Source organism: Hetaerina americana, unplaced genomic scaffold, assembly GCF_022747635.1.
Source record: "Hetaerina americana unplaced genomic scaffold, ioHetAmer1.1.p SCAF_9, whole genome shotgun sequence".
NCBI lineage: Eukaryota > Metazoa > Arthropoda > Insecta > Odonata > Calopterygidae > Hetaerina > Hetaerina americana.
Genome location: NW_027287538.1, coordinates 36,471,491 through 36,543,579, shown reverse-complemented (window position 1 = coordinate 36,543,579; position 72,089 = coordinate 36,471,491).

The window sequence follows — 72,089 nt, the reverse complement described above, 5'->3', positions numbered from 1 at the left end:
AAACTCAATCAAAGCCTTATCCCTGAAACCCCCAGCGACGACTACCACCCCCGCCTTCCTTCCTTCCCTCCCCCTCTATTCCTCTCCTTCCTATCTCCCTCTCTCTCTGCCACACACTCGATCCTTTCTGGCGAGGAAACCAAATTTGGTCCCCTAACTCTCCGCCCCCGGTCCCTTTCTCCAACACCCTCCTCACTCCCATAACCTCAACCACCCCTTCCCGACCTCCTCCTCCCCAGTCAAACTAGCCTTTCCCTCGACAAACTGGCCCGGGGAATCCACCCCAGGACGGATCGTGACTTGTCAGTTCCTTCCAACCCCCGACTTCCGGTCATGGAAGCTCACGTCCCGTCCTCATTGAATGGTGGGAAGTTAAAAGGCTAGTGGGGGATGGCGGCCCGCCGGTTCTACCATGCAGGCGGGCGTTGGGCGGCTGTGGAGGTACGCAGTCCTGAGCCGAGCGGGGGTGATGTTGGGAGCAGTGGAGCGAGAGGGGAGAAGGGGACAGGAGTGATGGAGAGAGAGTGGGTTAATTGACGGAATAACGGGGAAAGTAAAGGGAGGTGGGGGAAATGGAACGAAGTCTGAGGGAGAAGAGGAAGGCGAGAAATGTGAGGGAGAAGAGAGCCGGATTGTCCGCGCGTTGTGTGCGTGTGTCAGATATGTAGTAATACACATATGTGAACGCGTGCATATATGCGTGCCAAGGGTGTCAACTTCTTGACGTGCACATGGTTGTACGCATTGCGTGTGACATTCGCATCCGAACCTCCTCTTCTCCACCTTTTACCCCCCCTCCCCAAGCCCCCAGGTCTTCCTTTTGACGTTAAAGTACTCGTCTCAGGTTAATCTCAAAACCTCATACACGAACGGCCCGCAAATTACGCATCTGTTTCCGGATTTTCCGTGTTGAAGAGCCTTACGTCTCGTGCGGGGAGGTAAATCAAAAGCGTAGGTAGCCGCCGCGCTCATTGTCGTAAATGAGGGAACTAAAGCGGAAAATGGAATCGGGCAATTCGGCAATAGGTGTGAAAATGGCTTCATGATCGGAATTTGCTGATACGAGAGAGACGACCTGCAGAGAATGGAGCGGACGGCATGGAAATTTGAGAAATATCACATTCCGTGAATTGGCGGTTGAATTGGCTTCCAGTCAGGAACAGAAGGTAAGGGCATCGCAAAGGCTAGTTCCAGTATGGAAAATCAAAAAAATCTGACTTTTAAGAGGAGTTTTCAACCGATTTCTCATAATTTTTTAATACCAGCGCTGTGTTTGGTGATGATTCATTTTTCTTATAAATTACCTAAACATGAAAGATTAACGAACGTAATACGTCTAACATCGACGTTTATAATCAAGCAAACGAAAATCACTCACTCCACTGAATAATATTTTCAGTTGAAATGTGTTACATTTCTAAAAATATTGTTTTCAACGGCATTGCTGTTTTTATAACAGAAAATCATACATTTTTTCCTATTCATGGTGAATTATTTAATACTTGGAATCAGGAATAACTAGAAACAATTATTCAATCAAATATAATGCTCATTGCCTTGTGTTTACTTATGAAGGCAGCTTCAGAGATCCATAACTCCCTAGGCATAAACAAAATATAAATCATTTACATATACAGGAAAGGAGATGCGGCGATTAGTAAAATAGCTTTAAAATAGGTGCACCTGTTCATCGTCCAATAAATACGTGAACTGAGGCCATAGATACTTGATTTTGCAAATTTTAGTCTACACTGATTTTGTCTCCTTCAAAGTACTCTCCATTCGTTACTATGCACTTATTCCATCTTCTTTTACACTGTTTAAAACACCCTTGGAAGTCCTCGGCGGTCAGGCTTTTAGGTTTTTTCGTCATTTCTTGCTTTATCGTATCCACATCTTCCCTCATCGCATTTTTGGATTTTGGGAATAGGATAAATTCACAGGAGGTCGAGATCTGGCAAATAAGGAGTATGATAAAGGATGGTGATTGAATTTGTTGCCAGAAACTGGTAAAAAATCAATGCTGAATTTGCAGGCGCATTGCCATGGTGAAGGATTCATCCATCAGGTAAAATAGTGTGTATTGTTGATTTTTCTAAATTAAGTTCATCAGCTATCATTCGGACAGTTTTCGACGATCTTTAAGGACAAGCGGCCGCATCGATCAATGTTGTTGCCAACTCAGGTGGCTGAAGGTCGTCCTAGCCTTGTTTCATCCGTGGTGTCTTGTCGACCATATTTTAAAACGCTAATCCACTTGAAAACGGATGTTTTCTTCAGAGCATTATTACTGTAAACAGCTCTCAATATTTCAGTAATTTTTTGATAATATTTACAGCTCTTCACCGAAAAACTTGATTATCCGTTGCTCCGTGATTTTGTCAATTTCCATTTTCGACAAACAGTAAAAACAAGGACAACAGAAACTAACATAACTGGCACCATACGCACAGCTCGACGATCCACCAAGTACAGACGGCTCATTGGATCTCAAGCAACTAGCATCGCTAGTGGGCGGGGCTATAGTCCGCGCCATGGCAGCCAGATTGCACCAGTTCGCGCATTTATTGTTCAGACCACGTATGTGTGGTAGCCCTAACACTGGTGGCCATATGCCATTTAAGGGGCTTGCGGGGTATTGTAAAGATGTAGATGATAGTAAAAACAGCTATAGTTATTGGGGGCAAAGCGAATGTGTTTCAAAAATTTTGAAAAAAAATTATTCGGAACATATCTAATTTGCGGATTATAAATGGGGGTCATGAGCACAGCTAAATGCAAGGGGAAGGAGAAAGAATTAAAAAATGCCTTAAAATATATCAAATCAAATAGAAAGTTTATCGCAATCTATGGCATGCGGGGCGTAGAAAAATATATGCTGCATACACATAGGTCCAAGGATTACGGAGCTGGATGGGGACTATATTAAGGTTTGATGGAATTAATTGCCAACCAGTTTATGTAATCGCTAAACCACTTCTACAACTTGATTGGATTCCAAAGAGCACACATTAATGTAATTCTCTAAAGACGTAAATCCTTTTGATAATAATATGCATAATGTAATGACTACACAGGGAATTTAATTCACTGAAAACGTTTCCCAAAATGCAATCAACTATCAATATACCATAGAATGTCCGTCGATGAAAAATCTCAGTTACAACAATGCGATGCAAACAAACTGTTTTCAGATTAATACGTTTAGTTTTCCAAAGGCGAATATTCGTCTCAATTCTGATTTGCGAACAAAACTTCAAGGGTTAATATTCAGTAATTAATTAAAAGTTCATATGGAATCAGGTAGAACGCCATTATTTATGGCTAAATTAATTAATACTGTAGTTTATGAAGAAAAATGTAGTTGATGATAATAAAGGCCGACTCTATTGGGCGAGTCTAAATTAAAAATGGCAAATCATGTATAATACTTATGTGCATACTCTAAGTCCAGTTCGAGTAGAAAATCGGATCAGATCAGTAGATTAGTAATGACACCAATTCGTTCAAGTACTAGCAACTTAAATAAAGTTTACGTAATTCATTTTCTGAATGGAATAGTCAACTTTACCTCTGAACATAACTAGGATAAGAATTGACAGGAGTTGTGGGTCGCGAATATTCTTTGTCCCTTCAACACTGAGTGTCTGCGTTCCGGAGAGGTCGAAAGCGATTATGGCTCCCGTTTTGGGAAAATAATTTAACGTGAACTATTTCAATCGGTCCCAAACAGCGCTGGAGATCTCCATTCAAGTCATTATTACGTATAATTAATCCTGAAAAGTTTCATGAATACGCCCCAGTCAACCACGATTATTTCGAGTATTCAAATTTACCTTTCAGAAACCAAAATAAATGTAACGATCCCTCCCCCACCCATATGGAGCAAATTCAACTAAGCGATTCAACTAATACCTCCATGGGTACTACTTGTGCTAGGTCTGGACTGGTGTGTAAACATCTGAATGCGTTTCATGATAGAACGAGGCAGGAAGCGAGCCATAATACTGCACTAGCAGAAACCCGACAGTATCGGAAACTTGTTTAAATTAGGAGGGGGGGGGAAGGATCCCTGAATCAGTGAAGGGAATTTGGTAACTGCCCGCCTTCTATTTTATGTTTGCGGAAGGGTTTTTGGAAGGGGATGATGGGGGTTGTGGAATAGTGATGAATGGTGTAGGGTGATGAGGGAGGGGGCTCCGAAGGGTGGAGGGGGGGTGGACGGCGGGAAGAGGGGAAGGTAGAAGAGGGTTCAGGAAGGATGCGGCTCACTCACCGAGTCCCCTCCACTTCTCCTCCTGCAGCGAGATGGCCATACATCAGCGGGAGCGGGCATACAAATTGCTGCGATCTTCTTGTTAATTAACTCCCGGGCTCCACATATTCCGTGAAGAGGAGGGTTGTGGGTGTGGCGGGGTGCAGGGTGGGAGGGCAGGTGGGAGGTGGGGAGAGGAGGATGGCACTTCCTGGCGACTTGACATTTCCAGTCCTCTCGCAGGGGGCGGCGGCAAGAGGCGACCGGGAGGCTGAAGTCGAGGTAGAGGGGAGGGGGGGTGTATATAATGTGTCTCCTGAAACCTCTAACCACCCACCCAGCCACAACTCCCGCCAAAACTACGAGCCAGCCATCTCGTCCGGCTCCCACTCCTCCCGCCTCCTCTCAAACTATTGTTCCCGCGAGAGGTCCCCAATAGCCTTCCCTCGGTTTCGTAGAAAGCGGGTAAAGAGAGTTATTATCTCAAACGAGCGCGGATGGGAGCGGATTTTTGGGACTCGCCGTCGCGTGTGGTCCACGCTCTGTTTGCTTTTTTCCTTCGCTCCACGTTATATGTAAGAAATGAGTTCAAGAACTCAACTTAAGACATGATGTAAGCTCAGAGATTCACAAACAGCTGACAATGGCTAATTTATCATCCAATTTTGACCAATCGATTTACTTTTCCCCAACTTAAAAGTGCAAGAACACCTTCTCTGGGCTTACATTTTGATTTTGAACGCACGGAGGAAATTTGAAACAGTGGTACACAATACTTGAAATGCATTTTGGATGTTTATCGAATGCTGAAGTAGGATTAAATAAAATAGAGGAAGGAGGTGGAGCAGTTCATTTAATTGGACAAAACTTTTGAGGAATAGGAGCATGGTAGTGGTTAAATTAAGATTATAATTGAATTGGCGGAAAAAAAGAGAACGGATGACGAGTACACTGAGTGAAGGTGAAAAAAAATGTTGGGTAAAGACTTTAACATGGAGTGTATAGCTTTATGGATGTGGAAAAGGTTAAGAGGATTAAAGTAGATTGAAGGCTATTAAGATGTGGGCGCGGTGGAGAATAAAGAAAATAAGTTGGACGGAGAGGAAGACCATCACAGCAAAGAGAGGAAGTTACGAGGAAATCCGATAAAAGGTCGGTAAAATGGATGGAGGACATATTTAGAGTAAGTAGTATATATTAAGGGCCGTGTTAGTTGGTAGAACGCGAGGTATAAAATAAAATTTTGGACAGTATGAAAGCAGGCAGCAATGAGGAGGAGATGAAGAAAGATTGAGTAGAAAGATGAAGAGAGTAGGACCCATGGTCCCACTTGATTGGGCGATTTGACGACTTTGACTAAAAAGATGTACATTGACCATATTTCTCGTAATGTGAAGTTCTAAAGGCGCAATGGGTACGGGCCCCTCCGCATGCATATGCTCAACTCCAAATCAAGCTCCGGTTCTAAAGCTTAAGTTTCTCTATGTCTACAGATGTAATTACGAGTTATTAATTCGTTTAATTTTTATGATTTTTCAATATTACCTAGTAAATGTATCTTATTTTACTTTGGCTTTTATAATGAACTGACTCATTCTAATAATTAATGATTCCTGGATTAAATTATTATTATTAAAATTTACATGTGCAGATAGACATTGTAAGGTGGCACACAAATAATCACAAAAGTTAATAAATAAAATCAGTCAGTTATTAAAAGTACACTTCAAGGAAGCTACCAAACAGATCTTGAACACAAAAAAATCCATTAACATCAATCAATCAAATAAAGATAAAATAAAAATTAAGCTGTTACATATAATTTTACAACACAAATCAATAAAACTATTACATAAATTGCTTACATCTTTTCTTAAAAGTATGCACTCTGTTAGAAAAAATAACTTGACGTTCTGAGCAAATCATAAGTTCATTTGACTCCACTCTGAAAAGACGAAAACATGTTTTCCAAACGATCTTATGTGAAATTAACCGAACATCGATGACTTAAATACTGCATTGATTATTAAATATTATGACTATCCTCATTGGAAAGACCTGTGTCTCACTTTTAAGTGAAGACACAAAAATAAAGAGCGGAATTTATGCCATATGCCATGCATTTTGCTTTGATACTTTTTAATAACTTTGAGTCCATGATAGAACTAAAATCCTGATGCTCCACTTTTATTAATACGTAAATATGCACACTTGTACGTTTTTATGTTCAAATATGCTGAATTTCGTCGGAATATAAATCTACGCTTTAAAATTAATTAGATGAGTTTCTGCCGAGGGAGCGACCTGTAAGGATGTTTTCGTTTTCTCACGATCGTCTGAATATATTTGAATATTTCCGTTGGGCTTGTTTCTAAACAACCATAAAAATTAAGTGTTCCAAATCTAATAGTGTGATCCTATTAGTAAAACTAACGCACCTTTCCTTGGGATGAAAGTGAACTTTCCGCTGCACACATGGTGGATTTTCAATACGAGGAGTCGGTCAGTTACGGACTACATTATTATGTGCCAATACGCGTTTATGAGGGGGTCTCAAACAAATTTATTCCTTGAAATTCTTACACAAAAAATGATATTCAATAAATTCTTCAAAGTTTTATAATTCTCAGGTGCACCACCAGTGGTGGTCCCAAAGAAACAATGGTAAGGGAAAAATCCGATGCGTGTTGACTGGCTTGTCCACATTTCCAGGTTGCATATTTTCGCTCAGAATAATTCTGGCCAAATGGTTACTCTCGCATTTTCGCGCACAGCAGTTAATCAAAAGTGAATACAGCATGCTCTATCTTTCTAGTCTTACGGCTGTAATACATAAGAGCACTTGTAGAAGTGGATCACTGCGAACGATCAACATTGGTCTAACCACTAAGCATAATTAACGTGGCTAAACGCTCGCGAGCATACGCAAAGGTTCACAGCTATTCACCAAATACTTTTTTGGCATGTTAATGTGATTTTCTGGTGTTCACAGCCATTGAAACAAAAACTCCTGATTACTAATGCATACGCAATTTCAAGGAATTTTTCAAAAATGGGATAAAAAGATTTCAAGCATGCTTCCTTGCTTATGTTCTCGGCCAAAATTTTTCGCAATAATTTGAAATATGTTGTATTTTTATCAGATCAGGATCAAGCTCCGCTCTTTTCTTTATGCCAGGGAGGAAGATTCAATGCATTAACGCGAACAATACAAAAGATTGACGATCCGCTTGGTTCGAACATGAAAATCATTATTCGATAATACTCATAGTGCACATATAACACTCATATACATAATGAAGAATATTGCCCGAATCTTTAGGAGAAAATGTTCTGTCAGTAGCAAATTAGGATGCAAAAATATGAAATACAAGAAATGTACAAACCTCCAACCAAATTAATGGTAATTTTTCCGAAATAGAGTATTTTGTTAATTACGTCAAACTTATCCAGAATAGATCTTTTTCAAGTAATTTCAGTAACCGTTGATGTCAGAGTTAGATGTCGATGGTACTTCGTTTCATCACTTGTTTGATTTGTTTCTGTCGTAATTGATGACTTCCCCTCGTGGAACCTGCAATTGCATTTATTTTCTTTTTCTCTCTGGATTTTCCATCACTTTTGCTTGAATAGTCATTTTTTGGGACAGTAATTTCTACGTCTCGTCGTCAACAAAGAATCTACATGCTTACTAAAAGAAGGAAAAGCGGACAGAAAGGCGGAGTCGAGTGCTAAAGGCGTGTCACAATGGTTAAGGTAATACAATGTCTTTTAACTATCAGTAGAATTTAATTCTGAAACCCCTCTTAACCTCCTAACTAAGCCATGGTACTAAAAATGCAAGGTTTAATAGATCTTAGACGTTGGTGTATCAAAGGATAGATGATTCAACAAAATAACAAAAACACCTACCTGGGTGGGGACTCTTCGGCTGTCAATCTTAGATAGTGATCGGTCATCGATTTCATTAGGGATTCCTACAAAGCAGATCAAAGAAAATTGAAGTAAGGTTCGTTTGAGTCGCGCATTTGAGAGCATGACTTGCCTTTCTTTGGTTCAGTCATGCGTTGATATCATTTTCAATCATCGAAATCATACCAAACAAAGCTCACGCAACCACCATCCTGTTTTGGTCATTAATTTCGAAATTTCTGCGGAATATTTTTAGAGATCAAGACATTAGGGAACATTAACATTAGAGGTATGCATAGGAAAAAAGTTTCCTGAACACTGGACTGAAACGCTGGAATACTATCAACGGAGGCCAAGGAAAGTCACGGTTCTCGCTTGGTAACCGCTACCTACAAGTCTCTCACGTATCATCCTATTGCTAGATATGACTTCTATTTGACGGATAAGCTATGATAAGGTTCATTCACACAGAATTAAAATGAATTCCAGATTATAGATTCGCAGTAGTAGTTTTTAGGGGAGGCGACCGAAAGCTAAGGTCATTTGCGCCATAGGGGATGGACAGGAAAGGATGAAGGGTGGAGAGAAACCCGGCGTCGGCATTAGCCTACTCTTTAGGAAAGGCGCCAAGGGGTCCGCAGCTTAACGTCCGATCCGACGGACGGCGTACTCATTCAAAGTGCCCCCCACAAAGCACCTCAAGTAGGGATCGAGATACCTCTGAAAAATATTCAACACCGCCGGGATTTGAACCCGCGCCCTCAGGGTGGGAAGCCAGTACGTTAGCTCCCGCACCATCTCGATCCCCTTGACCGTGTTGATCCAAAATACTTCCGAGATACGTAAACTGTTATGTATATATATATATATATATATATATATATATATATATATATATATATATATATATATATATATAGCAGTAGTTTATACATAACTACATCAAACAGTACTGCATGAAAATTTTGAAAATTTATATATTATACTACCTACTACATCATGCGTCTTTATGTGAATAATTATTTATATTAATTCTTAGCTCATGAAAATCTAAGTAATTTTCTTCTGTGTTCAACAATGAATGAAACAAATAGCTGACGCACTAACTTAGAGCTTAATCTTACGCATGTTTCACTGATTTTACGATTTACAATTCTCCTTTCATTACCATACTCAGTTCTTTTAATCTTTTTCTTTTCTTATTGGTCTTGGTCTTTCTTGGTCTTTTTTATTTTTAAATCCACAAACTCTTTGATAAGTACGAAGTATAATATAAAATACTTTTTTACCTCTCTTCCAAACACTGGCAATCGGAACTCATTTGAATTTCTCCCATATCTAAGCATAAGTGCTTCTCATTTGCCCATAAAAACTTTTCGTTGAACGTTATCCTAGACACTTTAATAATGCTGAGGGAAGGTTATCTACCCCCGAGGTTTAATTTGATTTCAATTCACTTGATTTCCTCTCAATTTTACATCAGGAATATCTGGACCTAAGATATCCCCAGCTACATCATATTCTCTTACTATGTCTAAACCTACTGGGCAAATATCTTTACCATGGAGATATTCTAGACATTATTTCCATGTGTCTTGATTCTTTCCTGGTTCATTAAATAATCACCCTTCCATATTTTTAACAATGTAAAAGGAATTTTTTATTCTTACTTCCTGATGTAGCTTTCATCTTTCAGTACAGCGTAACCATTTCACTTTTGCTTTGTGAACTCTCATTTTCATCGAACTGCATCTTCCACCTTGCGACTTTCCCACCTTAGTATACTTTGTAACTCCCTGTACCTCATTTTAATGATTTAATTTTTCCATTTACTTCTCTCGGCTATATTTCTAATCATCTCCACCGTAATCCAGGGTTGCCTTGTCCTTTTTCTCACAGTTTATTTTGTTAGGGATTTTCTATATCCCTTTCTTGATGATACCACTTATAATGTAACTTTCCCTGACCGCAGTCATGAAAGTTTTTACTTCATCGTGGCGACTCTTTATTTGTGCTTGTTAATGTCGATTCCACTTTGCAATGATTTCGGATGATGATGACCACAACAACAACCACGCCCCCGACCGCCTATGCTACTTCAGAGCACCACATATAATCAGCTGTGATTCGTAGTGGGAGGACGTATTTTTATAAACATATCTATCATGAAGTAATGGGATAAATAATTTAGTTTGTTTCAGTTGCGTATCCTCAATAGTATTTTTAACACTATATTATCATTCAAATACCCTCCCCTCTGAGGTTAGATGCCGCCTCATTGAGGAGACTATGTGTACCGTAGTTTACCTCGCACCCACACTTTCACCTATCTGGCTTGGGAGCAAATATAATTGCTCCCACCGGCATAGCTCCAGGGGTAATTAGAAGTCCTTCCCCTACGCCAAAGTTGTAGTCGATGGGAAACGTAATTAAAAATGCAACCCCATACTGAGGAATCAACTCCGAGATGTTTCACGCAGTTCGAGTCCTAGAAGCTCCAATTAAATTTCTACTGAGTCAAATGAAGCCGAGGTCAATTACGCATTTGATTTTATTGATCTACCAAATGCTAAAACTTGTGGTAAAGAGGGAAAGGCGTTAAAATGAATGCATACGCACTGAACTCACACACAGTTTATTACGCACCGGTCATATTAATACCATCTCTACGTGTACTATACTTTGAGCTTTGTTAGAAAAAGTTCTTGAAGAATGTTTATCAGCTATAAACGCGCCAAAGTAATTCTCGCTCCGTGACCGAAAACTAGGTCATAGCGATGGCTCATTTATGACTACTCTCACCCAGCAAATATAAAATTGTAAGAAAATTTGGAATGGGACACTCGGCAAACCGGGTGATTTGAAGACAGCAAAACGTTGTGTAAACGCATCCATCGGGCTCTTTTCCTTGAGACTTTGGCGTAACAATGACCTGTTGACACACCAGACAAAATGAAAGAGTATATGAGAATTGATTCAATTGACTCAAACTTTCCTTGCGCAAAGAGCATTGGAAAATCACCAATTTCAGGAAACGCACTGAAATACATCTCTCTTAAACGAAATCCTTTTCTTCCTTTTTCAATACAGTTGTACTAACGCCTTCGTACACAGTTCCTTATGGCAACTTGTGCCTAATCATGTAAATTATGTTGCCTTTTCATTTTATCTCACATTTATGCATTTAATCATCATTTAGGGTTTGAATATATGCTTTAGGAATTCTCTATCCTTCTAATGTGAATTCATATAGATGGTATTTTTTCATTTAAAGTATTCCTTCTGGCTTTGGCTCGTGTATCCATATGCATACAGGACTTTTGTCAGTTTATATTTTTGAATGACAAGAAATGAAACTTTTAGACTTCAGTAAGCTTGATGCCTGTATGACTCGTATATCTACAGTTATACCTGCAGTCTTTAGTTTCATGGTAGTTTTATAATGGCTGAGTATTCCGGCTAAGTAAAACGTAAAATGAAATGGTCAATCACAAAGGGCGGAGGCTAAATAAGACGTCAACTGCTTTTCAGCAGCGTTTATTCATTGGGAAAAAGAGTGCCATCCAAATTTTGATAGTTGATAGGTAGTAAGAATCGCAGTGCAAAATAATTAAAATCTGCCCACTAAGTTATATAGTAAGAGCCGATCTTCTTCCTCCTTTACGATAACAGAAAAAAACCGATCCTTCTACAAGGAAACTATAATTACCGTTTACAATTAACTTCAAAGTAATCAAAATGTTTTCAATAAGTTTTAATTCTAAATATTTTTAACTTTTGCCAAAATAGCAATGAATAACGCATTCATAATTATTCCTGGTTTATATAAGTTTTGGAAAAGCATTGCTCGCACATTTTGCCAAAAAAAAAGGAATCAAATTATAGAAATTGAATTCACCAAATCAAAATTTGCTTATTGTCACTGATAATTGTTGTCTCATGGCTTAGGAGCGCACGTTTTCTCGTAAAGTGGGTTGGGCCTAACGGAGCGCCAATATACGGATATAAACTTTTCATTGGTTTTTTGATGTTGAATACTTGTTTGTTAAAAACAGTATTATTTTTTTAATGAAAGTATAAATATTTTTACTAAGAAAAGCTTTACTTGAAGGGTGTATAGATAGTACTAGAGCGCAGTGAATATCCATCCGTATTCTTAAAGCACACGACCTCGATGCTCTTATCCGGTTTGGTGTATTTTTGGCTGTATGTCACAGACCTCTTTCATGTTACGTACTTCGGTGGGCTTTACTCCTGTACAGTTTTTGCCAAAGTATCAGGCTCGGTATATGAATGTAAAACATCTTTATGCCAGGGATTCTTAGTAATGCGTAAGTGTTGTAATAAATGCAAATGCGTAATTGTTATAATAAATGCAAATGACCTCTCACAAAACAACCTCAAGGGCAAACATTTAATATTTCTCATCCTAGGCAGGCACACCTGAGCCTTTTAAACAGCGAACTTTTTATTTCGGTGCCGCTCTTCAACTAATTCATTTCGCGGAGCAAAAAAATTAACGATTACCTCTAATGAATGAGAACTACCCTAGGCATTGACGGTGAGGAGAAGGCGCTAGCACGGTCGTCGCTTCCGATGAAAGTGTCGCGGAATCGACAACGACAGGAACATTTAGCCTGAGTGAAAAAAAATCCGCAAATATTTTTCTAGGGGTGGCTTAACGAAGCGACGCAGTTAATAGATATTAATGAATCCCATTGACTGAGTTTCACCCTGCGCAGTGGGTGAGAGTTGTGTAATGGACTATCCTGGCTTGGGATGCTTTTGTGAGCGTTTAAACAGGGAGATCGCCACAGATAAGTCGTCAGCTGCCGAGTAGTTAGCCACACGGAACGGTAGCCGAATTACTCGGGTGTAATAACCTCCAAGTTCTCGTTGAGGGAAGGTTTTTACAACCACCTTAACCTCTGTCATAAAGACGAATTGGCGGCAGTTAGCGGTCGTGTGGGTGGAGTGGATAGCGGTGAAGTGGGGGAGGAGGTGGGGGGAAATGGTGATTATACTTTACCGCACCCCCGGAAACTTAAAGAAGCGGAGTTTGTGGAGGCCAATTTTCTCAGAATTGCTTCATCCGCGCTTGATTCAACTCAAACAATCGTTTATTTACCTGCGTGAAATGAACCACTAAGCGAGTGTATTTATCCATTCGGATAAAGTTCAACGTTTAGCGGCGTCTCCGTTTGGATGAGGACAATCATGTTATTAGGTCCTCGAGAACACTGCCACGGGAAACATTTCACAAGGCTTTTAATCGACAAAAATAGCTTTAATGGCGTAATTGAATGTTGTAGCCTGTTGAAGTTTGATAGATTTCTTACAGTAGATGGATTGACGGGAACCTACTGTTATTGGGCAATTCAGTCTTTTATTCATTGAAAGTAAAACTCTCTGGAAAAAAGATCTCCTGAAGCCATGCGATTGAAAATTCATTCATGATGAATGGTATTGACGAATGGTATGAACGCTATAGATCAGTAGAGATGAGCAAAGAAATGATATTATCGAAAATAAAGCATATTAACAATCTAACTTTATTCTTCGAACTTAAGCTAACTTCACCAGCGCATGAAGCATTCTGATAATATTTTTGGCAGCTTTATATATTAGTTAGCGAAACATGACAATATTAACTGCTCAGCTAGAAGTATTAAGGATTTCTTTCGTAGGTACCAGTTGATGGGTACTAACTCCAAAAAACTTACCATATAACCTGTTCAATGGAACAATTTCAGAGCGTAAAAATCATTCGCCTTGACTGGGACTCGAACCCAGATCCCTCAATATCCGGTCGAGTGCTTTAGCCACTTAAGCTACCGAGGCGTCCTCTTAAACTCTGAAATTTTGGGGCTTTTAAATCTCATCTTTGCATCTCATTGCATCTCCCGCAGTTCCTCTGGAATTTGTCAAAGGGAAAACACCATGCGTGTTTAAAGTTGGCTTTAACCTCGTGGACAGTGGCGCCTCGCGCACGACTACGAATGCATGTGACATTGTATGTACGGTATTTCGTCATAACATCTAGTTCCTTTAAAAGCCCCAAAATTTCAGAGTTTAAGAGGACGCCTCGGTAGCTTAAGTGGCTAAAGCACTCGACCGGATATTGAGGGATCTGGGTTCGAGTCCCAGTCAAGGCGAATGATTTTTACGCTCTGAAATTGTTCCATTGAAATGCACATTAGCGGATGACTCCGTTAAAAGTTACTGTTGCGGCATCTCCCGCAGTTCCTCTGGAATATAACCTGTTTCCGGCCATTTTAATACCTACACTGTATGAATAGGAAATTATTTCCCCTTTATAACCAAAATAATGGTAATTATATTTTCCCAGGGACCGCAGCCTTCAGCGAAATCTTTCCCACGCCAAAACCCTGGTATACGGGTATGGTCAGTGCTATCAAGGCACTGGTACCTGGGAATATTGCTCAGGATTTCATCAGGGTAGGAGCTTATTTATCATGTCCTGAGTACTAATCGCTACTCCTCTTGTGCCTTATATCTGTTGGTGAATACCAGGCTTTTACTAAAAAACTCTTTACCCTCCTGATACCCTCCTATCATGGTTAACCATATTCAATGTGTAGATGAGATGGTAAGAAGTTTGCCGAGAATAGTGTGACTGGGTTTCACTCCAATGTTTTGAAATTGTGAACCAAGAAAGTGATGAGCAGGATATAAATTATTAAAAAGATGGTTCTGTGCTAACTACGGCAGGCCAAGTTAAATATTTAGGGATAGGCTTGATACCCCAACGCCTTTCATGGGGAACATATATGAGGACAATATGTGGATCCGATTCAAAGAAACTCGGCTTCGGATGGTGGGAAAATGTAATGAGAAAGTTAAAAGGTTATTTAGGTTCAATAAGGCCACATTTGAAATACGACGTGAGTATTTGGGCTCCTTGGGAGAAAGTATTGCTAAAAGAAGTAGATAAGGTACAGAAAAAATGCATCAGATTAGTCAAAAACTGTTACGATAAGAAAACGAGTGAGACAGGAATTTTAGAGGAATTAGCCAGGGATCCGCTTGATATACGAACAGAACAAATGAGACTTAAACCTTGAGCAGGTATCAGAACACACGAGCTTAACAATGACACAAAGGGAATTATTATGGCCCCACACCATTTAAGTAGGTTAGATCATAAAGATAAGTCATGGGAGATAGATTCCAGCACAGGTAGATACAAATACTCGTTCTTTCCTTGAACAATAAGGAATCACAATAGTAAGAAATAAGCCATTTTAGAAATAGTAACGACATTCGATTAAAAAGTGAAGGCAAGATTAAACGCTGCGCAGGCATTAGGTATATTCATTCGTTGGTACATGTTCATGCTAGTTGATAGTATGTGTATAAGGGCGTGTGTGAGTTCAATTGGATTTTTAATGAACATTCACGTCTCTATTGTTGTAAATTTACATGAACTTGTTAGTTTTGCATGCGATTTTATTCTGTTTTACTGGTGGCGACCTAACACCTCCCACCACACGCCCTTACGGCGTTTTGCGGAGTATTGGGTAGATGTAAATGTAGAGTCCAACGGCGGTTTTCAGCCATAATAATACACACAATACACTTTATACCTCTTCCGATACTGGAGTTAATTCTGGTCGATGGGTAACATGTGGCTGTTAAAATTTTGCATTTTTTTCTGTATAGGAAAGAATTATGATCCCCCATGGATATCAGTTGAAACACTGATGAATAATGTAGTTACTTCATACATACATGAGTGTTTGTTAAACTTTTTCCATCTCTAGAATGATTTTTACACATCCCTTGTCACTTGTAGTAAGTCACCCGGTCTCATATGTGCACAATGAATACCTAACATTAATCGAAGTAAACAAGGCTGGTTGAAATGAAACGTCCGCTGTCAAAAAGTAGCAATCACCATGGGAGGGCCTTGGGAGGAACGGTGTAATTACGGGGCCGGTATTGTACGAGTACTGGCCGTTGCCTATTAATATCTCACACCATGGCGTGTTAGACGGAAATGTCTTTGGGGAAATCCGTTGAACAAGTACGGAAGGAATGAAATAGCGTGACGGTAGTATTCGATTCCCAACTTTTCTGTGAGAGATCAAGTCCCTCCACGATCTTTAGACAATTTTACATTCCGCCCGAAATTCCGAATTCCGTCACGGCATAGTTGCTAAACCATCAGGTCCACATCAATACCCAAATGTATTAACACACAGGATTTGAAAAATGCATGATTTACTGGAATAAAGTTATCACGGTCTTTGTTGGAAAATAGAGCGACGTGAATGGTGCTCATTTATTAACCTAATGAGAACAGCAGCCATTAGGTAATTTCCTACCTTTTAGGTACTCATCGTCACACCTTTTTCATATGTCTATTTAATCTCATTCAGAGTGACTCTTCCACATTATCTAAGTGAATCTTAGACTGAGTCGCCAATAATACGTAATATTTTGCTGATTCATGCCCGATTACATATATCTATATGTATTTAGTGAACATTCAAAGCCTGAATAAAATTGACAGTTAAATTAAATATAGGCGTCATATAATACCGTCATATTCTACGTAGGAGTAAGGTTACCGGAAAGAAAAGTTCTCTACCTCGTGACTTTCGCGCTCTTCATGAGACATTGTGAGCCGAGCCGGAGGCAGGAATCGATATTTCATCTGACAGTGTCATTTATTTACGTGAACTATTACGCGGTTAAATCAGAAGCTTAGGGAATTGAAAAAGCACCTCAAAAAGACCGGAAATTTTCTGAGGGGGTGTTGGACACACCGTTTAAAAGCTAGTGGGAGTGAAAACCAAGGATACATGAAAGGGTATATGCAAAAAATATATGAGAAAACATATTGCACATCATGCAGATGTGAAAGGCATTACGTGTGAAAATTGTGACAAGTAAGGTAGAATATAGATGGAAGATAAATGCCGGAGGAATGACGGATTGATATCAACCACAAATTAAGAAAAAATTGATAAAGAGGTTAAAGCGATTAGCAAGCCATGGATCTTAGTAAGCAGCAGTTACCAATTATTGGTGGGAATCATAATTTTGATGAGCTTTAATTTATGCGTTTACTTGTGGAAACAGTTTATAATCACACTAAGGGGATTGTATAAATAAAATTTTATTTCTAAGAGAAGCCGAATTATTAGTGAAAATATAGGCCACAGGATCGACGTTTCAGATAAAATATCAATCCATTTCCACGTCTTCGACTTCACGCTCATCGCCCGCAAAATACTATGGAATGAGAAATATTTTTGAATGGGATCTTTGCCAGGATACACAATACGCCTCCAAGATGAATGATATTTACTCCCAGACTAAAAAATCCCCATACAGGAGAATACATTTGAATTATTTAAGAAATCACAAACTGACCAAAATTTTATACCCAGGAATGTGTTCCTTGATGCAAAACCAATTTCAGTAGTCTAGATAAGTTTATATAAATTTAACTTAAGCATAAATTAAACAAATACCAGGTATGAAAGTTTAACAATATTTTTAACGGTGATTTTCATAGTGATTTATTTCATAAACCGACCTTTAGCTGAAATATATGCATTTTTGTCGGTATTTTATTAAATTTCCCCAGATTTAATATTTTTTAATCCCTTTGGCAATACAATCTCGTTTTCCGGAATTCTTGTTCCATGTATGCGACTCTCAACGACACAAAATATAGCTTTCAACTACAGTGAGAGATATTTTCAAGGGGTTTAAGTCTATCATATGACTCCTAGACTAAGAGTATTCATACTGTAGATGCACAATATAGATAAACATAATCTTGGAAAATTTCGAGCCGAAGATCATAGTACCTCATTCAAAGGAACAGTTGGAAAATATCCTCTACGTATCAAAGAGCAAAGAAAACGAATACGAAAGAATTCAGCAACCACTCAAGGGTAACATTGAATGAAGACGAATTTTTTTCCGAGAAGTCTCTCAATGCTGCCAACAATATCCCTAAAAAAGCTACCCTTCATTTCCATCCTTTAAGGCTTAGAATATCTACCCCATGAGCGTACATACAAAATCTTTCTCCAAGGGCTGAGTCTGTGTGTAAAAATAGGTAAAAGTACGCGGAGAAATACACGGACGAAAGTTTATTCTACCACGTCCTCAGAATGTGTGGTTTAAGGGATCGGTTGCGGGCCCTGGCGAGTCGGATCCAGGAGACAATTATTTCAATGGTCCAGTGGTTCAGGTTCGCTTTGCCTGTGCTCATTGACTCAGCTCATTGCGAACATTCGCCGGGGTCTCGGGGGTCACTGGATCTCCCTCCCGCTATCTCAGTCGACGCTCCCGCCTTGGGACGGATTGAAGATGGGTTTTACCCCACGGCACTTGCTGGCGCGAGAAGCCATCTTTTCGCCACCTCCTTCCCTATATCCCTCTTTTTCTTCCCTTTTCTAAAAAATCCGAGCCCCCCTCTTTCCTTCTCCCCGCCACCCTTCCCCATCCGTTTCTTCTCTCCCGACGCGGCAATATTTCACCCTCGAAATGCCTTCAGGGGCTGTCAATTTCAGATATCCTCCCTCCGTGTGCTTGGATGTGCTTAGGCCAATGATCTCGTCCCGGATACCGGCCGTCGAAAGAAAATATGTATGGCCTTCCATCTCTCTCTCTCTCTCGCCCTTTCTCTCCTCCCCGGGGGAATAGGAGAGAGAGGAAGAAGCTCAGATGTATGCGGAGAAGGAAATTGGACGGATGAGTGTATAAATATATTTATGTGCCCGCAGATAAATATAAATGTATGCATGTTGTCTTGCCAGGGTAATGGAAATCTCGAGGGAGTTCGTTGGGATTCTTGGGCGCCACGTTTCCATGACAATGCTGAGACGCTCTGATTTCCCGAAGCCTCGAATATCCAACTTCAATCCTACTTCCCGCGGGCATCGGTGAATGAAAAGAAAACCCGAAGATACATACGCAAAAGTGCCCACGATAAATCTTAAAGAGGGTCGTCACAATCCAAGATCGCCTATTTTACGATTTCACCAATTCTTTCTGTTCCATTTGCGTCGACCGGAGTTTGATTCATGAGCCGTCTATATTCCGATGATGTGAAAATTGGGTCTCAGCACCTTCAACACCTTCACTGAATGAATTCTAACCTACTTTGAGGAATCTTGTTCGAAGACAAATGTGAAGAGAGACAGAACGTCACACTTCTCCTCTTCAGCGGTAAAATATTTCAGCCTGAATTCTTAGTAATGCTCATTGTGGATTAATGCTTAGTGCTAAAATCTGGATAAATGTGCAATATACATATCATTAGGAAGACTTTTCAAAAATTTTTTTCCATTTTTAACTTCGAAATGTAATGCATATATATGTATGTATACAGGTATATCGTAACGTTCAACGGTTCTCTAAGAAATCAATCACCCACAATATCAGTCCCTCAGTCAGTCTTTATGCTTACCCCCAAATATATCCACTCCTAATCATTACGTCAGTTACTCCTCGTGCTCTCATTTAGGTGGCTCGGACATGTTCTCTGACGAAGTACATGTTCTCTGTCCTCGATGACAGATATATATATATATATATATATATATATATATATATATATATATATATATATATATATATATATATATATATATATAGATATATATATATATATACACACACACGTATATACGATATACCCTCGTATGTGGGTCGCGGTAGTCCAGGGGGTAGAGCGTTGGCACTGGGAGAGGAACTGGCCCCCCTATCCTGATGTGTAAATTTCACACGCCGTCGGGCTTAGTACTGGGTGAAATCTACCATCACCTACCAAACCGACCTTCGGGTCGATTACTTTGTTTATTAATGTTAATATATCTTTTTGTGTTTGTGTACGTATAATCCTATTTCCAAAAAGTAAATGACTACACTTATTATCAAAGAAAAGAGGTCATGAGTAGTCAACGACCGACTTTAATGAGTATAAATGAGCCTTGAAACAAACATCATAAATATTTAGACACCAAATTAAAACTTAAATGGATGGATGTTTAATCTTAAGTTAATTTTTCAGTCATCTAAGCCAACGCTGAAAAATTACTCACGAGCATGACATAAATAGGTTGAAGGTTGGTCACAAGTCAATCATATTAACGGAATCCACTATGAAATGAAGTTAAATGGTAATGAACTACGGTAGTTGGTCGTGAAACGCTGATGTCAGGTACGAGATTTCTATATCTTGGGTAGGAATTTTCACTCAAATGGAGATCATTGTCCAGATATTCAGGGAAAACTGCACAATCCTGAGAAGCATTAACTGGAGAGAATTTTCAGGGAAATCCTATGAACTGATTGTATACAAAATTCAGTGTATATTCATATGAATCATTCCAAATTATAATTATAAAAGTTTTTTATTCAGGGAATTGAATCAACCGTTGATGACGAATTTGAGTTTATACCTCAAATTAAACTGTTGGAAAGGAAGAGGAAAAAAAAACAAAACTGCTTCCGGTAAATCAAAGCAGGCAATGAGAGTGGATTGAATAAGTTTTGAAAGCAGTTGAATCTTCAAATTTTTTATAAAAACGAAAATAAGAATAAATAATATTTTGATCAGCATTCAGTGTTGTGCAAGGAAATTTGAGAATATAATAATTTGGAGATATAAATGCTTTATTATTTTATATATGTTAAATATTTCAGTTAGTTTTGAAATTAATTTTAAAGACCGCCAAACACCAATTGCAACTTGATGCAATTCCTTACGCAAATAATAAAATGGTGTTGGTATCAAGGCTTTGCGTCGGGAGAAATTACCTTCTTTCTATCTGCATCGATAGGATAGACTGTAGCTCGTGTGATCTGAATGCATATTTGCATGTAACATAGTCTCGAAAGAAATGGCCTTCGGCGCATCCTCTTTGTCCTAATCTCATTTGAGCAGAATCGCGGCGATCGCTTCGGAAACCGGAGCCACATTCCTCGTGAACAGAGGGATCGCCGGCGGGGCTAGCATCGCTGCAAGCGTGCGCCAAATTCAGTGGCACTCCGACTCCCGTCTCTATTTGCATACACATCTCCGGAATTCCTGCGCCAAACGTCCCGTCGCTATATGCCTCCGCAATCCTACCTCTATTAGGCACGCCAATCCCCTTATGAGCGTGATACTGTCTGCTCTCCCATATTTAGGCCCACCCACAAACCCTCCCCAACACACCCTCCCGACCCTCCTCCCCCGAAGTCCTTCCTTTCCCTTCATCTCTCTTGTGACCGCTTGCACCCCCGTCAATTTCAAACCCCACGCTTCCCCCTTTCACCCTTTTATCTTATTATTCCTCCCATGACTCACCCGAATACGGTATCTCACTGATTTTGCGTTTTGAGGTATAGTTCTTTATTTTCTCGCTCAACGATGTAGCGGACCTCTCCGGCGGGTGGTTTTCCCTTACTCCTTGTATAAGAAATGTGAGATAAACGAAGTGAAGTGGTATCTAGAACGATGTTTCACGAATTCTATTAAAAAAATGCATTTCTACCAGCACGAATTAACCATAGTATTTTACCATACGGTGCATAATTATACAATAGTGCGAAGTTTTCCATAAATTATTCGGTTTATTCCAATTTGAGATGCTGGAAAAACTGAGGAATGGAAAGAGATTCTGAACTTTGGAGTCAAAGGAATATTATATCTGCGGGGGCAGCTGAGAGTTCGCAGTTCGTCAACGGATTTTGCAGGGACCTTGTCTCACTTTATAAATGTAAAAATTTATCTGCTAGATTGAAGAAATGATGTACTGGCATTCAATTTTGGGAAAAGAGAATGCGAGGCGAAAAGAAATGAAGAAAAGAATTTTAAAATTTTTGAGTTTTTACGGACGGTTTTTCCAATTACAATGATCTAATTGGAAAACTACATTAAAGAATGAGTAATGATATCGCTAAGTTCTGATTGGCAAAATTTTCTTAGTTGGACGCATACTAATTTTAATACATATGCCTTCAATGAACATCAGTGGGTCTACCCCCCGCATCTTGCGATGAATTTCGGGTTATTGTGTAGTTGTAGATATATATTTATGTTTATAATGAGTAAACATAATTATTAAATTGAATTTAATGTTTTTTATATCATAACAATGTATTTTAGTCATATACAAACATTCACTTTTTTGTTTTTCGTTATATGAGCGGTCTTTTTCAAATTATATAATCTCCTTTAATTTTGGCATCATATTCAGTCAAAATATTGCGGAATGGAAGAAAAAGAAATGAGAGAGAGTTTCAGAAACAAATAAAAAGGGAATAATTTTCGTCACCATAAGCCTATTTGCATTTTCCCAACTTAATTTGCATATTAATTCACAGCATGCATACTAGAAACTAGAGAGCATGTATGACCAATCTATTATGTGACAAAATGAATGATGTTTTAAGTACATAAAAGCATAGGGGAGATTGGTGAAAGTGATACCAGATTGAAAAGTTTGGTTTGATATAAGAAGGGCATGAAAATATTTTTAATGATTGGGTGTCGACCCACCATGTTGGGTATGGCAACATAACTTCCTATTTTCAAACGCCTACGACGAGCTCACGTATATGATACAATATTCACTAAAAGTTACGCTAACAAAAAGGTAATATAGGAAGAACACCAATGGGAAGGAATGAAGATAAGTGAGAAAATTGTTTGAATACTTCCATTTCAAATTCCATGTAATATTAACTATCTATGCAATCAAAGTATTAATGGGAGAAGGATTTATGCCTGTAGAGTGTGAAATTATATAAATGGTCTAAAGTTGAACAATTCAGACAACACTTGTTATTAATCTAAATGTAAATAATTGTAAATACAATTAGAAAGACTGCTGATAGAATATTCATGCTAATAAAGTATTATAAGTTTGAATACGACGGACGAAACGGATAAGAAAATTAGGTAAATTCACATAGGGTAATTTAAAAAAGAATTTGCATTAAGTTTGGTCAGAGAAATTGGCATGAAGCAAATGAAAAGAATCCTATCTTTTGGAAAGGACTTGCCTTTCGATACATTACGCAATACACTGCGGCTACATTTGGAAAGGGTTCAATTATCGATTCCACCATTGTAGCTCATTTTTCATCAGACTTCGTTGTACTAGGCAGCGTAATTAAATTTTTTAGAAGAATTTCACTTTGAAGAACACGTACTTAGTAGAAAAGCGTGCGGGGAATGTGATCAAATATTTCATAACTTTCCTTTCCCTTTGTCACTTTTTAATTTTTTGTCCCCAATGTCAGAACCTTATTACGTTCCCTCTCACCCATTTATTTTTGCAGGCACCGTGAATAAGTATGTCTTTTACGCCCGTAGCCGCACACCCCGGTGGTTGCTTTGAGGGCAGACTGCGGATTTGGTATTCCGTCGGAACATATCCTTAACAATCTGGAAACCCCTTCTCCCATCTTCATTCAAAATAATATGAGGCACCATCTCCCGCCCTCGCGTTCCTTTCCCGGCTCCTTTCTCCACCCCAACCTTCCGCCATCTCTCTTTATGCCCCGCCTACATCTTCCGTCTTGTGGCTTTGCAGCCAGCGTTTGATGCCGGCGATGTGTGAACGAAGGAACGACCCCTTTCACAGAGACAAGTGTGTAACGAAATTCGTTCCCTCCATACCACCTCCACCCGCTCAACCCCCCCCCCCCTTTTCAACCTCGCCCCCTATTCCGCGCCCCCACTATTCACGAAGCCACTGCCAAACAGCCGCATCAGAGCTCCTTCCCCCGGACTCACCCCCTTGGTTCTCTTTGCCCAGTCCCGAGTGATGTGCGAAGGGAGGAGATATGCGCGGGAACACATATCGGAGCCCAGGGAAATTCATCGCTTCTCTGTTCCTAGCCACCGGAGGGAGGGAGAGCGGTCGTGGAACACGCGGGAATTGGAGTCTGTATGGGCGCGTGTGTGAGATTGTGACGTCCGCATGGCGTAGAGATCGATCCGAATATATCCCCAAAAAGGGCCAAATCAAGGAACGAACAACCCCCGCCCACTCCCACGGGCGAATTGATTTATTTCACTTATTAATCAGGAGTGAATATACTCAATCCAGATAGGAGTCTTACCCGTTTGTGCGAAATAAAATTCAAACAATGTCAGCTGGAACAGTGTTCGACGAAATTAGTTTTTAGCAAAATTAGCACCTCCTTCCTTCTCCGTTATACGCATTATGTAACGTGATGTTCTTGAGTGAGAGTGCATTTTCAATATGATAGTTAATGTGAATAACATTAACAATCGTCTTCTTTCGACTTATTTTTAAATCCCTGAGATATAGTATGTCGAAACATTAGCTGAATCCAAGAATTATTTCTAAACTATTACTTCTCAACGCTTCATTTTACTAGCTTATTTATTTTCATCAATTTCAACCTTAAATATTATGCATTGACATTCAACAAATATTATGGCGCTGGGATAAGAGAATTACAGATAGGTCGATTGGCTGAATAGGAATATATGGATATACGTGTATATCGAAAATTATAACTCAAATTGATGGCATAGTATCGACGAAATAAATGATAAATAGATCCCAAAAAATGTGATTTTCCATAAGTTTCTTGCTACAACCATGTTTTACTGCATAGTGAGAAATAACTTAATTAATTCAATCAAGTTTATGCAGTTTTATAACATACAGAATTGTTTTATTCAGCTTCCATCGCCAAGCTATTTGCTAGCTGTTGTATGAATCTAGTATGCCTAAACCCTACATCTCATATCTTACCGTAGTCAGATTCCGGAACTCAATGAAAGTTATTCTTTCCAATCGTACTGGTCTAATATCATTACCATGTACAATGCGTGCATAATAATTATCTTCAATTATCCAAACGAAACATGAAGAATAAAGTTTCAAGCCGATTTATAATAACTGCGATAATTACGATCACAATGTGATGAGGAAATATAATTTTTTATTATTTTTCTGCAGAAATGGAACATATCCGTTAGATTGGATGTGAATAAATACCGATTTTCATTTCATTATTTTGCACATTTTTAGGGACCAAATTACGTGACAGTGACAGTGTCCAGGAATCATTCGAAGACTGAGGTGGTACGAAGTTTTTTCTTGCAATCTGTGGTGGGCTAAATTATTTCAAACACAGTCCGCAGCTCAATGCATCGTTGGAGAATCATAAGAGTTCTACAAGGATCTTATGGGTCTTTGAATAAGACTCTCTGATAAATTGAGTTTTGAACTCATGTAAGATACCTTATTTGGAACAATGTGTATACCATCCAAAGAGAAACTACCTATTATTGCAAGAATCGCGGGAGATACCGTAACATTAACTCTTAACGGATTCATTTGCCAATTTAATAGTTGTGATATTATATTTTATCTAAGATTTGGAGAATGCTCACTAAAACATAGAATTCAAATTTGATATTTCGGTGTTTCAAGCCCCTTTATACAAATATAAATACCTATGGTATATATACGAGCTCGTTTATATATATATATATATATATATATATATATATATATATATATATATATATGTGTGTGTGTGTGTGTGTGTGTGTATGTGTATGTATATTCCTTCTACAAAATAATTAATTAATGCGTAATTAAGAGTTGTTTTCCTATTTTGGATAGAAATAGCATTATACAATTCATTTTTGCAGAGCTGTGCAAGATTTGTCAACACTGAGAATTTTAATAAGTATTTTGTGTGGGAATGTATTACCTGTTGTGTGGATGTATTACCTGTTAACCTATCCTGCGTCTGGTTCAGACAGACGAAAGATGGCGTAGATTTTGAACTATATTATGCGTTTATGTAGATAAAACAAATTATGACTTTTAGTAACGAAATACAAAAGAATAAAATAGTAAAATTAAGTTAAAGGAATAATCTTGTTTTTTTTTATCTGTAATACAGAGGAATTCAGATTCAAAATCCGTTATGCATGACTTGATGAGCAAATAATTTGAAATAAACATTCTGTTCTGGAGTACATCAGATACATCTGGTATTTCCTCCATTACAAACGTTTTATATAGGGATTTTTTAATTTGGACGATTAATAATGGAAGTACTTCATGTTACATAAAAGAATTAGCATGAATAAGAGAAGTACTTAAAAAGATGCATTGGAAATAGCTAGCGAAACCAGAAAATAATTCCACAATACTTGTTAAAACTCTTTTATTTTAATTTTGAAAAGTTTTTCGTAACTATGGAAAAGTTTTTTTTTAACGGTTGAATTTTCAAAATTTGAAATATTTGTGTCAATAAGCTTGAATTTCCAATTTACAAAAGCCAAATAATATTTAACGGAATGCGTTTGGAAAATATTTAAAAATAAACTACTTTGAAGTACCTCTGCCTGGAAGGAACAAATAAAGGGACAATAGATCATGGCTTAAGTCAGTACGTATTTCACGCCATGGTTCAACTAACATCAAAGACGACAAAAGGTAACTGTAACAATTTATTATGCTAATGAAAATCAACTTTGAAATTTGATTTATTTTGAGTCTATTAAATTCATAAAGTCTCTCGTATTGACTAGTTCTTTAATTAGTTAACAATTTATGATTATGAAAAAATACGTACGTTTAGACACAGCCATAGGTTAAATCATTTACAATTATTATCAAGCCGCCAGCCATGAATTTAATACGGAGTATCCGGTAGCAACACCTTAAATTAAATATGGAACCTTCCCTGTGGTTATTGCATATATTCATAGCGATGTTGACTATTCTCTCGACGCGAAGTGCAAGAATGGCTCTTCTCCTGCATAATATGAATTTTCGAATATTCAGGAATAGTGCAGTCTAAGAGAAACTTGGAAGATAAACACCGGATTTGGAGTGGCGCTGAGGCATGCTGATAAAACATCTGACGTGTACTTCAGCAGAAAAGATCGGCACAGTAGTCAGTGCACCGTTAATAAATTCGCATATCTTTAGTCATGGCTATGAATTTGTATTTTCATTTCATTGTCAATAGACATTTTTTAATAAAATTTTATTACTTTAATTTTAACGTAATTTTGTTCATTAAAAATTCAATATCAAAATTATGTCCAAGCATTTAAATACAATCATATAAAGAGAATGAAATTAAACATTCACTGCCGTAACATCCAGGGTTTTCGTTTTAGGATAATTACCTCACTAAGCTATAACAGACAGTAATTGTAAATGTAATATTAGCAACAAATAAGAATGAATTTACATACGCCGGTAATTTTAATATTTTTATACAAAACGCTAGTAATTCGTTTTATCACTGGAGAAAACCGTAGGAGTAGTTTTTTTCGTATGAAAATAAAAATTATGAATTATTTTATAAAAAACATTTATATCTCGGAGTCGGTGTGGATTCAAGAAACATCTTTGTCGTTTCTTAAGCGACACAAATGTCTTCCCATGCGTGGGCTGCCCCGGGAATAGTGCCCACCACTTCCTAGGATCGGAGGTGCCATTTCATGGAATCAGCGTCTTCTTCCTCGCAGCAACAACACCTTGCGATCGGCCTGAGCTCCTTTCCCCGAAGGAGAGCTCGTAACTCACCGCGGAATGCTCGTTTAAGAGTGTAAAATGGCATAGCTGAGAAGAAAAAAATCTCCTCCGGACCTATATGTTAGCAGCAAGAAATTTCTGTGACATAGAATGCCGCATCCTTTTCGTCTGTAGTGTCACTCGTTCCGGTCGCCGTAAGAGAAGACTAATGTTTTCTCGGGAATATAATGCAATAGATCAGTTTGTGTCAACTACTCGGCTAAGTAAAGGTTTGCTTTTACACGAATAAGTCAAGAGATTTACCCTGTGTACTCATGTAATTTGTTCACGCTACAAATACGGAACCAGAACCAGTAGTCCTCTTCTCCCTCTGATAGGTCCACTTTAATAATCATTTGATAACGTTATACTGCAAAATGGAGGAGAAAAGCCAGTTTCCCGTGTTACATAATTAATCGATTACATAAAAATGAAAACAACCCACTTAAATATTTCGGTGGTTCAATCACGTTCATCAAAGTGAGATGAGTCACAGACAGGAAGATAAGGAGACGAGAGGAAACTGGGTAGGGGGAGGGTTAAATAGAAGGCCACACGTAATCGGTGATTGGTTGTTGAAAGAATAGGAGAGGAAGGTTAAACATAATGGGCACAGCTAAATCCAGCATGTTGACAGGATTTAAAAAGCCAGATGCAAGCTAATTCTTGGGTCCTTCATTGGATAGCTGTGACTGTTGGTGAGAGGGAGGAAATAAGAGATACTTTGGAGCAAATGTATTTATAATTTTTTTCAAAACAATTTTAACGATATGCAAGCGTGTGCATTGAAAGTTGTCAAACACCATGGTATTATCATCACAAAAGATATATGATGTTTATGGCAAATAAAAATAAAAATCCCAAATATGACGGGATTTTCAGCAGGATACCCAGTTTACTGTAAACGGATAAGTGCCAGAGAAGGAGGGGTATGGAAGATTTCTTTATTTGTACACTCAATTAAATAATTAATATATATATATATATATATATATATATATATATATATATTGTAAAGCATTCAGTACGGTGCCTGGCAGCATCTGCGTAAATTTTTTTTATCATTGATGCATCAAAAATTTCGATACAAGTTATCGCATGTCGCAAATGAATAATTACCACAATTTTCGATATAGCCTCTCCGATTTTTGCAGCTGACACCTAAATATTTAAACCGTTAGGTGAAATGTAATGACTTTTCAATTACCCGACAGGAGGTAAACACCGCTGATGATCGATTACCAATGAAATTGTTTCTTCGAGCATGCGTAAAGGGTATTAATATCCTTGAAATGAAATGCTTGGACTTTAAAAAGAATTATCATGATTTTATTTCCGTTTATGGTTTATTACACTGGATTATTCCATATTAGCTATAGCGGGTCACCTATCATTAATCATTCTGCAAATAATAGTCAAATGATTAAATTGATATTACGTCCAAAATTTCGGAAGGATGAAAGCATGATGAGGGCACGTTAGGTAGGGGTTACAGAATACGTTTTTCGGTGTGAATGTATGTTCAAGAAGTTACGAGTTATAGTAGCCTATAAGGGATCGTTTAGATTAGCCATTCAGGATAAATGAAACATATTATTATTTATAATTATTTGAGAATGAGTATATGAATTAGCCATATGCAATACGAACATCCAGTACCCTTTCGTAATGTTCTCCTGGGAATTCAAGGTTTCAGTATTTCGTTTTCGGTGTTGCGAATTGCCCATAATACCATAGCTGTTTCAGCATTAGGACTAAGGATGGAAAGTGACATGGCAACTAATTAGTTATTGCTCTAACACAAGCGGAAACACACACACAAAAGCCGCTACTCATGGCCCAAAATTAGAAGTAGAGTTGGATAGTATGAAAGGGTTCATCCGAAACACAGCACCATATTTGTATCCAATGAGAAAACCCTAATTTCAGCATTTCAGTAGTTGAATCGAAAATCTTGTAAAACACCCTTAAGACAGACGGAATGAACAAGGTAGATTTCTGATGAAGCATTGTATTTTTCATTTAAAATCTAAGTTAAAAGAGAATGTGGATACGGTAGAAGAGAGAGACTTCCTTCTTGCTCCTCATCGGAGGATTTGTGGGAAAACTAATGAAACCTTGACATGGATGTATTATTTCACATTGATGAGTTCCCTTAGAGAATGCAAAGAAAGTATATGAGGATAAAATGCTGCCGGTTAATTAAGGGAATGGATAAGTTTCACAAAAGATCCGCTCGCTGTATTAGTATGATTTGCTTCGAGATGGAAGTAAATGTAATTAATGGGGAAACTAAAATGCAAGGTGTGTCCTTTGGAAATGAAGACAGCAAACCAAAATCAGACTTTTTTAGAAAGTGACGAGCACTCTCGTTTATTGTGGCCCAAAGGAAAATGCGAATCCTGGCAAAACTGGTGGATCATCCCAACCTGATAAATTAGGGTGCTCCATCAACGAAAAAATCGATTGCCCAAACGTCTCATGCAAACCTAAATAGTACATTGCTACTGAGATTACACATTATATACATTTTGATAAAACGATAAGCATAAATTTGTTTATGGTATTTTGAAGGAGATTGCATTATCACGTAAAATATCTTTTTGCAACAAATGCCAATGCTAACTCAGCAGTTTAACACGTAGACAGAGGTTCATAATTTTCAAATGTGAAAACGATTCGAAAGTGCAAATCTTTCTGATGATTGAATTATAGTATGTGCAAAAAATTACACTTGCTGGCGTGCAATCCTCGCTACTGATCAGGTTAGTTATATCAATAGCGTGCATGGATAATATTTCGAAGTGTGTAGACGCTGTTATCACTTTTCCGAAAACTATAAAGATAACCTCATTGAATATTTTCGTAAAAAAATACGCATATTTTCTCGCTCGTGCAGTATAGCGGAAATCTTCTTTGGGCGTTTTCCATGCTCAGTTAATAGAAGTACCAGCCAATTGAAAATGGAAAAACGTGATTTTAAATTAAGGAAAAACATACCGTAAGACTAGTACTCTTCGAGGAGCTACTGATTCAAATTGTTACTTGGGCGTGAATTCAGTACACGTTTAATGCTATGAGATAGGAATGAAATCTTTTAGTAGAGCAAAACTCTTCCATAAAGAATATGCGGGAACCAGACATAATGCGGACCCAATTTTGCGCTCTAATGTTAGATATAGTTTCTGAAGATCCAGCTGCGTCATTCGGAATTCCCTGATTCGTTTACTTCGGTCCCGGAATTCTAACTTTCATTATTTATGCTCTGAAATTAAATATATGTAGGTGCAATCAAGATTCATTGCCATGCACAAACCATCTTGTTATGTAGAAACCAAGTTGGTTAATCTCTCTAAATTGCTAATTGCACTTTCATTTCCATTGTCAATAATTTTCAACACTTTTCCATTTGCTGGAAAACTTCCTACCCGGAGGAGGTTATTCCCATATTTTCTGGGGAACATTCCTCACAAAAGCTTTCCGCTTTCCTCACGATGAAGAGGAAACTTTTAAACACACCCAAAATCAGACTCAAATTTTAGCAAAGAACTCCATCAAATTTTTAATGTACACAGACGACTACCCTAAGTTCATAATTGACATAGTACGCAAGGAAATATCGCAAAATAATAGACCATGGATTGATTAATAAGACAATGGATCTAATGCGAACGAATCCATTATGCGTTCTAGTTGGAATTTCAGGCCATTGGTGATAAGCGCGCTCTAAAACTTGAAGTCTCTGTTTTGTATCGTAGCATTTGACATCGATACTTTTGCTGCATTCAGTTTACATCGCTCGGCGATGCTCAACAGTGAACATCGCACGAAAGGAACCATGCGTGAGGAGGATTGAGAGAAGTGGAGCAAGATTGAGACGGGAGAGAGAATGAGGGAGGGAAAAGGGTTAAGGACGGAGACGGAGGTGCGAGTCCGGGGGTCGACGGGGGGACTGGGTGACCGAGGGAGGGACGGTATTTGGTCGAGGTCCGCCGCCGGTTGGCTGGATTCACCTAAATCAGCCCAGGGGCGGGAGGGGCTCCTGAGGAGAGAGCAAGGCGAGAGGCATTTCGACGTCTAGGCGTCCAGGAAGCGGCGAAGGCATGGGCCGACACCGTAGTCTTGCTTTATGGGGGCATAGATCAAGTGCCCTCGACCAAGGGGAGCTACAACGGTGCGACGAACCCTCTCCCCTTCGCGTTCCCCGCCAAATCCTACCCCATCGACCCCCGGTGAACCTGACTCCCGACACCCCGCATCCCTTGCCGACCCCATGCCCTCATCCAGCTTTGACTCAACTGCTCACGGCACTCCCCTCACACCGCTATTCTCTTCAACCGAAATATGAATCGGTACTAAGGTACAGAAAATTATGATATCACATAATGAGAAACATTATCACATGACAAGGAACAACTTTTCACAAAATGAATGCGACTGAAACCAATATACGACCTGATTTCCAAAAATATTCTCGAAAAAATATTCATGCTTGAAAGTGAATACATCAAAACTAGCTGCAATAAAAATATGAAAATGAGCGATTCAAGAATTTTTCTGGTCAGGTAACAAAAACTCCAACATATCAAATTGACCTCATATTGCTGAAAAACTTCCCAAAACCTGCTGAGAATCATTTGACTTCGGAATTGTAATTTTTGGTGTTTTCTGTACAATAGAATAAAGCACTAAAAGACATAGTGTGAACAGTGCCAATAATAAAAATAAAAACTTGAATTAATATCTTAAATCATATACTAAGCTTAGTATTTAATTAGTTTCAAAATACCTTACTAAATTAACAAACGATCTATGCGTGCATTAAAAATTAGGGTATAGGAGTTTAGGACTAAAATACATAAATAAATGGCTACGAATTCGTTGCTAATTATACATTTTCATCATCAAGTATATTAAAAATATATATACTTATACGTATGTAATGCCGGAGAAAGCTATGAATATATGCAAATAAGGAAACCAGAAAAAAACTAAACATGTACTTTCACATATATAAAAGGACTCGGAACCTGCTGACTAGTGCAGTGCTGGAGTAGCAGCACCACTATGAGTAAATATAATAATTAAATAATATGTCAATTGATTTTCCGCTTTGATATTTTGCAATACTCTACCACTCACAGTTTGATTCTACGCCTGAAATATTTTTCAGGAACAAAATAAGAATTTGGCGCATAATTTCAAGTTTTATAGAGTAGATAAATTAGCATGCAAAATTAATCGCTTTGTTTTTAGTCCTAGATTTAAGTCTACATAAGTTTAAAATGAATTCATGCTATCCTAAAGCTACAAGCTTTATCATTAAAAATACATTAAAACGTACACGTATTTTCATCGTCGTTATGAGGCTAATGATCCCCATTATATGTCAGAATGCCGGTCAACTGAAATATTTTTGGCATCTTTTATATAATTTCTGTATTTAAATGGATGACCACATTCATATTGACAAATATTTCGCTTATTGACATATATTTGTCCATACATTAATGAAAACTTTTCGTTTGCATATAGACATGAGCTTAACTTGATTTTTTCTTTTTAAAATCGATTGTTAGCTCTGGATACTGTGCATAGATGTGGAATCATGACAGGGTCAAACGATGTAATTATATACAAATACATACAATGATAGGGTAATTTTTACAATTATGTATCTAAAAGCTAAATGTATCACCTTTAACATGGCTATTCAATTTTTCACATAATTTTAATTTGCCTTTGATTTGTCATATGGATATGTGCTTTCTTATGGGATAATCAGTATGCATACAGAGAGGAAAGAGGCACATGCGATTTCATAGCAGTTTTAAGGTCACCAATAGTAAGAAAAAGAGAATGTATTATTTGTTAAGTAGATTTGGAGAAGACGTTAGTGCGAGATAATTGGGCAGAATTAATTAATTAATTGAAAAAAAATCAGATTGGATTGGAGGAATAGGCAACTTTTCCGCATCCTGTGCATGCCTCAGACTGCTTTGGTACGAGTGGCGGATCTTGAGTCCAAATGGACAAGGTAAGGAAGAGAAGTGAAACAAGGGTGTCCATTTTCACCGGTGATTTTCAACATTCATGTGGTGCAAATGGTTAGAGAAGAATGGAGAGAACTGGAGATAGAAGAAAAAGTCGGTGTGGAATCCATAAAATTATGTGTGTGGATGATCACACTTCAATGGGTCACTCAGCCAAGGGGTTGATGAGCGCATTGGGAAGTCAAATTGGTAAGTTCAGGATGATGACATAAGTGAAAAAAAGGAAATACAGTTTTTGTGAAAGAGAGAGGCTTAAATAAATATTAAAAGATGAATTCATAAACTAGAGAAGACGGGGCAATTAATCTACCTTGGAAGTACTTTGGATCGAAATAGTCCAAATTAGTTGGAACATTCGTAGAAGAATTGCGATGGAGAAAAACGCTTTGATTTGAATGAGAATATTAATGACTGTGACATTTATGGCATACTACAGGGACAGGTTCAGCAAGCAAGTTTAGAGGAAGACTTATTAAACCTTTGATACTTTTTTGATAAACCTTTGAAACCTTTGATAATGGTTTTGCATGGCGCGGAAACATGGACGTCATGGAGATTTATCATCTGATTGCGCAGATTGGAGGCTTCCGAAACGTGAGTCCTGAGGAGGATAGAAAAGGTGAAATATTTAGAAAGGGGAACAAACAAGAAAGTTCTATGCTGGATGGAGGATGAGAAAGGATAACGTATATTGGGAAAAAGCCAAAGGAAAAAGATGAATACTGACCATTTTGACTAGCGATTATATATCGAATACTGTGCTAGAAGGGAGAAAGTTAGGCAAGCGAAAGTGTAGCATTTGAATTGACATGTTGGACCTTAGGATCGGAGAAAGGGAGTATACAGAATTGATGAAGGGTCCATTTTATCATCGGGAATTGTATTGTGTTTCTTTGAGGGGAGTCTATAAATATCTCGTTGTAGCATTGCTTAGTCTGCGTCCATCCAAAACCTATCTGAATTGGTAGAATATACACAATGTATATGTACGCATACGTGTGCAATACTATTGACTAAGATATGTCGTTTGTTCTTTCAATCTTTCCAATATTGCTTAAGAATTTTGATCCAATTTTACGCAATTTATCTGCCGCAATCGAAACATAAAAGCAATGAAATGGTTAAGAAATATATTCTCTTAAAAAGAAAACTACAAGTATACATGGCAATATTTCCACCGTATCCTTTCTGAATATATAATTTTCCCTATTAACTCCACCACTATTCACCCGGTATCTAAAATATATAACATCATCAAACCTTTCTTAGAATAATCATTACCAATTAGCTAATGAAGGGATTATAACTTTTCATTCCCGTAATGGATTCTGCAGTGAAGAATATGTGTAATCTCAAAGCCTTAGTTTAAAGGGAAACAATGCCATTGAATAAAATATTCTAGAATTATGCTTCCACAAGGGATGATAAAATCTCTCTTTTCCCAAATCTCCCTGAATAATTTTCGAAATTCAGCTTGACAAAGAACCAATAAACATAATAGATTCATATGAAATCATATAAAAAGATGAAAAAAGTGTCTCAGATAATTTTAACCCCCTATGTTTTAATTTTAATTCACATTATTTGCTGTAAATTTCATCAATTTAAAACAGATCTTAGCTATCATTCCGAAATGTTGATTTCTACAAATGAATCGACAACTCACTTCGATACCAATACATTTGTATCGGTGTACAAGTTATTGAGTATTAATCTAAGGAGAAAAGGCATTAGGGAGGTTAGCTTTTTATTTATATTATTATGCACAGAACACGTACGTTCGCCATACAACCAGCAAATTTTTGTACAGGAATGTCGTATCATAGAATTTTTTATCATAGAGTCCTGTACCTATTAGAGTCATCTACATGTACCATATCAGGAAAATTTTTAACGTGCTGGATTCAATATCAGATTCTTTAAGAGAGATATTTATTTACCTAATAGTAGCGTAAAATATAGTACGTCTTTCAGTAACTCGATTTTAGACGAACTAAGAAGGAGAGACAAGGAATTTTCAATGGATTCATTGGCTCAAAAGGGGATCGTGGAGAGCTTTCTGGGAGGTGATTTTCCCGGTTCCACCATTGACACAACTCGCACCACCCGACATCAGCGATCCCTCTTTCACCCACCAATTGGCCGGGAGCCAATCATAGTAACCATTGACTCCGGGCAAATTTTCTCATCATCACCAACTCTCGGCCTCATAAAACAGCGCTGATTGCTCGCCCGTTGGGCGCTGGGGGAAACTTTATCAAAGCCTTTAGCGAGCCGCGTGCGAGCGGAAAACCCTCCACTACACTCCGAGGCTACTTTCAACTTCCTACACCCTCGACCACCTGTCAATCCGCAGTTACCGTCCCTCCCCAGTCTCTCATCCCGCTCGAACTCCGCAGTCCGCCTGCTTCCCGGTGCTGGCAGTCTACGGGAAGAACCCTCCGTGCTCTTTCTATCTCTAGCATGGCAGGGATTTCCCATATTCCCCAGATGAGTGCATTTCTAGTGTTTCCGACCTAGCATAGCTCACGGGACGGCAGGTCTACTGAACCCTATGGATCGATGCAAATTTACAGACCGCCCAATATATCTAAATTTACTACGCCCGGTGTACTCAAGAAATTGTATTATCCAAAATAATATATGTATGAGGGAGAAAAGTCCTAGAATAAAAGTATCTGTAGCTTTTCACCCAATGATTTAGAAAAATAGACGACAATAGTTGACGATCTGTATCATTTTTTATGTGAGAAATGATGATGCAAGTCGTCGAAACCTGTAGAAGCTGCGGTCCGAAAGAAAGGTATAAAAAAGCAGTGGGTGCTATATAAACCGCCTTTGGATATTTGCTGAATTGACTTTGCGCTACTAACATTATTAACAGAAATCGAATTAAAATTTCATCATCTTGAATTGTCACAATTTTACGTGTATTTCATAGTTTTGCATAGCGCTAGATTGCTGAGGTTAGAATTCCTACAAAAAATATACGAATAATTTGGTTTGATAATAATGCTGAGGTAAGATATGAGCTTCATTATTATAATCATTATACTTTTCCAGTGCGTTAAGAATAAAAATGTTTAATTTACAATATTAAGATACTATTTTCACCATTTATTAAATTAACTTATTCCAACCTATCAAACCAGCCTTCGCGTTATTGTGGCAATGAAAAATATTTGCATAATCTTCTTGCATAATCTTTAAAATATTTTTGTTGCATAAATTGTCAAAATAATTCAATAATAATGGAATAATCGATTCTGTACATTTCCACACCATTTCAAAATCAGTGTAATATAAATTCGAAAAATTTATACACACTTATTTTTTTATTTAATAAAGATACATATTAATAAACCATGTTAGGTTAATTTTGACTGAAAAGAATAAAAACTGGAGTAGCTTATTCCATTCTCATTGAAATATTTTTTTTGTTCATAATGAGTCCGTTAATTCCTCTGTAGAAATTGGAATTTTCTACCCATTCGAAAATTGAGCGTTCATCGCTAATTTATACCTGTATACCACAAAATCTATGCATATTTTATCTGAGAATTACGCCACTGTGTTTTTGTAGTAATATAGTATTGGAAAAACAATTTTTATTTCAACTGTCGATGAAAAATAGAAGGTTTCTTGAAGCTTAATTGAAACATTATAGTTATCAAATAGAGTTGATTATATAAAATATTTTAATGTTAACAATTTATTTGGGGAATTAATCAGAGTTCTCATAGATACATCAGTTTTCAAAGCTATTTGAACTACTTAGGCAATATAAACATAATAGTCTCTCCTGATCAAATTTTAATTAGATTCTTTTTAATGAAATTAATTGGCACAAAATTAATGGAGAAAATGCCCTGAGGAGGCTTTTGCAGGACGTGACGCTTTTCATAACTAATGTTTCATAATACAGTTTCTGAGCTCTTTCTGCCTCAGGGCGTATTTATTCCATTTAATTTCCGAGTCCATTGTATTTACGAAGCCATAATTCCCGAGAAAACATAAGAAAAATAGAGGGAAAATGTTTATCTGACCTTCAGTATAGTATCCTGTTAGTTAATATAACTCCACTACTGGGGAGAAATGGAAGAGAGAAATCATTTATCAGAGGTTTATCGATTAGGACAGCACCAAACGCTATTAGAACGAATTTATCCAGAGCACGTGATACCTCCCTGTTCTTGGTCAGTTGCGTATTAACTTCCGCCAGTAATGAAAGTTTCCAAAGAAGTTTTGAGTAATTTATGTCCAACATGAACTTATTAAAAATTATCCCTTTGGGTATCATTTTGGAAAAATCTCCTGGAAATGTTCTATGGATGAAAAAAGTGAACAGCAGTATTGTGTATTTAATACTCGGAAGCAAACAAGATTGAAAATTTGCAGGTCCGTAAAACCATAATGAACTTAAAATTGAATCTTCTCCCAATTGTTTTGCATGCAACTGAATGTTATTTAACTTCCCCTTCGAGCATTAGCAGTAATGCTAATCGTTCTACAGCTTAAAATACCATTCGTTATAAATCCGAGAGCGTAAAGTTCATTCTCTTTGACCGGGACTTGAAACGGGATCTCATTATATCCGGTTTCGCAGTAAAAAGGTGCCTAGGTAGCAAAACTAGCAAAAAAAAACTCGGCAGGAAATAATTTTTGCGCAGTGAAGTTACTCATTAGCGTGTAAACCCTCGGTTGATTCACCTAAATTTACCGTTTCGGAATTCCCCACGGTTTCTTTGATTTCACTATCAGTTACGTTGGCATAAATGTCACGGGCACACCAAAGGATTTCCCGTGAAGGAACAGAAAACAACTCCAGGGCGTAGATATCCCCCCACGATCAGAAGAACCTGCCCTATCACATCCACGTCCAGTCAACCCCAGACTTCATCAACGGCGTCAGCAAACTCCTCCCCCATCGACGAGAAGGTACGGCAAAGCTCACCCTCATCAGGTCTCCGACCATTTCCAATCCAACACCGTACCCCTCCTTCCACACTAATCACACCTTTCCAAACTCATCGGCTCCCCCTTTCATTCACCCTCCGCACCCTTCCTCCTCCCGTCCCGAGGGTCGAATCCCATTCCCACATTCAACCCCTATAATCCCCGCATCCCTCGATCAACAACCTATTACTCGAGCCTTCTCCCCTATTGCTGGAACCGCGGGGACAACGGCGCCGTTCTCCAGTTCTACCACTCCTCTCAACAAAGCGGAATTCTTTTTAACTGCGACAGTTTTATCTTGTAAAATATCGTTTCATCCAATTGATGGAAATCAAGAAACCAGCTCCATTCATTGATCATAGGAGTTTTTGGAACTACTCCGGAGCACGTCTGCGATCAAATGTGGGTTAGGAACGAAAGTTTTGATAGAATTATGCTGTCTAAAAGTAAGGGTCGAGGACCAATTTTAGTGGGCATTGAAGCGAAGCAGTTGGTTTCAAATGAAGACTGAGGGAATGCGACATCCAGAAAGAGGTGTATCATGTGGTCGAACTTAGCCATTAATATAAAGTATTTTCTAACTACTTTTTCTCAACATAATCCAAAATGAAAATTTGATTAAATAACAATATTAATCGGGTAGAACTGGTTTTTGAAATGAGTTAAAACAAGTGAAATATCTCGAATAAACAAAAGACGGGTGTATCGCAATAAAAAAAATATCTCATTGGGTATAAATGTATATAATAAAGCATGATAAAACTAAAATTAAATTAAGCATAAAGTTTTATTAAACAATTAAAAATTTGAATTTATTCTCCTGCGCGAGATTATCAAAATTAGTTGGTAAGACTGGTACTGGTAAACATCGAAAACAAGGTACCAGGTTCTTAGGATGCAAAGTACTTTCTTTACCGAGGAAATTGAAATTCCTAGTTCACCACAACCTCAATCATAAAGGAGAATTACCATTTTGACGAAACATAAACAGTTTTAAAGGCGATGCTGAATTTCCTACAAATTGAAATCTTTATTACGCTTTTATCATAAAAAGGTTCATGAGAGTCACTGGAGCTTATCACTTCTTTCCAAAAAAAGTAAGCAGTACTTTGATTCCCTTCTACCTAATTTTACAACGAACGACTCAGTGGTCTAAATTCATAAGAGGGACAATTGTTTTATTTATTCTGGCCCATTTATGAAAACGGTTAAAGCAATAACCCTTATAAAAATAGCTATCATGCATTTCAAAATATAAAGAACAAATTATAAATAACGCAGCTACGATGCACATATTTTTCAGAAACCAGAAATTTTCTAAAAAAATAAACAAAAAATTATTATGTACGAATTACAGCCAAAAGATTTCAATGTAACAATTTAAGAGTTTAAAAATCATTCGCCTTGACCGTAATTCGAACCCGGATCCCTCAGTGTCGGATCGAGTGTTGATAGAGGATGACTCCGTTAAAAGTTACTGCTGCGGCATCACTCGCAGTTTCCTTGGAATTAGCCAAAACATTTACTTGTATTCACTCAAATTCAAGTTATCTCACCATCAAAATTTCAAATGGTAGTATTTCCGCACAAAATTTAGTAGAGTCATTTGATGGCTTGTCTATATATGCGAAAGGTTTCACAGTTCGAAATCATTCCCTTTGAACATACGAGTATATACCTCGATTTATTGATTAGTGCTTCAGTCACTTTAGCTGCCGAATATATATTTCAAATATAGTTTAACCGTAAATAATTTTGATTTGCATGAAAGGGTTAACTATGGTGAGGAGTATGAAAAGCAATGTTTTATTGAGTAGCATAAAGAAATGACAGCAGTGTTTAGTCATTGCATTCCCGATCATGTAATACCCTTTCCAATGAGCCACCATAATAGCAATCGTTACTAAAGGAGACCGTGTGGTGCTTTACTGATTGGAATTATTTTTGGTGGAAGGAAAGGAGGCAGGTAAAATCATAGTTTCATTGCAACGGTCCCCCACCTAGGTATACAAACTTGAGGACTAAGTTTTAATATCAGATTCGCCTTTGAATTTAATTTTTTTGGAATTTCCCTGATTCCTTGCCGTTGGATAGCATATGTTATATAGAGACGAAATTAGTACCAAATATACGAAATAATATCCTAGTAAATAAAATATTTAATAAGCATTAGGTATAATATATTGAAGTAAACTTATAATGCATATGCTTAATGTTTGATCTAATATACTTTTCCCATATCATAGAATTTGTACATAGCGGACGAGTACCAACACACATCGAAATATTTCTTATTCCTCGCAGAAACTCGACTTCAAAGCGCCAACTCTGATGCAAACGTGAATAATTTGCATATAAATTGAATGAGGCATTCGAAGTTTATTTTCAATTACTTTGGATCCTGTATTTCAATTTCAATTCATGAACGAAATGCACCGTAAGCAAAACACAAAGCAATGTCCCCAGGTATTTTTCTTACTTCAAACCTTTCACGCAAATGCACAAATGTTTATAATTTTGAAAATTGAAATGCGGTAAGCCATATTACATTAGTTCATCGTAGTATTTCCTGTTATTTTTATCATTGCTCCTAAGTGAAATTCCTTTTTAAATTTAAAATAACATACTTAGCAATAGGTTTGGCATATGTTTTGTTTTCATTTTTTGTTACGGCTACCAATACTTCGACCATAGAGATACAAGTAGAAGACTATGGCAATGTCTTAAACATTATATTAAAGAATAATATCATTTCTAATATGTTTACTTCATGCTTAGACTAATGTGAAATATTCACTCAAAAAAGTCTAAATAAACAAAGCCTCGACATTTTTTTAATGATTGCAAGTTCATCAGGAAAAGATAAGGCAAGCTATAATTAAAAATTTTCATAGGAAAATTGTACTTCTTTAAGTAAGAGAAAGTAATATTTTAACAGTAGCAATTAAAAATATTTATATTAATCAAAAAAAATTAACAGATTGGTAATTTTGAAAATAAGGTAAAGAAATTCAGCACCTAGGTAAGCTAAATAAAAATTTGAACCAATATTCATTCAAAAATTGTTATTCGTCAATGTCAGTAATAAAGTTTCACAAAGACAACAAAACGTTCAGAGTAATTATTGATATAACGAATGTACCTACTTTAATTTTGGTAATGTAAAAACTGATATGCGGTTTATTCATTTCATTTTTTGATTATTTTATTTTTTTACATATTCACAATTTACATATTCATTTATATAATCATTTAATTTTATGTTACAAAAAATGGATTATTTTTGTTTGTATACTTTCACTTTTTATTGAAAATGAGTACATTTATTTGCATCATTTCGTTGATTTTTGACTTCATTGATAGCCTATCAGTGATTTCACGTGTTCAACTAACTTACACAGGCAATACATATTCTACAACAGACTTTCAGACCAAAAACTGATTATAACAATATTTAAATTATTTATATTTTACATTAATATCCTTCTTGCATATTTTTTCTCTGCATTACACATTCTCTAGCTATGGAAAAGGTAGGAGAGATAGAATACGCTGAATCGGGGTGGCTAAGAATGTATACTATCCGAAGAAACAAGTACCTGAAAATAGTACCAACTTGGACATAAAAAAACGATTCTTAGCTTTTTTATGAACTTTGATTTCTGTAGATGTAAGACGTAGATAATAGGGGGCAACAGAGGAAATAGAAGCAATAGAAATGTGTTGTTACGTATGAATGATGAATCAATACTACGGATATACAGAGAAACAAATGAACTAATTGGACTTTCCCTGAGTTACGATAGGTTACCGAAGACAATAATTAAAGAGGGTGGGAATTGCAAAGGAAGACCAAGAGTGAACTACAAGAAGCAAGTAACGAAAAATATAGGATCAGGAGCTATGCGGGAATGAAATGGTTAACAGGGAACAGGATAATTCGCAAACAGCACTAACTACTCCATCAGATCGATAACCCCTTGATTATGACGGAGATAGTGGAGAGGTATCCGGACAATTCTGGTGACCATCCAGACAAGTTTGGGTGGTCAACAGGGGATCACTGCGAAGAAAACTTAGCACAGGCATTCAAAAATAGAATGCAAAAAGATGCAATCAAAATAACCCAGGTACGATATATTTTAGGGACAACCATTTTAATTTTTTTAATTATGGCATTGTATTGGGGGAGTGTTCTTCCCCAGCTATTAATATTATTACATTTAAAAAAATATATATTTTTCTTCCCTCGAAATATTTACAAAGCTTTTGATGCCCTCTCTTTCCCCCTCCTCCCACAGAGACAATCCAGCGGCGCAGAAAAATTTCTGCACCCCACCCCTCGGCCTGGGCATGAGAAACTGAATACCGCCATGCTTTTTTTTCCCGCTGCCCTCACTCCGCTTGCCGCTGGCCGGGTTCAGGTAAAGGGTGTCATCCCTCTCTTCCGACCCTCCCACCGCATCCGGGACGCCCAGAGCGTCGGGAGAGGCGGAGGGGGAAAAAAGAGCCTTTTGTGACCCTGTTATCGGTGGTTAAAGGGGGAGCAGTGTTGGAATGGGAGTGGAAGAGGGGGGGGGCTCGAGGAAGGGAGTTAGGGATTGGAGAGTGAGGGAAATGGAGGAGAGCGAGGTACCTCGAGGGAAGGGGGGGATCTCAAGTGGAACGTCCGAGGAGGTTTGTGGAGGATCCCTTAAATCACTTGCCTGGGCCAGTCGCCTCGCCGGACCAAAAGGCAAACACGGCCACTCCAAATCGGGACTCAATTAAATCCCCGCCAGGACGGATGCGTGTGTGTGTGAGAGAGGAAGGGCGCGCGAGTGGGACTGTGTGCGGGATCCGGAGGCGCGTGTTTCTTGGGAAGGGGGGATGGTGGACGTGTGCGGGGGAAAGGGTGGACGTAGGTTGGCTCGGAGGTCTTGGTTGAAGGAAGGGGATGACCCATGGGATGGGAAATATACCGACAACGGAATGGGGGGGAGGGAAGAGGGAGGGAGGGAGGGTGTGCAGTTCAGTGAATCGTCGTTCTGCCCCTCACTCCCCTTCCTCGCCGGAATTGAAGACTGAAGAGTGAGATCGGTCCAAATAACTAATCGCACACGGGAAACTATTGCTGCCAAAATTTAGCTTGGAATGCTTGTCCCTGCCGTCAGTTTCCCCTCGTCGTTGAGGTAAGGGACATAAATAGGTAGCTAAATCAGAAAATATGCGAGTGAGATTTATAGAAGTTAGGTTTCCTTATCCGAGTTTAAGAAAATGTATTGAAAAAGTTAAATGAGAAGTATTACTTCATTTTAGTTTGTACCCAATTGGGAATACGCGATAGGTAAAGTTCGATCATTATTAGATACATTTCTAAAAGGAATAGGAAAATTTTCAGAAACATCCGCCGGGTACTTAAAATTTACAACAAGAAGAAAGTAAGTGCAGTGGCTATTCTGGATGAATTAGGCAAGATGAAAAAATAGGAGAGACAGAACTCGAGTTCTAGACCCGTTAGTTAATGACATCAAGGGTATAAAGGTAAACCTGTAATTATGGACCCAAGTAAATATCAATTCACGAACACGGTGATAAAATAAATGAGATAAACTGTCAGGGACACGTTGAGGAACTTGTTCTTGTCCCTTCCCGGTCATTCCAACATTGAAACCTGACGATTTCGACAAACACATCCATTTTTAGATTATGTAATTAAGCGTGTTCACGCATGTGTAGGAGTGTTTATATGCATGAGCAAACATATATTATCATGAATGAAGGAACTCATTTTTATTTTATTTCCTCATATTTAAGATTCATTGGAGAGAAGCAAAAATCCTGGATGATAAATATCAACTATGTATTGCAGGGGAAAAAATGAAATGTGTTTTTAGCAATGAACGTGTTGCTAATCTCTCGATTATTTCCAAACCATAATTGCCTGGTATTGCATAGTATTATTCCAAAAGATCTCTATTCAAATATTTGAATAAAGCCTGACTATGCTAATTATGTATGCATGCAATCTATGCATGGTTTTGTTAATTTAACCCTTACAATACGTACAACCTTTAAAAGTTGTTTAAAACATTATTTAAAACAATCAAATAATTGGATTGGCTAATCTAATTATCTCAGTTATGTTCCCTTCCTGTACGCATTTGGGATTATTTCAATTTGGGCAATAATGCGCAATAATAGTTAAGTAACGAAATAATAATGGAATTCAAATAAACCACATTGCTTTTCACATCTCGGGTCGAATTCACATCACACACAGGGGTTGAAAAAGGGTGGTATGATTTAATGATGCCATTGGCCATTTTTTTCTCACTCAAATCATTTGACATTAAATCGATATGGAATGCCAGTCAAATCGATATTAATGAAACATCAACACTCAATATTACCACTCTGCATTTTTAACACGGCAATATTTCATTTAATCAAAATATGATATTTTAATTGGATGACCGCATTCCTCGATTCAGTACTACAACGACGAAATTAATACCAGAGGGTCGAATTCGGAACATGATATTGATTGAAAACTTCAAATCGACGTTCCCTTACTATCACATGGCATATCCTTTATTTATTTATGTACCCAGTAACCCACCGCTAGGGTATATGGCTGAGGATGAATACACACCTGACTAATTTTTACCCGAACATGTTCCTACCGAGGTCGGAAAATGTTATTCTGACCCCTTATCGTTCGTGGAAAAAATGACATCTTGAGCCAATCATCTTAAACATAATTGTTAAAGAGACGCCCGTCCAATTTATGCCAGAGCTGCAATTTGTAATTTAGCCTTCGCTCCGTTACCGATTCCCAACATTGCTGCACGAGCATTTTGCATGCACTACTAAATTTATCATAACAACGTTTTACAAACCTACGTAGCCCCTCTATGATGCACGCGATATAATTTGGCGATTGATCCAACTTCATTTGGATCCCAAATATTTACAGCATATTCAAAATGAGGCAAAACCAGCGACAGACAACATTTCCCTTCATCCTTTTAATTGCCTTTAACCAGCACTCTACTAATAAATCCTAATTTGTTGTTAACTTGTTCACATATTCCCCGTGTGAATGTTACCAAGGAGAGATCCTGAGTGAGGGTAACGCCTAGGTAAAAATTGGTTCTACACATTCCATTTCGGTGTTTACAATTCAGTAGGCGTTCGGGAGGGAATTTCTCTTTTTCCAAATTTCCAAGAGTCACACCAGTGCTCTATAGCAGTAAGGTCATCTGATAAGGCCGCTGTGTCCTCAGGGTTACGGGTATAACGGTAAACCACTGTATCGTCGGCAAATAAACGTATCTTATTAGTGACTACGCAGTCAATATCGTTAATGTAGGAATAAAAGTGGTCCGATAACATTTCCCTGGGGAACACCTGAAGTAACTTCTACTGCATTTAAGCCTACTACATGTATCATTACTTTTTTTCCCGGCCATTTAAAGAGTCATTACTTCAACCCTGGATATTTCATCTATCCCATATACTTTTAGATTTGCGAGTAGGTTAATGTGAGGTAATTTGCCAAGGCTTTCTTAAAATATAGAAAAATTGCATCCACTGGGGTATTGCTCTCTCCCAAAGTATGAATATAATACAACAAGCGCAAGTTTTGTCTCGTAGGGTATACCTTTTCGGAAATCGTGCTGATTTTCCATTATTAACTCCTGATTGTCGAGGTGTCTCACGATCAAACTAGGTAATGTGGCATAACCTTGCACAAAATGGGTGTGAGGGACATAAATCTGTGATTGCTCGGTTCTTCCTTGTCTCCATTTTTAAATATTGGTGTTACTTTAGCCGTTTTCTAATCTCTGGGAACCTTGTGATCTACTTCTTAAACATTATTTCTAGATACGGCGCAGTTTCCGGAGCTAGATCCTTAAAAATACGAGCCGGTATTTCATTGGGCCCGGAAGATTTATTAGGATTAATATTTTTCAGGAAATGTTCTATTCCATTTGTGAGATTTCAATTTTGGGCATCGGTTGACCGGCACGATTTGGTAAGCAGTTCGAGTCATTCGGTGAGATATTGGTGAAGATGCTTTGAAAGAAGGAATGCAATATACTATCCAAACAGCTGGTTATTCTTTTTCCTTTATTATTTTTGAGTGAATTAACGCTTGAATTATTTCCCTAAACATCTCTGACGCATGAGCAACATTCTTTTGGATTCACTTTTAAATTTTCCGCTAACTTTTTCCTTTTGAATTCGCTTGACGCTTTCCAAATCTCGTTCTTTCATTTGCCGTAGATATCTTATTCTAAGTGTACGCGGTTTAAATATACATTTTGTAATGTTTAATCGGCCTTGTGTTTAAGTCCCTTGTGAGAATGCGTGGCAGGCACCATAGTTTGTTTGGCAATATCGAGTTTAAATATTTCCCATCCCACTTAAGGGGTCAATTAGTTATTGGCACACCTAAATATCATCGTACAACTATGGGCATCTTAATATCCCAGAAATATCGCAATATTTATTATGTTACGTTGCATCGAGATGAGTAAAAGCAGAAAATTACCCTCGTACTAAGGAGTTCAAAAAATAATTCACGTCAAACATGATCATTAGTATCAATGCTTTCATTTTAAACTTCGTGAATTTACTCGGGTATTGGGATGGAAATATTCCCAACCGTCATGCTTATGCAACTAGACTAAGAGAGGCTATTTCTCTTTTCTATTCCTGCCTCTTGCTTCCAAGAGCTCTTGTCTACCATCCCTTGAGCTTCTGAGATAACATTCAATGCTACAAACAAATGAAATTTTCCAAGGCTCAGTACTTAAGAAGGAATGAGCCTCCGCCGTGAAACACTCCAGGAACAGCAGTATTTCCTCAAACTGGAAGTTCCCTTTATGAGGCTAACCTCTGTAAAACCACTTCCTCCGTAATGGAAAAAATACAATTATGAAAGTGCTGCAGAAACACAAAACATTATGCATTAAAAATATTTTTGATATCGTAAGAGAGCTACTCATTTCTCAACGAAATGTGTCCACTACTTCAATATAGTGGTGCATCCTTTGTATTGATTTTTACCATATAAGTAGATTCCCATCTCTTATGAGGTAATGTGCATCACACAACCGAGAAGAATTGCACAAATCAAAGATTTATTCAGATAAGTATTTTTTCCTTCACTATTTCAATATGAGCATAGTTAGGAAATTTTGATTGGAAAATATGGATTTTCAACTGTATTTAACAGTGTCGCACAAATAAGCATCGGATTTTATGAAGTACACTAGCGATCTTTAGGTAGAATATATTGAAAATAACTATTGTTACCACAAACCAAAACTTGAATTATCAGATTGAATGCCCATTTAAGTTTTTATGCTGTGATTCATCAACGCCCTTGGTTGAGATTAAGTACGAGGCTAGTGTAGCAATGAGTTTTCACTACTTCCACGCGCGCAGCAGCTTGCTGTGAAAGCCAAAAGGCACTAGCATACAGAAGATACTACACGTTCGAAATAATTGCATACACACTCTTACTTTTGGGATTGGCGTATAAATTACTACCTTTTTTTTATTACCTCCAGATTCTACCAACTACATACGCATATCTTACGCATCTGTAACATGCGTAGATTGTTTCGGGGATCGATTTTCTTTACCTGAGACTTCTAAAAAAATTTTCCATTGGGTCTTTTTAGCCTATGACTACACTTGCTCTCATTTACATCTAAAGTCAATCTTTCCTCATACATATATTTATACACATGAATAAATCCAAATACGTGTAATCCTTCACTATTGGAATTTTGAAAACGAAAGGCTTTAAATGAATAATAATAAATGAGTTTACATTCCACTTATCGTATAAAATGTAAATGGTACACGTAAGTATAAAAAAACTGAAAATGGAAAAAAACAGCCTTGAAATTATGACATTTATGAAGATTCAGACGATAATACACTTTTGATGCAATGCCACACTAACACCTTTAAGTCAATCTAGTTTAAGTATGTTATTATTAGGTGATCTACTGGGAAAGGTAGGTTTTGGGTAGACACAAGTACCAAATAAATATTTTAATTCTCCTAACAAAACACAATCCAACATCCTACTCTACAACAAGTCTTCATCTCTGCGTACTTCCTTCCTCCCTTCACCCCATACGACATGCCCCTGCCCTTTCCTCGTTTGCCTAACATTATAAAGTGGAAATCAGGGGTTGAGCATTTAACCATTTCCAAAACTTTCTTTTTTGCTTATTCCGCCAACAAAATTTACCAAATATGAGAACCATTTCAATGGTGTAAAATACATTAATAATTGAGCATACAGTTTTAACAGCCATATCCTGGTTATACCTGCACCAAAATGTAAATTTAGTGTAAAAATGGTAGCTTTCGTGAGAGAATTGTTTCGTGCGGTGAATTTATCATTGACATTCATATGATATTAAAAATCGGCAATCATGCATCGAAAAATTTGGAATACCAGCAAACATTCCCTTTGGGTTGAAAGGGTAGAAACGGTAGAAATTCAAGAACGGGAGGAATCCAAGAAAAATCCGAAATAAATTTGACTTAGTTTTATCAAGGATCATGCAGGTGCAATGGGAGAGGTCACCCTCACCCACTCAATACTTTGGAATTCGTCGCTCGGATAGAAAACCACTCACCCCTTCCCAGGCCGAGACTAGACAGCCCCGCTCTGTAAAACTCTAAAAGGAAAAATGCAGCCGCTCACTTTTTGGTTCCGGCGTGCGGGGAAGGAAAAGAGGAATACCCGTCTGGAGAGACAGATAGCGTGGCAGGGAGAGGTGGGAGAGGAAAAGGTGAAAAGCAGAGGTCGACTGGCAATACATATCCGCACCGAATATCTTCTTCGCCCTCGAGCTGTGTGCGTGAGAGAGAGGGAAAGAGAGAGAGAGGGGGGCGGGCAAGGAGCGGCCTCAGGACGATAACTCAACAATCTCTCGAGCGCCTCGGTCAAGCGCCTGTCAATTATAGCTCCCTGTCCACCATTCACATTTTCGATCCTCGCTTTATTGTTGACCCTTTCGAAACCCTCGCTTTGTTGCCCATCCGCCTCCCGGTTCCTCCCTTCCCCTACTCTACCACTCCCCCTTCCGCGTCCCCCCCTATCCTCCTTGGACTTGAAAGGAAGGCAGGGAGTGGGGTGGGGAAAGAGGGCAAAGGCGAAAGGACTCCTCACGACCTCCCCTTCACCTCGCATGCGGAGGGAAGAATGCTGTTCCTAAGGCCCTTGGCCAGCACCTGGTGGAGTAATTCAAAATCAGACCGCTCGAGTGTCCAATCTCTTCCTCACATTTCAGAAAATCCTTTATCCACCCCGCTCGTACGGAAGCAATCTAATATTTCACTATGTTTGCCCCGCTGCAGTTTTGGATTTTCCAATAGGCAGGTGTATGGTGTTTGAGAATTAAACGAGTCTATGGTCGAGGTCATATCCGAAGCCAGAGAGTCGGGGTCTTATATGCAGGATCATAACTCTGCAAAGCTGAACAATGGACTGCTGAACAGCATCCACGCAGGGACCAGAATTCGAGCCTATGACAAACGGTCAACAGAGCACGAATAGCAATCATTAGTGACGAGGTCAAGTCCTGCAAAAATTAAGCCTCCCACGGAATCTTCGGAAGAATTATCCAAGCACGGCGGTTAAAATATGCCACTACGGAAAATTAAGCCGCTCATCATCGAGTTGAGACATTTCATATTCTCAACTCGTATATTGATATCAACAAGTTCAGCCATCAACACTAATAAGCGTCTCTCGCCAATTTTAAGGTTTGCTTCTCAGCCATTTCAAAGAATCTTTTGAATTTAGTGAAGTACAGTATAGAGGTCAAGAAGAGTGAATAGAGTAAAATAGCAAGCCATTGCAGTGGAGGAGACTGAAATTGAAAATTGAAATATAGAGAGGACAGTGGATAATCAAAACTCGAAAGGAGGATGGAGGAGATAATTAGAAGCAGGGGTTTCTGCAGGTCATTAGTGAAGGAAGAAAGAATGTTATTTTTGAAGAAGGATCATGAGTTATAAAGAATAGGGGCAGAAATGTAGTGTTTGTATGAAGTAGAGAAGGAAATGATACAGGGAACTTGAAAATTTATGCAAAGAAAAATTTATCAGCGGCCACGAAGGTATTTCGATAAAAATATTCAGGGATTAATCAAAATCTCTCATTCAACGTCAGATACATTATAAATCTAACCATTTTGAGCTGATGATATGCATAATCAACTTCGAATAACACTCGTGACTGTTTTCATTATTTATTAACAGCATCAGTTAAGTAATATTTGGATTATTCTAGTCATATTAACGCTAGTTCAAAGACTTTCCCTATTTCCATCGTCTTATGTCCTGGAAAATGAAAATGATCTTACAATTAAATCATTTTTATCAATGGATTACTTGTACAGCGAGGTGGTTAAAACACCTGGTTTCAGAAGAACAAGAAATCCTATGTTCTACAAACCTACAGAAGCCAAACAGCGATACTGATTTTCCCAGTCATAATAGGAAAGAAAATCAGCTTCGGTTATTCAGAAACTAGTAGTAATAGGGAATGCGGCCCGGATTCATTGTTATCGACCACGCACACTTAGGTAACGAAATTCAACATAGTCAGTCCAATTCAACTTTTCATTTTAATTGAGGAACGCCTCCGCTATCGTACTGCATATAAATTTATTGTATTTACCTCCCTTGTCCTGAGCATCGCCTAGTCCTCTGCTACGCACTTGTGTGAATCACCTCTTGCGGGAGAGTGTAAATTATCTCCCTAGTCTATCTCTCTCACATGGAATTTACCCTCTCTTTCCAGACTCTGTACGAGTGTATTATTTATATTTGCACTGTGACTAGATCACACCCAGAGTCGACTCCGATCGAGCGCGTTTGGAGGCCACTCGACTCTGACAGCTGTTATTTCGGGTCCTGCTGCGCGGCATGATTTGCTTTTGTTTTCATAAAGGCGCATTGGCGGCCATGTGTGTGCGCGCAAGAGGAGGGGAGAGGATGAAGGGGGGGTGGAACCGAGGGGAGGGTAGGGGCGAAAAGGACATGGGTGACAAACAAGACCACGGCAATAATGGTTTTCAGGCCTCCTTGAAGCCCTCCCGGGAATATGAACAAGGGGGTGATTCATAGCACAAGGGACAACAACAAACAATATGGCTTCTCCCATAGTCGATCCATCAAAACTCTTTTCCCCTACCGCTGCACGCCTTTGTCAGGGCGGAACGGGGCGACTTTTGTGTGTGGGGTTGCTAAGAGGGCTGTCGGCGTGCGCGGTGTGCGCCCGGGGAAACAGGAGTCCCGCACACAAGGGATTCAAGGAAAAGGGTTTAATGGACTATGGCTTCGAATGTTTGGCCGAGGTTAGAGCGCTAGAGTAGGCGTAGTGTTACTCTGTTTGGTTGCGGCGACATTTTGCAATCAACAAACCCCTTTTGTGACAGACGGGATATCTCCAGGGGGTAAAAATATGTGAAATTCTGTTTCGAGTGGCGGGGATGATGAGATCAAAGTAACCGGATGATAGTGGGTTTTAAGTTTCTTTCGATGAACGTTAATGAATCGCGTGAGCGCGAATGTTTATTTACGCCTTATTATTTACAATACCGTAAAAAAGACAAATGGATTAAACCAAATATTATATAACACATACATTATATATACATATATATGTGTGTGTGTACGTATATATATATATATATATATATATACATATATATATTTATATATATATATTTATTAATTTATTTATTTATATATATATGTATATATAACAATTTTTGAAAGTCTCACGGAGGTGAATAATAATGTATAGCACTTAGCACTAGTGGACACAGACAAAAACACGCAGAAACAGACAAAAAAGAGACTCGCTATTTTTCGAATTTTCGGTGGTCGTGACCACCTTTATCAAGGAAGAGAGGGGCAGAACTCAATCAAGTTCTGAGTCAAGTTCAAGTGAGTCTCTCTTTTGTGTGTTTCTGTGTGTTTTGTCTGTGTCCTCCAGTGCTAAGTGTCATACATTATATATATTTGTGTGTATATATATATATATGTATATATGTATATATATATGTATATATATATATATGTGTATATATATATATGTATATATATAAATGTGTATATATATATGTATATATATACATATATATATATATAAATATATATATATATATATTTATATATATATATATATATACATATATATATTTATATATATATATATATTTATTAATTAATTTATTTATATATATATGTATATATAACAATTTTTGAAAGTCTCACGGAGGTGAATAATAATGTATAGCACTTAGCACTAGTGGACACAGACAAAAACACGCAGAAACAGACAAAAAAGAGACTCGCTATTTTTCGAATTTTCGGTGGTCGTGACCACCTTTATCAAGGAAGAGAGGGGCAGAACTCAATCAAGTTCTGAGTCAAGTTCAAGTGAGTCTCTCTTTTGTGTGTTTCTGTGTGTTTTGTCTGTGTCCTCCAGTGCTAAGTGTCATACATTATATATATTTGTGTATATATATATATATGTATATATGTATATATATATGTATATATATATATATATATGTGTATATATATATATATGTATATATATAAATGTGTATATATATATGTATATATATACATATATATATATAAATATATATATTATATTTATATATATATATATATATATATATATATATATATATATATATATATATATATATATATATATATATAAGCTTAGAGCCTCGAGACACTTGAAGAAGCTCAGAGAAGGCCGAAAGCTAAAACTTTCTGAGTTGTGTCTTTATAGGTTTTTTCTATTTATATTTTTATGTTCTAACGTACGAAAATAATATATATTTGCTTTCGCAAGGAGGGAGTTGATGATAGGGACGTTGAGTAAGGATATTTAGAAAAGACTCGTAAAAACTTTGGTATGGAGCGTAGCTCTGAACAGCGCGGAAACGTGGTCATTGAAGCAGAAGGATAGACGTAGATTGGAGGCTTTTGAAATGTGGGTGTGGGGAAGAATGGAGGAGGTGAAATGGACCGAATGGAGAACGGATGAGGAAGTGTTTGCTATGGTGGGCGAAGAGAGGGGTTTGTTGGGAGAAATCCTATGGAGGCAGGAAACATGGATGAAGGGCGTATTGACTGGCAATGGGATGCTGAAGACTGTAATAGAGGGGATAATATTAGGCAAACGAGGAAAGGTCAGGAACAGGATAGGGATGTTCCTTAAGGTAGACTGCACTCAGTAGTAAGCCCGATGGCGTGTGAAATTTGCATTTCAGGGTAAGGAGGAGCAGTGCCTTTCCCTGTACCGGTTGTGGTTTCCCTAGAGGATCTGGTGCCCAAAAAATCGAATATCTTGGGTGGAACTGAGGATGCCAAGAGAAACCTGCCCGGTAATCAAACACGGGCTCTCCGGTCAATAGTCCAACGCTCTACTCCTGGAATACGGTGAACCACATGCAGATACATAAATAGATATATATTTATATATTCAAGTACATTGCAATAGAGATTAAGAAAAGGGACGAAGGGGACCAAATAGGGAAATAAGGGAAAAGGCATAACGAAGGGAACAAATACACAATTGTTCCTATAGTTGATTTCTTTGGCTTCTTTAAAGTGAAAACACTTTTCCCATGACACCCAGCCATGTATGGTGCATTTTTTTTCATGCTAGCTTTTCCGGCTCGGCAACATTGCCAAATGCACTAAAAAGACTGACTACTGAAATTAAGTGATACCGTGATGTCATCATATAAAAAATTTGAGGGCTTCATTTTTCGATGGCAGTGACTGCACGAGTTTTAAGAGATTGCTCTTCATTTTTATGTTCTTTTTCAATAAGATACATGGTACACAATGAAATGTAGAATTTTCCATTCCCCTTTCAAGACGAAACCTTATCAATTGGTAAGTATATTATTCGTTGTTTTTTCTACGCAATGAGATATTTTATATTTTCAAAATGAATTATTGCAACTGTCTCGCTCACCTCATTAATGTAAGAGACTAAGTAAAAAATATTCTGATCAAACAATACCTGAAGTTGAAATGAGCTAGAGTGAAAGCAGAAAATTAAGAGAGATCTCACTCTAAAGAGCAATTGTAACATTATTTTCCTGAGATATATTGTTTAACTCGATATATCTATGTATCACTCATCTATCTTCGTAGTTTTATAGGTTTTCATAGATAATTTGGCTTTCGTAATAATGGACATAATTTTATTTTTGCCTTAATTAATAGCATGCTATCGTCATGAGTTGCGTAATCTAATGTTATTTTAGATTTAACATTTCAAAACCGTTTGACACAGTTTTACCGTCTTTGAGATAAAAATGAAATTCTATTTTTTGGAGTTTAAAGTACGTATTGAAGTTTTTTCTTCAAGTACCTAATTTCGCTGAAACAAATAATTCATTTAAGGCACTGTATCTTATAACTGTTTGTACAATTATCGCGTCTTCTCGTTCAAAATTGTTTGCAATAGACTTCTGCTCCTTGAGCGACTTTCTTTAATGACATGAGTCTCAAACTAGACAATGGAATGAAAGTCTTCAACTACACTCCAATGCTCGGGTCAAGGATAGTCTCTAAACTAATAAATTTCAGTGAACATGTGTTACAAGGAATTCTCAGCAAACTTAGTAAATGCGGCATAATCAACTCTACAAAGTCGAATTGGCATGCGGTTACCACGAATTTGATTGGTTGAGACCTAAGGATAATATGTTTACGGATAAATTCACCCCTGCCGCAATATGCAAACTCATTGGGATATGAATAATGTAGCGCCATGGTGAATGCAAACATTTAATTTATGAAATTAATTTTAATTTCTAATGTTTTTTGAGGAAATCTACTGATTTTTAAAAGATGACTATTTCTTCTGAGTGCTTTCCCGAACTCTTGGGTATACCACACCGCGTTAGATGAATATTGAGGGATTAAACCTTTGATCAGAATATATGATTACGGATTTTACTAATTTTTTTCTTGTTCCCAGTTGAAATGCCGATGAAGTTTGCTTTGAGAAAGTTGATTGACTCCACAATTCCAGGAAGGAATCATATGGCGTAAGTATCTATAAAAAAGCAATTGTTATGTTTGGGAGGCTTACATGGAGTGAGTAACGAAATAACAGTGCTGAAAGTAAATATTTTTGTCCCCTTTGTGTCTTCATTCGCTCCAAACACAGAGACGACCTCTCAGCCGTCGTTCTAAATCTGCCGTACTTAACGCGAGGGTAAAAGCCTTCTCTAACCATAGCCTCTTCACTTGCTCTAGTCAATGCCACTCTAAAGGAATATATTATGCACAGGTAAACATATATAAGCGGCAAAAGGAGTTTACTGAGCACGTAATCTACTTGCTCTCTCTCTCTCCCGAATTCTATCCCCGGGATTAGTGCGGGTGAAAGCCGCGATCGAAGTGCGGAGCTCCGGCCTACGTTGCCTGGGGGCCCTTTGCCGGGCCTCTCTTCACTTGCTTCGCCCTTGCTAACGTGGAATCCACAGGCGATTTGGCGGAACTGGGTCGGGGGTTGGACTTCGTGATACTGCGATACGCGATATTAATGGCACATCGAATTACGATGCCAAGATCATACACCGCATCCTAAAGAAAATTTGATCTTACGAAGTGATTAAACACAGACGATATTGTCGTTTAAATATCGATCAGAGGTCAAAATATCAACGGTAATCAGAAGAAAAAATGTTATCATATTTCAATTCAGCAAGAAGAAATGAAAAATTAAAAGACAATGCATTGCGTTAAATGATGAACATATAATCAACAAACAAAGATATCTACCTGTATCAAGCATTAATATTTTAATACATAGGGCATTTGGTTAAGAGACATTTACTTTCTTAGATTTACCTAAATTCTTCGTATGACTTAAGCAAAACTGGTATAATACTTCTACTATTTTGTTATTATCATCGTGATGGCTTAAATTATCATCCATGTTAATTGAGAGGTAAATTAAAATGAAAGTTGGTGGGGATCGAGATTGTGCGGGGGCTAACGTACTGGCTTCCCACCCAGAGCGCGGGTTCAAATCCCGGCAGTGTTGAATATTTTTCAGAGGTATCTCGATCCCTACTTGGGGTGCTTTGTGGAGGGCGCTTTGAGTGAGTACGCCGTCTGTCGGATGGGACGTTAAGCTGCGGACCCCTTGGCGCCTTTCGTAAAGAGTAGGCTAATACCGACGCCGGGTTTCTCTCCACCCTTCATCCTTTCCTGTCCATCCCTATGGCGCAAATGACCTCAGCTGTCGGTCGCCTCCCCTAAATACTACTACTACTACGAAAGTTGGTAATTATGTACCCAAATCCTAAGGTTGAAATGTTCAAATAGGCTTTTTTATATACTGCACCGAAAATTACAGGGGTTTAATTGCATAAATTTGCTTATAAAAAAATTATCCAAAAAAACCCGCATGTATTATTACAATTCTATGTTTCTTTTGTGCTGTGAGGTTACAAATAATTACTATGTATTCATTACGGAAATTTAGTGCATTCTCCTGTATGCGCAGGAGAACGCACTTAAATTTTCTAATGCATCTTTTACCAGTAATGTTATATTACTTTAAATCTGACCACCTTCCAATAAACAATGACACCTCAAGGAATGGCCGTCCGTGAAGGGAAACTTTCCCCCAGCAGTGACTAAATTAATAATTCTGCTACGCTGTCTAACGTACATAAATAGTGCTATATTTTAATATAGTGAACACTCAATCGGCAACACAATCATCGCCTATATTTAATCGGAATAGTACTGTGATGGTGGAATCTGAACATCGCGAGAGCTTTGTCGAAGAGGTTCGAAGGATGGGGTTGGCGGATAGGGGAGGGGAGCCGGTGTTTGGTGGGAAGACAGGGTAGAGGGAGGTTCGTGGGAGATTTAGGAAAGGACGGTCGGTAGTTGAGGGTTTGTAGGTGAAGGAGGAGAGAAACTGCCTTTGACAGTGATCGCTGCAGCGAGAGGCAGCCTTCGCTCCGGGCCAACCGCATGGGGAAGCCGCATGGAGGGCAACGAAAGGGAAGGGAGGGGGCAAAGAGCGGTGGAGGGAGGAGGCGGGGCGGGGGGAGGGGCACCGTGTTCGTACGGCGGCGCTCGTTTGGGAGGTGGGAGGGAGAGCATAGGGGTGGCGCCCAGCCCACCCTCCGGCCTTGCATCAACCACCGACGACGCCTTTCCCGCGGATGCATCTTAACCAACGGAACGTGCGCCAGTGGGTTTTCGGACACGCAGTGTTGAGCGAGTGGAGAGACGAACCGCGAACATATTTTGACAAATCTTAACCGGTGAGAACCTCAGGATTGTGCTAGCTGGAGTTGGAGTCGCTAAGAACATTCTCAACCTACGTGTCTGCATTGTATTAGGGGAAGGATCAACCCCAACCGTACTCTTAGTAATGGGCAAAGGATATTGTGAGGGAAATTAGAGGGGGAAAATAAATAAATAAATAAAAATAAACGGCTGGGGTTCATCTTTCCCATAATATTCATACGGCCGTAGTTACCGTTCCTTTTAACTCAGTGTCAACATTGGTTTAATAGAATATGATTAATAGGAATCAAGTAGATGAGGAGAGAAGGTTGTTGGGGAATATTCAAATAAATCGTGACAAATTGTATTCAGGTCATATTGAGTGCTGATGGGATTCTCGAAGACTGAAAGAAAGAAGATATTTTGTGAAAGCGAGAGTTGGAGAAGAGTTAAAGCAATTGAGCAAAATGAGAGAGAAAGTATGTGTATTTGAAAAAAAGAATAATATAACGTTAGGTTTTAGGATATTTAACGTTGTTCAAGGTGGGTCTTAGACCTAAGGCAGTGCTCAGACGATTGGTCACTATTAATAATCTACCCTAACAAGTAGATAACGAATTTAATAGCATAATAATAGTTGAATATTACCGGAAAGTATCATAAATTTATCCTTATAATCAAGGATGATACGTTTGCAATAAAGGATAAACCAGAGATAAGGAAGAAGGAAGATTTATCGTCTTTGAGCAATAATTTGAAGGAAAATGAGAGTTATCGCAAGTAAATTTGGATCAATGTTGTATTTGCGGCATTAGTATTTATAACATTTCAATTGAACATAATATGCTAAATAAAAAGGAGTGAATAAAGAATAAGGAAAAGGTTAGCATACAATATACACTCCAAATATTCGAAGGGCGGAAGCAAGTTTTAGGAATTGAAGATGGCCTTAGTGTAATGTCAGGTTGTGTTTTGTTAATGGAGCCAAGAAATTTGTTGCTTAACCGGTTGGTGGCTTATTTCGATCCAAGACGGAACCTTTCGCAGTAGATTCCCAATAATAACCTTTGTGCAGATCTTAGCAGTTCACACTCACGCCATTACGATTGAACTCAATCCAGATATATGCAATTCTTCAGTGCTACATTCTTCATACAGTCCTTGCTGCTCACAAAGCCTATTCTCTACCAGCCTCCTTCCTGCTGGACAAAGTTTTTTCTTCTATCACCACCATCAACATCCAAATACCTCTCTCTAAGGCCTTCAATCAAATTTTTTGCCTTCGTCGGGTTTCAAAGTTGGTACTTGCGAAATTTGATCTCCAAAAATGTTGTTATTATTTTCCCATATAGTATTCTCCACGCGTAAAAACGGAAAATTATTTTATAAAAAAAATTAAATTCACTCTTTTTAGAGAAAGACAAACCTGTGGACCCAAGAACACGTTTTGGCCATTTTCGCGATTAGCTATGCTCGTGTGTGAGAGAATGGTTATGTACGTGACTGGAATTCCATTGTCAACAGCACTCAAAATATTTTATCAAGAGCAGCAAAACATTCAATAATAACAATTTTAATGCGAGCAGATAATGTGATTATATTTTGGCCAGAACCGACCGACTTGATGTCGCAGCTTTTTAGTCATTTTAGCATTGTTTGCATTTTTCTCTTAAAATTGCGGACACGCTGAAGCATTAAGTTCTAAAATTTTGTGCTCGAAAAACATTTCCTTGGCTTTTCATTGACATACAAATTTTACCTAAAACTTATCTTCCGTCCTTTAGAGAGCATGTCCTTTGTTCTCAAATTGGCTTTTATTAGTGAATAGTAGTTCCGTCAAAATAAAATCGACCGCGTTAGTTGTTTGGTAATTTATCATTTAAAATCAGTTATATCTTATGGAACTACTTGAAACTAAAGTAACCATTAATAACTGAATAAGTAACAAGCAAATAGTTATCATGACTATTTTAACCTATGAAGCTAAATGTTTAACTCATTTTCATCAAAACAATTTAATCGGGATTTTAATACGTATGGTATATGCTTACGAAAAAATAGGTTCTTACTAATCCTGTAGAAATAGGTCATTCAAATTATAAAACATGGAACACTCTATAATGTTATAATTTTACAATTGGAAGATTACTCCTTCATAATATTACTTCTCTTTGAAGATTTTATAAATCTATGCGTTTCGCAGTTGTGAATAGAGGGCGATGATGCAATGCGCATGTCTTAATTAATGTAATATAATATCATTCCCATGTTCGATGATTATTTATCATCGTAATATAGTCTTCTATAGAAATATACCAAATTGTTTGAGGAAGAAGTGATTTGGCTACATCAGATATTGTATAACGAATCGCTGTTATTTATGCATTCATTTAATTATGTACAAGATTATCAGAATAGGAATTATATTTCATTAAGGACAAAGGGTGAGTGTGAGGGCTGAAATTGGAACACTAATGCAATCCGCGAAATCCATTTGGTGGAATTGGAGGAAGAGTATAACGAATGAAAGGCAAACCAGTGAAATTTACCATTTCAAACAAGATTTGCCGACTTTTGCTCCGGTGCAATTTTTCCTTGCCCATGTAATTTAAAAGCACGCACAGATGTATCGATAAGTTTTTGATTGATAATCACGAGCAAGTACTGATTTTTTTTTACAAATTCAATTCGTACGTGGGATCATTGTATCAGTAGAATTATTGGCAGCAAGTCACTTATGACGTGTGTTTCAATATTGAGCCGTGACTATATCTGGAATAATTAATATAAAATTGAATCATATTGGTTCTCATAATTTTCAAATAACCTTCACCGGATTTTAAAATGGTCTCTGTAGCCACATTCATGGATTCTGGACAGAAAAATACCAAACCTGGGGATAATGAATTCTACTTTTGAAACTTTAGGATTTTGGTTTTAGAGAATATGTTGAATATAATTTCAAATGCATATTAGTATTACGTGAACGAGGGTGAAAGGAAACACGATGAAAACAATTTCGTCCAAAATAATAAAATGGAATTTTTCAAGAGTGAAGTCCAGGTAAAAATAATTGATACATCGAAACAGAGTAGTGTATATTATTCAACGGTTTCTTTGAGTATACTTTTCTTTCAATTTTTAGTAAATATTCATACCACGGGTTAAAGCACGCAACATACGCACAGTGGCCATGGATATGTCGGACGGTGGAATGGTCTGATGATGATTTCCTATAATCTGAGAAAAAAAAATTATTTCAATACGCAAAGAGAACTGTTTCATTATCTCCAAGTAACTATTTTCAATATTGAGATTTTTACGGGATGATTAATTATTTTTAAAAAATAATTACCTATACGGACTTTTTACTTTGCATAAAAATTTTGAAAAAAATTAAGAAACGAGGATTAGTAAAAAAATAAAAATTTCAGCATTGTTAGCTTGCAGTTTAATATTTAAAAGAAATAATCAGCATACTATCCGAGGCTCAAGCGGGATCTGCATCAAAAAATGAAAATATCGAATCTTGAAAATTGGGCCATAAGTAATTATACAAACGCTACGTACTTCTCTCATTGCTACATAATGCATGCTCAGCTCATCCTCCAGCTCCTATGGGCCTTTCATTTTATTGAATGCTTGCACGCAGTCTTCTTTTTAAAACACATTTCTCTCTCAGACCGGAGAATATTATTGATGATACATTTGAGAGATTTGAGCAACTTTATTATATTTCTCATATTTCATTATTATTTCATATCTCATGATTTCTCATATAGTATTTAGACATTTCCTTTATCGCCTGTAAGTGGCAGGCAATGTTCAGACCGACGAAAAAGTTCAAAACGTGGACCAAGAACTACGATCCGATCACAGATGGTTGCTGATAAATTTCCTCGTTAGACGCACCTCTATTTACGCGAAAGTAACGGAAAAGCTCGATTGTAAAATATCTCCAATTGTGTGCAAGGTGGGAACCAAAAACGGCTACTGACCAGCATGATGAACAAAGAATCTTGAGTGAATGAGCGTTTTTGGAGCGCTAATTCTTTGTCTCGACATTGCACCAAACAACTTTTTCTCTTCTTTCAATAGAAACGGTGGTTTGATAACGGTTTGAAGACGTCGGGGAAGGAAGGTCGCCTGGTCCAATGCCCAGGTAGCTGAGGGGTTGAAAAAGTTGTTTTAGCGTTTAAAGTGCTAAGAAGTGAACGGTGACGATATTAATAAGTGAAGTTGGTTCAATTTAAGCTAAAACCGTCCATAAAAATTTCTATAACGAACATATTGATTAAATGTACTTAACTTAAAAAATAACGCTTTTAGATGCAACTGGCATTATTTACGTCATACTAAAGAAAATGTGCTACTTAAAAAACTAATACACAATAAATAAATATAATATGCTATATATATTGCCCTCTTTTAGCTCCTTAACCAAATTCGCTAGTAACATATAGTCTAAAACAAAAAATATAACAAAATAAATCTTAAGATATAGCTATTTAATTCCCTCCTGCCCGCCTAATTCCTACCTACCCACCATTTTCGTTCACTTATATTTTTTGATATCTCTTTCGCATTTTCTTTTTTATTTCAAATTCCACCAATAATTGCATTACGAACTTTAAAACACTTCCTCCTTTACCTTACTCTGCGTTGATCTAATTTTTCTCTACCTTATCCATATATACGCTCAATAGTCTTCAATTTACGTTGATCCTCTTTCCTCTAAAGCTGAAGTTGATGGAATTATAATACAATCAGGAAAAAATGAATTTTATCATGAGTCTATTGAAAGAAAAAACGAATGATATCAGTAGAACCAAACCTGTAAGCGGGAATAGTTGACTGCCCTTAACATGTTGTGATTTTGAAATTAAGTCGGGTGAAGCATAGGATTAGATATGAAAACCAAACACAATTTTTTAGGGCTATTAAATATACTCCTTGGCAGTACCAATAACACGCCCTGTACAGCATGAAATTAGCTGTCCTTACCTTGATAAGTAACTCCCTCGCTTCATACACAAAAAGTGTGTTCCGTACTTTAAACTACCAGTAGAGATACAATTGTTTTTCAAATCCTCTCCATCTCGGTCTTCTGTGGTCGCATTACCAGTTTTTACGTAACAAGGCAAAACCATGGACAGATCAGGAGAATCGTTAATATTTGTTGACTGTACAAACTATGTAAACCGGCAATAAACAAGTATAATTCCATTGGAAATGAAGAAATTTTAAACTTTCACAAATCCAAAACTGAAAGAGTTGAATATATTTGTTAGCCACGTGTCAAAGTAGTTATCAAGGGTTGAAAAGCGCAATAAAACTTAAATATTGCACTTTAAATTATTTATGAGTAAAAAAAGCCATAATATCATTATTCACTATTTGGTATTATCCGTCCGAATGACTCTTATGTATACGAATGGCAGACTCTTTTTTGCGGAAATTATGCCTATATTCCTGACGGGCAGGGATAAATTATGATTTAAATCCTTTATTTCAGTATTCAAATGTTCAACTCAACATTCTGAAGCAATATTCAGTTATACTGTGCTTTAAAAACATTTTCTCGACAAAAGTAACTACAATTACATTACTTAGCGACTCGGTCCTGATTTAGAGGAAATTAGGTGAAAAACCTGAGTAAACTTGAGAGCACAATTTTCTTACTTTTTAAATCCCTGAATTTCCTTACGTTCTCTGGCATAAAGGAGAGAGATATATCTGGAATATTTTTTTCTCAGAGCAATCGACTGAAGCCATATTATAGGAAATTTTACAGGCGCATCCGTAATCTTGGCTTCTAATTTTAAAGGCTAAATCTTAGAAAGAGTTTATATTTCCTCAGTTGGACTTCATCCACGAAGATTTCCTTGTTACCCACTTTGAAACAGAGATTATATCTCAAAAATATTGGAGCCCTTGTGAGATCCTTTCTTCTCGATTATGAGTATTACCCGAAGAGAGTAATTTCGCGCAGAATATTGCGGTCAGAGTAATTCCGAACCGAAGGCTCCAACTGAACACTCACAATCCATAAATAATAAAAACCCCACTCGAAATAATATCCGTCTCTCCCTCTTTGCGTTATTTTTACGGGCAACAACTCGTTTACCGTTCAAACTAGGGATCGTGAGGGATTTGGTGGATAAAAAGAGAATTTACCCTTTCCGATCCGGTATATCGAAGTTCGATGCCCCGTCGTCGTGGACCGGAACAGTGCAGAGAGGGTCTGAGGAGGGGATGGAGAGATTCCACCTGGACGAACCCTGTGGTGGGCTGATGGGGAGTTGGGTTTGGGGCCGCAATGGGAGTGACTGGGAAGGGCGAGTAAGAGGGGCAAGGTACACCGTTAAGGGTTCGGGACGAGGGATTTCGGCGCGCCCGTGCGGTGAAGCGAAAGCCATGGCCGGGCGGGCAAATGGGGGTTGGGCAGCGGGGAAGAGGGTGGGGAGGGGTGCGATAAGGGCCGGCTGTGGTGGGAAAGGAGGGTTTGGAGCGAATGCAATGCGGGGTGATGTAGGGTTACTTACTTCCCTCCGACTGTGCACACGACCCATTCCTTAAACCCTCCACCACTTGGAGCGGAAAAGGATGGGTCTGAATTAAGAGTAAGAGTTTTAGTCAAGGAAAGGGCCGGCGAGGGTCTCTCCCTCTCAATGAAGCATACCCCATGCCCCATTTCAACCGACTCAACAGACCCTGGGTGCGTAAGGTGTATATATTTATATTTTATGGAGGATAATGGATCTAGTATGGTTTCAATCACCAATAAAATTTGGATGGGAAAGAAATGAAAACGGCTGTATTTTAATCTTCTTTTATATGAGTTCTGAAGAACGTATTATTATGAAGTGCGCTTTACCCACCTTACTCGTAGATTGCCTGAGATTGAGTGATCGATGTGCATAGTCTCCGATAACTAATACATGAGGACCTTAGGTTAATGAAGATAATACATCACTGAATTTGGTTAGAAATTATGGGCTTCATATCACTAGAGTCAAAAATGTATACTTTTCTGTCCATCTGTATGATGCAACAATAGGATGAAGAAACCCATTTAGGTAATTGTAGTGGATATAATTCGGTAATGAGTGTAACCAATATATCGTACACAATTCCCTTTCTCTTCTGCTCAACTTAAATTAAACTAAAAGTACTTGAAAATGGGAATATATTAAATTAAAATTTAAAAACGGAAACTTTGAAATTACATGAAATTACTATGTGCTTTGAATTTGAATTTAGGAAGTTTTTGCCTTCCAAATTAAATTATTAATTTAATATGGGCTAATATATTTTTAAATTTAATACTGTTTAAAATTATCATCACTCCCCGTAGCGTATTTGATCTTTGGTCATTTGTAAAGAAATGTTACAGGCCTTTCCCATCAAGAGAGTGAGACAAAAAACTTTTATCAAATATTCTGAGTTTAAAATTGGATACTAAGTTTTTCTTCTCCTCACCTTCGGTCATGATCATTACGTATTTCAATAACACTGAGACGTTTATAATTATTTGTTCTACGAAAAGGTAGGCATGATACATTCAGAATGGTACGTATTTCCAAACGATATTATGCATCAATATGAGTTTATGATTGCATTTTAATAATATATTCAAAAACATTTACGTTTTAAACATAAAATAAATATTTCAATTTCCCCACCGAAATTTCCATCGAGTTTGGCCCTAAAACTTAAAAAGCCCTGTCGTTAAGGTAAACAAATAGAATTTATAGTTTTCCGAATTCGACGATCTAACAACACATCAGGTTATTTGCATGAGCAGAGAAAGGTAACTCAGCAAGCAAAATTTTGCCGAGAAAAAACACGTCTACAAATGACATTCATGCAAATGTGACGATAAAAATACATTTAAGATGAAAAAATTATTTCGCATTACCGCGACCTTTTAAATGGGAATGTTTTACGAATAAAAAATATTTAAAGCAGACACTTTTAATCAAACCGAGTTATAATGCAAGTTAAGACAAAATATAATTCATGACATTGTAAAATCATACTATTACAAATTATTATGGAAAATCGGTCAAAACTGGCAATTGATACTAAATTCATATTGAAAGCTGTTTGTACAATGAATGCAGATACAATCCTGTACGTATTAAATGTTGTATTAATCAGGAATTAAATAAATATAAACGTAGCTGTTCTTTCAAAAACAGTCATCCTTCGGCAATATTTATTTCACTAAAAATTTCTTGATTTTAATAGTCCATTTTCATTGGGTCAGTTATTTCTTTTACACGGGAATGACATTGGTGAGGTAAAACAATACTTTTTTAATGTGATTTACTCTCTATAAAGCAAATTGTTCAATTTTTTGAGTAAGAACACCTTTAAATACAGTTCAAATTAGTAATTTTAGTATCATTAAATCGTGCAAACTATTTGTCACGTGATAACAACATCACACAAACCCATTAATATTGATAATGTCACAATCAGATTGATTTATCATTTAATATTTATGATACGGATGGAGCATATGGAAAAAACCTGTGGTATAGCTTATTTGAAACATATACCTGTATGTTCGTGGTTGGTGGTCAAATGCTGCAGTGAAGATACGATTTAATATTATTCACCATAGAGGAAAATAACCGGCTATTACGTGCTTCGTAAGAGGTTTAGAGTTTGAGATTAGGACACATAAAATTCAGGAAACACGTAAAATTCCCGATAATTTACCTTAAGTCGATTGTTCTGCAAAGAAACAGATATTTACCGGATATCCTTATCTCCTGAAGGCCAAAAATGTAAGGAGATTCACTTATCTTCCACTATTATGCAAGGATTATCGTTCATTCTAAAGATACACTCGGTTTAGCCAATTCCAATACTTCCTGGAATACCAGATTGTAATGGTCTTATTTTTGATTTTGTGTTATGAACTCCACAATCCTTTTGTAAATCACTTTTTACGGGAGGGTGGGAGTTAATCAAGATGTCATAAAGGAGGAGAAAATATCATAACCTAACCAAATAACACGCCAATAGATACGAGTGTTGATCCTCTGACAGTCTACCAAGTCAAAACACGGAATTGCTCATCGTTTATGACAGACTTTAAAAACGAAGTGGAGTGTGGTATGATTCATTGAAATCGCACAACAAATTAATTTACACTACTGCTATTATGAGAAAAATTGACATGTAACAAGTAATTGTGCAAAATACATAATGTAATGCTTTATAAGGTAAAGCTTTATAACCATTTTTAGGAAACACGGAGATGAACTTAGAACATGTGCTTATACTACTACATACATAAGTAAATGACGAAATATTTTATTTCTACGAAATGATTCAGAATAAGTAATTGCAATAAAGCTAACTGACCATTTTGACTTAAAAATGAGATGTATATGAACAGTTTTTTTCAAATTGAAGCAATCAGTCTATATTCATTACTTAAACCAGTTGTTACCAGACCTCCGGTCATTCGTCCAACACTCATCCCCTCGATTATCAAATCCCTGATTATAAATGAAGAAATAAATATATATATATTAAAGGTAATCTACCGGTTAAGGTAGATTTTGGACGGAACAAAAAACCAAACACTCCTCTTGCCTCTCATAACAAAAGAAAACAATACATCATGCTCTACAACAATGTCTCTCTTCATCTCTGCATGCTTCCTTCCTACCTTCACTCCAACCAACACCCCTATCCTATTCATGACCTTTCTCTTCACTAACATTCCACCCTCTAAAGCGACCTTCCACATATGAATATGTTTTGCACCCAATGTCCCTGTCTCCTCATGATTTCTCCCAACCAATCCCTCTCTACCTAGCACTTCCCCATTTGTTTTGTTTTCTATCCTTTTCACCTTCGCCATCCTTCTCCACACCCACATTTCAAAAGCGTCAATTCTACGTCTATCATCCTGCTGCAGTGACCATGTTTCGGCTCCGCATACAACCACACTCCGTATCAAAGTTTTGACGAGGATTTTCTTTACCTCCTTACTCAATTCAATTCATTCCTTGCAAAAGCCTCTTTACCAATCCATAAAAAATATTGTGCTCTATTTATTCCGCCTAAAGTATCTAATCTTTCCTCTCCATATCGCATACTCACCATTCTTTCTTCATTCACACATGAACCAATTGCTTTGCAGTTTAGGCTAATGATCTTCAAATATGTTCACGTACACTATAAATATTTTTTACCACACGATGATGTTATTTTTTCCTTCACGCTAAGATCATTGTGAGGGCTAGTTGGAAATGTGAATATCGTCAATTGTATGATACAGCAGGAGGTTACGTACCGACTCTGACCCAAAGGAGTGGCTCAACCGGACCGGCACTGCCGCATCGGCGACCGTGTGGGCATTGGGATCTGCTTGGTTGGCGAAGCCGTGTTCCATCGCCAGGGTCGGCCGAGGAGGGTGTTAAGCATTAGAAGCAGGAGTGAGGGAGGGAGAGGCCCCGTGGTCCTTAATCATCCTTTCTTCCTCTACCCTCCACCTCTTTTCCACCCACGCAACACACTTGGCGTGACGGGATTTATTACGGGGTCCTCCAGGGGGTAAGAATGAATCCTCATCCGTAAGATTTTGAGCCTACTATTATATGCATCCATAACACACACATCAGCGTCACGAAACGAAGACCAATGGAAGGGGTTGTGATGGAATAGTTAGAAAGTGCTCCGGCGATATAGTCGACAGGGCACACACAGTCAACCGTTCGGAAAGATGCAAGCAAAGGGGTGTTTTCAACGTTGTGCATCGGACTGGAGAGGGTATATAACAGTTTGGCATGGCAGCCGATGGGGTTGGGACCTAGAAGACCGCATAAAATTCTTCCATGGTACATTGGAAAAAATATTGAGACCGAGGGTGCTAGAGGAAACTTGAGGAAATCTTACCTGACTGGTAATTAGTGGCACATTTATAATTGACTGCAAATATATGAGAGATATCGATGACATCCCCTATTATTTTGGTTACACTCTCGCAAAGTATGTAGCAGGTACCTTTCTTAATTGATCAATAATTTTGCCCAATTAGGAACATGATCTCTTAAAATGGTGTTTCTAGCCATGCTCATTGAAAACTCATCTAAGATATGCATGCAGTATCTTCCTATTATACTAAAAAGGCGCTTTTAAAAATTTAAAATTGGTGTTTTTGCTCATTAAAATAAATATCATGTTAATATTTCTGTATTGGTACTTAATATTTAGATATAAGGAATTCTTAAATTATTACTTTTTTCAAACAAAACCTGGCAATTTTCGCGAGATATTTTCCAAATACCCAACAGTAACATTTTACATTATTTCTTTGCTTATCAATTTTTCCATTTTCAATTTATAGCTTATCCCTCTAGTCATTAAAACCCTTCCGGGCTGCCTACCAATTTTCTTTGTCATTGTATACGCATAATACCTCAAAATAAACTCAATAGTCTTTCCTTGTCCATGTAACGTTTTTTAAGTTTAGAATGTGCTGACACCGGAAAGACAGCTACAGGAAAATAATATTGCAACGAGGCATAGGAAGTAAACCAGTTCTACGTTAGCAACCGCGTTGGAAGAAAACACGCAGAAAATCCAGTGACTTCCAAGGCCTATCCCAATCATTCCAGTGGGGTTCTTTTTTCAAAAAGAAACCAGTCTTAAAGGTGACTGAAGGTTGTCCAGGAATATAGCTGGAGAGGGAGAGGAGAGTGTTAGGCGAGGGAGAGGAGCAGGGCGCGTGGCTGCTGAGGAGGGTGAAAATAAATCAAGTCCTAGTTAAGCTACGGGAGGATAGGTTGAATGGGGTTGGAGGAGAGGGTGGGGCGAGCGGAGAATGAGAGTCTGACCAACTAAGAGTCGGGTCTAGTCTCCTTCGAGCGTCCTGTGTGATAAACATATTGCAGGCGAAGCGAGTATTAAGTGGACAGAATATATAAATACAGTAATAAATATAAACCACAATAATCAACCCGAAGGTCAGTTTGATAGGTGATGGTAGAGTTCACCCAGTACTAAGCCAGACGGCGTGAAATTTACACATCAGGGTAGGGAGGCCAGTTCCTTTCACTGTGCCTTTCAACATTCGAAATCCAAAAATAAAGGGGATTTTAGCTAAAATATTATTACTCCCATCTTCCCAAGCAGTTTTTTGGTAGAAAGGATAACTGTAAAAATCCAGTCTACTATATGAACGATGGATCTAACCTAATCAGACACAAGTTTACTTCCCTTGTACAAGCTATTTCAATAATACGAGGGTCATCCGGAAAGTAGTACCCGTTCGTGAAATAAAGACACAAAAGTAAATATTAACAAACATAAAAAAGTTTATTTGAAAGAGGATACTTTAAACTACTTCTCAACATAATCTCCAAGCAAATTAAGGCATTTGTCATAACGTGTGACAAGTTTCTGTATTCCTGCTGCATAGTCCTTCGCCGCCAGCTCATTGAGATACGCGAGGGACCCATCTTGCACAAATTTTTGCATAATGCAGATGGTGTTTAACAATTTCATGAACAATTGTTCGAGAAACATTGGGAAAATGCTCACAGATGTCATCAATTGTGACGCGCCGATCGTTCCTCACGAATTCGTCAACTGAGCTCACCAGTTGGTCTGTAATGACAGACGGTCTCTCCGAACGCTCATCGTCGTGTGTGTTCCCCCTCCCCATGTTGAAGTTGCGACACCACCGCCGAACAGACGACTCGTCCATTACATTGTCTCCATACACCTCCTTTAATTGGCGATGAATATCACATGGGCGAACGTTTCTTGCATTGAGGAATTTAATCACTGCCCTCACTTCACAACTGGCGGCGTTCTCAATTTTTTTAAACATTGTAAACAATCACAGAAACAACACAGGCAATGCTAGCGTCACGCAACTTGGCTCAGAGAAGGCAGACAAGCCACTGAAGCTATCTGACCTCGTCCAGCGGCTACTCGCGTCGTCAGCACTTCATGCGGCACGAACGGGTACTACTTTCCGGATGACCCTCGTAATTACCTTCTTAAATCCCCAAATGTATGGTGAATTTGAAATTCAGCGGAATGTGTAAAAACACTTGAGTAAAAAATATCATATAATGGAATTTGAATTCAAGTGCTTTTTTTACTAAACCTTTTGTTTATACAAGTATTAATGGTTGTAAATGGGATGGGGATTCACTTGTTTTGTTAAAGAGATTTGTGTTTTGAAGTCTAATTTTATGTATTATCTTTTGCAATTATTTGGGACTTGTGTGCCACCTGACAATGTCTATCAGCACATGTGTATTTTTAATAATAATAATAATAATAATATATAATGGAAGTGTAAAGGATTCGGTGTCTTAAAATTCCCTTGAATTTGATTTTCAACACTTGTATTTTATTCAATCAAATCTTTTCACCTCCATTTGGAGATGTCTTCAGGGTCTATTCTGTTTACTGGACTACTTTATTGTAAGTTTAATCTGGAAAGTATGGCTTTTAATTTCATTTATTTAGTCTAAAACTTCAGTCATAAGATAGAAGTCTATTAAAATATTTTCTGTGGGCATCATAACCCGTTATATTATGTTAATGCTTATTAATAAAGCGCGTAAAGTCACTGTTAGCTTTCTGCTAAAATGTAAATATAGGATTAGATGATGAAAATACCTAAATGAGAATAATTAAAAAAGTTATGCATATGTGTACTTTGAAATCTAAAACACTGGTGGGAATGTTTTTCCCTTGGTAAAAAATTTCAGACATTTTATTTAAGGGGAAATCAAAATATTGCTTAGTCCATTGCAACTTGCAGTATTAAATGAGATTAATATACCAGACAGATAGATAGCTTTAACTCCACTTGCGTTTTACTTGCCCTAAACGAAAGATTTTTTTTGCTCAGTGGTAGACGATTATACATTAATTGCCGCAATGGAGAATTTCAAAGCGGTAATTTTCAGAGAATTTACATTCTCATGGCTAATCTTATTGATATCTGAAGCGTGACCTCGCTTTCCAACC